This window comes from Gopherus evgoodei, chromosome 7, assembly GCF_007399415.2.
Source record: "Gopherus evgoodei ecotype Sinaloan lineage chromosome 7, rGopEvg1_v1.p, whole genome shotgun sequence".
NCBI lineage: Eukaryota > Metazoa > Chordata > Testudines > Testudinidae > Gopherus > Gopherus evgoodei.
Window position 1 is genome coordinate 93,498,887 of NC_044328.1, and position 72,089 is coordinate 93,570,975.

Sequence of the window (72,089 nt, forward strand, 5' to 3'; positions counted from 1 at the left end):
ACTGTTGCTATCACCACTTGGTGACCTTGGCTCTTCATATTTCCACCTAACCCCTTATCATTCCCTCATCTATTAGTCTCTAACTTCCCCATCCTTCCTTGATTCCCCTACTCCAAATCACCCCTCCCCTTTCTCGTCTCACCATTCCCTTCTCTGCTCTACCATTTTGTTCATCTCAATCATGCTTGAACAGTCTCATCCCAGTCGCTATCCCCCACTTATCAAGACTGCTTAATTCAACATCCAAGCCTTTCAGGAAAGCTCTTACAGAGAAGATAGAGGTATTTTTAAGAGTATGAAGGATTTGGTGAAAATGAATCAGTCCTTCCTATTTATGCTTCTCTGTATTAAGAGAATGCATCACTAATTCAATGGCAAATAATTTTTTCCTTTTTTAAATTTATTTGCACAGCATGTAGACAACCCATGGAATTCAGGTTGTAGAGTCAAAGATAATGACTAAATTCTAAAACTGAGACTGGATAATTTAATGCCCAATATTTTGTGGCTATGCCAAGCTAAGAATGGGTAATGAAACAGCATATGTAAGGTGGCAAAAAATTCTCCTACATATTTATACCATTGCACAATTAGATTGTGCACTATATAAGAGGTTTGCCTATTTTTAGAGACTCCAGAAAAGGCCACTCCTGGAGCAGGGACCCCAGTTTTAATGGACCATTGTTATGATCTGGTATGGCAATTTTATGGGTCATAGAATCATAGGGTTGGAAGGGACCTCAGGGGGTTGGACTAGATGACCTCCTGAGGTCCCTTCCAACCCTTTGCTCAAAGCGGGATCTAATCCCCAACTAAATCATCCCTGCCAGGGCTTTGTCAAACCTGACCTTAAAAACCTCTATGGAAGGAGATTCCACCACCTCCCTTGGTAACCCATTCCAGTGCTTCACTACCCTCCTAGTGAAAAAGTTTACTAATATCCAACCTAAACCTCCCCCACTGCAACTTGAGACCATTACTCCTTGTTCTGTCAACTGGTAGCACAGAACAGTCTAGATCCATCCTCTCTGGAACCCCCTTTCAGGTAGCTGAAAGCTGCTATTAAATCCCCCCTCATTCTTCTCTTCTGCAGACTAAATAATCCCAGTTCCCTCAATCTCTCCTCATGAGTCATGTGCTCCAGTCCTCTAATAATTTTTGTTGCCCTCTGCTGGACTCTTTCCAGTTTTTCCACATCCTTTTTGTAGTGTGGGGCCCAAACCTGGACACAGTACTCCAGATGAGGCCTCACCAGTGCCAAATAGAGGGGAATGATCACATCCCTTGATCTGCTGGCAATGCTCCTACTTCTACAACCCAAAATGCCGTTAGCCTTCTTGGCAACAAGGGCACACTGTTGACTCATATCCAGCTTCTCATCCACTGAAACCCCTAGGTCCTTTTCTGCAGAACTGCTGTCTAGCCACTTGATCCCTAGTCTGTAGCAGTGCATGGGATTCTTCCATCCTAAGTGCAGGACTCTGTATTTGTCCTTGTTGAACCTCATCAGATTTCTTTTGCCCCAATCCTCTAATTTGTCTAGGTCCCTCTGTATCCTATCCCTACCCTCCAGCATATCTACCACCCCTCTCAGTTTAGTGTCATCTGCAAACGTGCTGAGGGTGCAATCCACACTATCCTCCAGATCATTAATAAAGATATTGAACAAAATCGGCCCCAGGACTGACCCTTGGGGCACTCCACTTGATACCAGCTGCCAAGTACACATGGAGACATTGATCACTACCCGTTGAGCCCAATGATCTAGCCAGCTTTCTATCCACCTTATAGTCCAGTGGTTCTCAAACTTCTGTACTGGTGACCCCTTTCACATACCAAGCCTCTGATCGTGACCCCTTTATAAATTAAAAACCCTTGTTTATATATTTAACCCCATTATAAATGCTGGAGGAGAAGTGGGGTTTGAGGTGGAGGCTGGCAGCTTGCTACCCCCCATGTAATAACCTCACAACCCCGAGGGGTCCTGACCCCCAATTTGAGAACCCCTGTTATAGTCCGTTCATGCAGCCTATACCTCTTTAACTTGCTGGAAAGAATACTGTGGGAGTCAGGAAGAACTGGCAGAAGGATTTTATAGTGAATTGTGACTTAGAAAAGGAAATGACCAAGAATTGCTTGCTTTAAAATGTTTTTTTGTAAGTAAGCTGATTGGGAAGTGAATGCATTTTCTATGGAAACACTTAACTGTTGCAGAGATTAAAGTGTTGAAGTGGACAGCTATAGCCAGCTGCAAGGGACTAAGTTCTACAGCATCGGTTGTTCGATCCTCCCACAATGCCTGTAGCTGTACCAATGTTTTGTGGGATATTTTGGGTATGTATTGCTCCAGATGTTACTGAAGCTGTTGAGGGAACTCGTGAGGGTGCAGAGAGACAGCATCTATTTTGTAGCTACAAGCATATTGCTGGAAGAACTCTACAATGCCTGCCCCTTTGCTGTTGAGTGTAATTCATGGAACTGCACTAATTGAATTACTGAAGGTAAGAGTCTTAAATTGGTTAGCTTATAAATGACTTTATTAATGCTTAACCTCCTGTGACGGAATATAAAATTCTAGATTCTGTGTTTAGCCCTTAGCCCAGAGGCGGGCAAATGTTTTGGCCTGAGGGCCACATCGGGTTTCTGAAATTGTATGGAGGACCAGTTAGGTCTCAAACAGCCAGGCGTGGCCTGGCCCCTCGCTCCCTATCCGATCCCCCTGCTTCTTGGCCCCTGACAGCCCCCCCCGGGACCTCTGCCCCATTCGCCCCCCCCGCTCCCTGTCCCCTGATCGCCCCCATCCAACACCTCCTCTCATTCCTCACTGCCCCCACAGGACCCCTGCCCCCATTCAACCCCCCTCTTCCCTGCCCTCTGCCTCGACCCCTATCCACACCCCCGACCACCACCCCGAACTCCCCTGCCCCCATCAACCCCCTCCTGCTCCCTTCCTCCTTACTGTGCTGCGTGGAGCACTGGTGGCTGGCGGCACTACAGCCGCGCTGCCCAGAGCACCAAGACAGGCAGCCACGCTGCCCGGCTGGAGCTAGCCACGCAGCACAGAGCACTGGGTCAGGCCGCGGGCTCTGCATCTGTGGTGCCTGGCAAAAGTGAGCTGAGGCCATGGGGGAGGGGGAACAGCAGGGGAAGGACTGGGGGCTAGCCTCCTGGGCCAGGAGCTCGGGCTGGGCAGGAGGGTCCTGCGAGCCAGATGTGGCCTGCGGGCCATAGTTTGTCCACCTCTGCCTTAGCCTCTCTTGTGGTTTAATGAATGCAGGTTAGAACGATCAAGGTGCATGTATCCCTTCTGTGCAAGTAACAGCTGGGGTTCATTGTGCAAACACAGAGGTAGATATGGTCCCTGTTCCTAAGAGCTTACAGTCTAATTTAAATCAAGATGCATCAAGTGAGTGTGACAAAGAAGAGGAAGAATGACAAAGGTAATACAGAGAAGATAGTGATTCCGTGGATTAACTGTGGCACAATGTGATGGTTCCTCTTTTTACTGGTGGGGAAACAAGGCATGCCCAAAGTGATACAACAAATCAATAGCTGAGTTGGGAATAGAACGTGGGTTTCCCAATTCCCAGACAAGTGCCTTATCCACTGGACCACATTTATTTCCTGTAATTTAAGTAAATAGTAAAAAGTGAGGGTAGTGCATTTGGAAACCATGTGTCTCTGCTGAGTTGTTATCTAGATGACTTTTTCTTAACCTCTGACATCAGCCTGTTTTGAGGAACTGCCAAACTCTTACCAGGTGGCGTAAAGACATCCAGGGAAAGGAGATTGGATTGTTGACTTTTCATGGATCACTTTCATGTGGATTGTTCCATTTTTGTGCAGTTCTGTTTGGTAATGACGACTACTATGTTCTCCTTTAGCTGACTCCTACATTAGAAATAATCCAGAATGAAAAATTACATCGCCACCCAGACACACATTCTCCGAAGTCACCATTTTCTTTCAAAATTTGTTTGTAGAGGAATCCTCCTTTGCAACTGCTTCCTTCTCCATATGTTTTGTTCAGAATGCTTGTAAATGCACCATTCTCCTTTCCCCAGAGAAGGCTCTCTCCAGTTCTTAGAAATGCTATAACTATTCTTCTTACTTACATAACTCCTATATGTTTTCAAAGTGTAAGCAAGGCATACAACACCCTTAACATGGGGATCATAACTAGCCTGCCTTTTTCATATTGTGAAATGGGAAGGGAGTCCTGGGAAATGTTGAGAACCATTGCTGTATTACAGTGGGAGAGGCTCACTTTTTAGCACCATAGAAAGGGAATATTATAGTTCTAGCATGCCCTGGAGCAGAGTTTCCCAAGCTCTGTCATAAGAAGGGTCATCTCCCCTACCCACATCTCCACAGAAAAAAGGGATATTGATAATGGGGGGAGAGAGTGTCTTCATTTGAGGGACAATGATGATACTGGACAATAGCTATTCTGTGATCAGGGCATCCTGTTTCTTTCTTGCTGGGTTATTTTCAGCTTGGGGCAGGCATCTTGATTTTAGTAAGGGTTTTGACATAGACCCACATGACATTTGCATAAGCAAACTAGGGAAATGTGGTCTAGATGAAATTGCCATAAGGTGGGTGATAAGTGGCTGAAAGGCCATACTAAAAAAGTAGTTACCAATGGTTTGCTGTCAAACTGGGAGGGTGTATCTACTGGGGTCCCACGTGGGTCAGTCCTGGGTCTGCTACTAATCAATATTTTCATTAATTACTTAGATAATGGAGTGAAGAGTATGCTTATAAAATTTGCAGGTGATACCACGCTGAAATGGGTTGCAAGCATTTTGGAGGACAGGATTAGAATTCAAAACAACCTTGACAAACGAGAATTGGCCTCAAGTATCAGAAGGGTATCCGTGTTAGTCTGGATCTGTAAAAGCAGCAAAGAATCCTGTGGCACCTTATAGACTAACAGACATTTTGAAGCATGAGCTTTCGTGGGTGAATACCCACTTCATCAGATGCATGTAGTGGAAATTTCCAGGGGCAGGTATATATATGCAAGCAAGCTAGAGATAATGGGTTAGTTCAATCAGGGAGGATGAGGCCCTGTTCTAGCAGTTGAGGTGTGAAAACCAAGGGAGGAGATACTGGTTCTGTAGTTGGCAAGCCATTCACAATCTTTGTTTAATCCTGAGCTGATGGTGTCAAATTTGCAGATGAACTGAAGCTCAGCAGTTTCTCTTTGAAGTCTGGTCCTGAAGTTTTTTTGCTGCAGGATGGTCACCTTAAGGACTGCTGTAGTGTGGCCAGGGAGGTTGAAGTGTTCTCCTACAGGTTTTTGTATATTGCCATTCCTAATATCTGATTTATGTCCATTTATCCTTTTCCATAGAGACTGTCCATTTTGGCCGATATACATAGCAGAGGGGCATTGCTGGCATATGATGGCATATATTACATTGGTGGACGTGCAGGTGAATGAACCGGTGATGGTGTGGCGGATCTGGTTAGGTCCTGTGATGGTGTCGCTGGTGTAGATATGTGGGCAGAGTTGGCATCGAGGTTTGTTGCATGGATTGGTTCCTGAGCTAGAGTTACTATGGTGCGGTGTGCATTTACTGGTGAGAATATGTTTCAGATTGGCAGGTTGTCTGTGGGCGAGGACTGGTCTGCCACCCAAGGCCTGTGAAAGTGTGGGATCATTGTCCAGGATGGGTTGTAGATCCCTGATGATGCGTTGGAGGGGTTTTAGCTGGGGACTGTATGTGATGGCCAGTGGAGTCCTGTTGGTTTCTTTCTTGGGTTTGTCTTGTAGTAGGAGGCTTCTGGGTACACGTCTGGCTCTGTTGATCTGTTTCCTTATTTCCTTGTGTGGGTATTGATCTGAATTCCACACAATGAAATTTAATAAAGACAAGTTCCAGGTACTTCACTAGGTGGTTTTACTTCTGAAAAAGATCTGGGAGTTACAGTGAATCTCAATCCAGTGGACATAGTGTACTTAGATTTCCAGAAAGTCTTTGACAAGGTCCCTCACCAAAGGCTCTTACGTAAATTAAGTTGTCATTCGCAAATTAAATTGCCACTGAAAGAGGGAACTACAGGGAGGGAGGTCACTGATTTGGCTGGCAGAAGCAGGGGTGAGTGGGAGGGATTCTCATTTACTGGCCACTTCTTCACACTTGTTTTTGGCCAAAAGCCGGTTATTTGGACAGGTGCCAAGCAGCAATCCATGTCCTTGCTCCATGCTGTTCCATGGCATGCCCCAGTACCACTGTTTTTATGTTATGTGGTTTTGTCAGTTGAGGGCACCATAGTCCTGGACACTGGGCCAGTACATTATGCTTGTGCTCTGCAGAGGATGGGGGTTGGCGATGGGGGCAGAATACATATCCAGCCTCACAGGGAGCACTGAACCTACAAGACCAAGGAATTCGGAGCCCCCTTCCGCATGTCTCCTGTGGTGGGAATCACCCATCCTTCTCCACAGTAGGGAGAAAGAGGAAACTCTTCTGGAGCAAGGACCATGCTGTGCTGTATGTTTGTACTAGGGTTGCCAACTTGCTAATGGCACACAACCAAACATCCTAGGCCCGCCCCTTCCCTGAGGCCCCCTCCCTGAGACCACTCCCACCGCTCACTACATTCCCCCTCCTTCAGTGGCTCACTCTACTCCCGCCCCCCTACTCATTTTCACTGGGCTGGGGCAGTGGGTGAGGGCTCTTACTGGGGGTGCGGACTCTCGGGTGGGGCCAGAAATGAGGGGTTCAGAGTGCAGGAGGGGATTTCGGGCTTGGGCAGGAGCATTGTGTGTGGGAGTCTTTCTTTGCTTCTCAAAAATCATGCAACAGCAGGAGCCCCATTCTGCACCCCAAACCCTTCAGCCCCAGCCCCAGCCCAGAGCCTGGAGGCAGGGACACAAAACTGCAACCCAAAGTCATTTGTTCCAGCCTTGTTACACCTATCCTACAGTGCCTAGCACAGCTTTCTGAAGCGAGTGTAGAATGTGGTTTATCATGGAGATTAGTGCCTGTTGACAAGTCTGTTTTTGTTCTGTTGCCTAGATTGAACAGTTCTGTCCTGCACCTGATTTGTGCAGGACCTGCAAGAGGAGAACGCCTGTCATGCTCTCACATGGGAGATGAGTTTGCATCATGCATCTTGCTCTCGCATACAAAGTCTATGGCCCTTGAGATGATGGCCTCGGGCAGAACACTGATAGTGTGACATCTGCATGTCAGAGAGACAAAGTGGGTGAGGTAATATCCTTTACTGGACTAACTGCTGTTGATGAGAGAGACAAACTTTCAAGCCACAAAGAGCTCTTCTTCAGGTCTGGCAAAGGCACTCATAGCATCACAGCAAAATGCAAGGGAACAGATTGTTTAGTTTAAATTTGTTTGATCCAGTGTCTTGCTCCCAGGCGCAGTGTTGTGTAGCTTTTCTTTCAGGATGAGGACTGATAGGTCAGAGATAGTGATCGCTTTGTGAAAAGCATTCTCGCACGGGTGATGGGGTGTTTGTCTTTTATCACTGTCCTGTGTGAGTTCATTCAAGTGACTAGTGATTGTCTTGTAACACCCACATAGTTGTTGTTGGTGCACTTAGTGCACTGGCACACCACCTGTTGTGATAGGTATATGTAGATCTTGAAAGGTGTGTTGTGGGGCGTGCTGATCACAGTAGCAGTGGAGATGTGTCTGTAGGTTTTGCATCTGGTGCTGCTTTGAGTTTTTTCCGCACAAAGTATTTTTTTTAAATTTCACTAGGAGTTTAAATTCATTACTGATAGACACTAAAAATCTGAAGAGAGAGACTGGATTTATTATGGCTTATTACAACACTCTGTAACCAGCTAAGGCCAGGTTTGCAGTACAGACTTACATTGGTGTGAAACATCCCACCTAATCCACAGTGTAGACAGTGCCATGTTGGCAGGAGAGCTTCTCCCATTGCCACAGCCATCTCCTGGCGGTGGATTAACTATGCTGATAAAATGTTGCATAGCAGCTTCTCCTAAATGTAGTCGAGGTTTAATCTCTTCTTTTTGTCCTATGACTACGGGGGTGTAAGCAGGCTAATCTTCCTTGATTGGTTCCTTACAATAGGTGCTTGCACGTAGCCGTGATGCCGGGAGTCCCTTTCCCTGAAGGTGAGCTCCTCAGCTGCTCCACCCACTTTGTCTGACCAGTACGCTGGAACCCCCAGGCCTACACATCCCTGGGTGTCACAGGGGACCCAACCTGAGCTAGGTGCATGGAGGGGAGGGACCGGGCCCCCTGGGAGCACAACTCCCACTATCCATCAGCTGTGGGGATGGGGCGCCCCCTGACAGGATCCCCTGGGCCCCGTGGGGAGGGGGGCTGGGGGCGTGACTTGGGCGGGGTTGCGAGCGGCGCCGAGTGAGGGAGCTGGCTAACGCGGGGGTGTGTGATAGGCAGGCCCCGCCCGCTGGCGGTGGCGTGGGCGAAGGGCGGGGCTAGGGGACCGAGCTCTTTGGCAGGGCCGGACGGGCAGGCTGTGCCGCGCGCTCTCTGGGCCATGCGGAGGGTGCTGCTGCCGCCGCTCCGCCGCTGGCTCGTGGGGCGGCCGGCCGGACCCACGGGACTCCGCGGGCTCTGCAGCGCCGCCGCCGGTCGCGCCGCGCCGCCCCCCGGGGAGAGCGGAGACAGCACCAAGGTAACCGGTGAGGCGCGGGGAGCAGCCGCCTCCGCACCCTGGGGCAGAGGGCTTGTGGCGCGGGGACAGCCTGCAGCATCCCCCGGCGGAGCGCATGGAGCCGACGATCCCAGCGCAGCTGAGGGGCTGCCGGGAGGGTGCGTAGGCCGGCTCTGCCCCATCCCCCACCGGCTGCGCTTTAATGTGGCTCGGAGGCGAACCGGCGTGAAACCGAAGCAGCTCGAATCCGAGCCGGGCGTGGCCGTGTGCCTGTCCCCGCTGAAGTTTAACACCGTCCCGAGAACAGGGATGCTCGTGGGGGTGGGCGGGCATCTGGAGGGTTTCTTCTCTTTTGGCACGCTGTCATGTGGGTGCGCAGCTCAGTCCTGTGGCTATCAGACCCCGTAATAATTCATAGTGGTGTTGTCAGTCACTATGCCTGTTCATAAAACTTTGGGGTAGTGCCTCACTGGTATATATTACTGGACGGTGTAATTATGTGCATAGATAGTCGACTGAAGTTAATACAAGTAGCTGATATGCAAGAATAACAGAAATCCTATTTGCTAGTGTCTTCTTGATAATTATGGATTTGCAAAGTTAAGTATCTATTGTCAAGTGTTGCTAAAATAAGAATGTAATTTTCAACCAATAGGAGTATTCTAATCTTTGTAAACCATGAAAATGATGGATAATAACAAAATGTTTATATCGTAATGACACTAATGAAAACACTTCTCTCATGTTTTGTTGTGGTCCATAAACATCCAGGGAGTAAGAATTCCAAAGCAAAATAGTTCTGGTACTCAGATTCATGGAAACACTTGTAAAACTGAGAGAGATACTCCTGTTCAAACATAGATATGTGGAAGTGAAACATAAGTACTTGAGAGAGTCTTGTTTGCAAACTTTCACAGGCTGGTCTTCAAATATGATGCCAAACAATAATGTTGTACTGGAGGTGAGAGTAGTTGTATATAACCATGCTTACATAGTGGAAATCATAATTGTTCTGACAGCAGAATAGAGGTCTTGGCTCTTCTCCTTTCCCTAAAATGCCCCAGTAACTATTAGCATGGTGGTTAGGTAAGTGAATAGAGGCAAATTTTGAACAAATTCATTATGGCTTAAATGTAATAATAAATGGAAGTTAAGTTTGCAAAAACCTACTGTGAGCTGCAGTTGAACTTTGTTTTAGAACAGGGAACAAAACATGTTCTTGTTCAAAATCTGAGGTAGAATACATGCAGTCTGGCTATAGTCTTTGATACATTTGTTACATAATCACAGTTTCAGTGATGCGGACTTAGTACAAATAGGCATTTAAAAAAAAACAACAAAAACCCCAGACATGTTTCTTGAGCACTGGTCCAAAATTGTCCTGTTTCAAATTATTTGAAAGCTTGCTAATTCGTGCCATCTTGCAAAACTGTATACACCAGGGGTAAGAAATGGTGTGCATGGCTTTTTTATTTTTGGCCAGAAGAATAAAGTATTAGGGTTTTATTTTTTATTGTAATAGGCAAAGGTGAGTAGACTTTTCTGCCTGTCGTCATCTCTGGACTGTGTTAGTTTTTTCTTCGGCTTTCCTTTCTGTTGATGTTGCATCTTAACGTATTAGGTGTGTGCATGTCAATGTACCACAATACAATATTTAGAGAATGTAAATAGTTAGTTTTTTTTAAAAGCAGAGGTAAAGAGATAGAGACAAAACTGAAAAAAATGTTTTCACTCAAGATTTGAAAGTAGATGGAAAGGTGATAGGACAGAGTTACAGAAAGTTGAAGCAACTCAGGTATTTTGTAAAGTGTGGTTTTGTACTGACACGTGTGCCAAGGAAACAAGATAGATGACAGTGGTCTGCCCAGCTGAGACCCTTGGAGGTCATGAAAAAGAGACAGTCATCAAGGGAAGAGGAGATGATGTGGATGAGCATCTCAGTAGAATTTTTTTGTTTTAACATTTCCTTCAGCTTCTGGTACCTAAGCTAGAAATGTGTCCTTCCAGTGGATTTCTGTTTGTAATGATTACAATTTTAAATTGTGCGAAAAGAGTATGGCCATGTCTACATCTAAAATTTTGCAGCGCTGGTTGTTACAGCTGTATTAGTACAGCTGTATAGGGCCAGCGCTGCAGAGTGGCCACACTTACAGCAACCAGCGCTGCAAGTGGTGTTAGATGTGGCCACACTGCAGCGCTGTTGGGCGGCTTCAAGGGGGGTTCGGGGAACGCGAGAGCAAACCGGGAAAGGAGACCAGCTTCGCCGTGGTTTGCTCTCGCGTTCCCCGAACCACCCTGCAAACCGCTGGGAAGGAGACCTGCTTGTTCGGGGAACGCGAGAGCAAACCGGGAAAGGAGACCAGCTTCGCCGCGGTTTGCTCTCGCATTCCCCGAACCACCCTGCAAACCGCTGGGAAGGAGACCTGCTTGCTCGGGGTTCGGGGAACGTGAGAGCAAGCCGGGGAAGGAGACCAGCTTGATTACCAGAGGCTTCCTCAGGTATGCTGGGATACCTGCTTATTCCACGGAGGTCAAGAAAAGCGCTGGTAAGTGTCTATACTTGATTACCAGCGCTGGATCACCAGCGCTGGATCCTCCACACCCGAGACAAAACGGGAGTACGGCCAGCGCTGCAAACAGGGAGTTGCAGCGCTGGTAGTGCCCTGCAGATCTGTACACCTCCTAAGTTGCAGCGCTGTAACTCCCTCACCAGCACTGCAACTTTCTGATGTAGACAAGCCCTCAGTGTTCCTTGATAGACCTTTATAGGAATTACTTTGTCACCTCTGGGGAAAGAAGGGGGAAACACTGGGGAATTAAGGGGATTGGGGCGGGAGGAGGGAAAGTAAGCTGTGTGCAGGAGACCCAGGGATTGAAGAGCTCCTCCTCCTGCTGCCACCTTTTTCCTGATCTGGTCTCTGGCGCTGACTAGCAAAAGTAGCTCACCAGATCCTGATGGGCGACACTGAAGCTTCTGTTTAAAGTATTGACTTTAGACTTTAGATCAGATAATTTTTATTCTGTGTGCTAGATCTCAACAAGATTAATACAATGAATTTAGCTCATTTTTTTTGTCATGCTGAAAATTAGTTTAAAAAAAAGTCATTTTTGGAATTCAAACATCTTTGCCCACCTCTTGTTGGAAATAAACTACAGCCAGCAGGCCACATCCAGCCTACAGGACCTTACTGCCTGGTCCTTGAGCTCCCAGCCAGGGAGGCTAGCCCCTGGCCCCTCCCCCACAGCCTCAGCTCGCCGTGCCACCAGCCCGACCCCTATCCACACCTCCACCCTCTGACAGGCCCCCCTGGGACTCTCACGCCTATCCAACTGCCCCTGTCCCCTGACTGCCCCCTGGGGCTCCCTGCCCCTCATCCACCGCACCCCCTGCCCCCTTACCATGCTGCTCAGAGCACCAGGACTGGCAGCCGCATGTAGTACTCTCTAAGGGCTTGTCTACATCAGAAAGTTGCAGCGCTGGTGAGGGAGTTACAGCGCTGCAACTTTGAAGGTGTACACATCTGCAGGGCATCACCAGCGCTGCAACTCCCTGTTTGCAGCGCTGGCCGTACTCCCGTTTTGTCTCGGGTGTAGAGGATCCAGCGCTGGTGATCCAGCGCTGGTAATCCAATGTAGACACTTACCAGCGCTTTTCTTGACCTCCGTGGAAGGGGGAAGCCTCTGGTAATCAAGCTGGTCTCCTTTCCCGGTTTGCTCTCTCGTTCCCGGAACCCCGAGCAAGCAGGTCTCCTTCCCTGCGGTTTGCTGGGTGGCTCCGGGAACGCGAGAGCAAACCGCGGCGAAGCTGGTCTCCTTTCCCGGTTTGCTCTCTCGTTCCCGGAACCCCGAGCAAGCAGGTCTCCTTCCCTGCGGTTTGCAGGGTGGTTCGGGGAACGCGAGAGCAAACCGCGGCGAAGCTGGTCTCCTTTCCCGGTTTGCTCTCGCGTTCCCGGAACCCCCCTTGAAGCCGCCCAACAGCGCTGCAGTGTGGCCACATCTAACACCACTTGCAGCGCTGGTTGCTGTAAGTGTGGCCACTCTGCAGCGCTGGCCCTATACAGCTGTACTAATACAGCTGTAACAACCAGCGCTGCAAAATTTTAGATGTAGACATGGCCTAAGTAGCATGTTCCTACCGGGAGCAATTTAATACACTACACCTGGCCTGCCATACACTTTCGGAACCCCAATGTGACCCTCAGGCCAAAAAGCTTGCCCAACCCTGAGACATCTGAAGAAGAAAATCTACCTTGATCCGGCTGTCAGTTTTGATGTTGCTGCTCTTTTTTTAGTTGGTGATGGAGGGCAGCAAAATCAGGCATATAAGGGAAACTTAATTGCAACTTGTAACTGTGGAATGCTACTCTACAAGGCATCCATGTTCTGTATAATACAAGGGGTTTTCAAATTTTGACCCTACATTTCAAAGCAATATCTCTGTTCTGCCTTCTAAAACATTAAGAAAAAAATAAATTATTTAAATTAATTTTTTCCTTCTGTTTGATTTCATAAATCTTACTTTTATATCCTGTACTTAACACAGTCACTCTTAAGCTAAAGAGAGATTGAAACTCTTGAAGCAGTAGTGAGAAGAAATGATTCAGTGACTTACAGATAGATCAAATGGGGAAATACAACGTAAGTGGTTATTTCCTTTTTCATCATATTGGAGAGGAGACAGAGCAGGTCAGTCAATATGAGAAGCGGGTAGTGAGTGGTCAGAACTGCTCACAGTAGGTGGATGGGGCAGAGAGTAGTCTATATAGTTTAGTAAAGCTAGTAGGTAGTTTTGCTATCACAGCTGTGTCTGCATAAACTCTCCCAGTATTGCACTGTCAATGCAACAGTGGGAGGTGAGGGCACTAGTGTAGTTCAACCATTGGCATTTCTGCCACTGTCTACTGCTTCAGCTCAAAAAAGGTTTAGGTAACAGCAACTTGGTGCTGTCTTTACATTAGCACTCCTGCTATTGCTGTCACTGGTGAAACTGTACTAATGTTAATGCAGTGGTGGGTAGATGAGGCTAAGGCATCTAGAAAACCATTAGACACAGAGATGAAAATTGAATTGCCGACTACTTTGCATTCACTGACTCTGTCTTTAGAGCAGTGTTTCTCGAATGCGGCCACATGTGGCCACAAGGGGTTTTTCGTGCAGCCACAGCCTCCTGGGCTGTGACGGGGGGTTGAGGGGGAATCAGTGATCCCTCTTCCAGGGCCACAGTGGGGGTTGGACCCTGCCCTGCTTCAGAGACAGAAACACTGGAAGTGTAGGCAGCTGGTGAATTCACCACTTTCCCTGGGGCGGGTGGGCAGGCTTTGGCCACGGGGCTTCAGGCTCCATCCAGGTGATAGCAAGCTCTGGTCCCAGGCTCACCACCCATGCCATTGTCCCTGGGCCCTGTGGCCTCCCTGCCCAACTCCCCATCTAGGGCTTAATTTGTCCCAGAGCTTGCTGGAACTGAGTGTGTCTGCTGTGAAAAGTGATAACAAACACACAGATATCTCTGTTCACAGCAGCAGACTTACTATCTAGCAAGATTTAAAAAAGAAGGGGGGGAGGGCAACAAAAAAAGCAAAAGAAACAACAACAAAAAGACAAGAACATGCAAAGCACCCTATTTGTATTTCTATTCTGTTTAGGTCCAGTAAAGACCAGAGACCACTGTACATTATTTTTATAACTGAGTGTGAAAAAACCCTACATAAATAAATTACAATGATTTGGACATGTATGTATATGTGCATATTTATTTTTCTAAAGTTAATTATTTTAGGAAAAATTGTCAGCGGGGCCACCAGCAAGAGTTGGTGGCTGCACTCTGAGGCCACCAAAAAAAATTGTTGCGAGAACCCCTGCTTTAGAGGCCCCTCAAAAAAGAAAAAGAAACTGATGCCTCTTTGAAATTACTATCTTTAAATGAGTTGTCATGACCATGCTGTACATTTGTTGGAACTTAGTTGACAAGCTGAAGAAGGCATGAAGAGAAGCTATATTTGGGTGTGTAGCCAGAAGCAGCCTTCAGCCCAAAAACAATTCAGATGTCTAATCTTCAATGTTTTGGAGCAGGACTAGGATTGAGAAAGAAGTATGTTACAGATTGAACCATCTGTGTTACCAACTCCTACCAGCTAATTTGAGTCTTCAGAGGAAACACTGGTTTTTAAATACTGTATAAAATGGCTCAAATCAACTCCTCCGCTTACCATAACATTAAGTAGTGGTTGTGCTTAATCAACTGTGCTCCAGTTGTCATCAGCTTACTCAGAGAATATCAATGCTTCAGCTGCAATATAATTCACTTTTTAAGTATGTTCCTTAAATCAAAAATGTAATTTGCTTTTCCCTTGCTAATATCAGTCATGTTTGGTGAGTCTTCCCAACTGAAGGAATAGCCTGAAGGGTTAGCCTTTTTCATCCACTGATGAACTGCTATAGTTCTACCTGTCATAAGCCATTGATTATCTAAAGCTTTCTAAAAATCTGTCATGAGGTTTGGCATCCAATCTAATAAATAGATTAAGGATTTGCTAATAAAGCAGCCTTCTGCGTGCCAGTCTTCTGACAACGCAGTGTATTTTTGCATAGATCACTCAATTTTTCAAACAAAAGGAGGAAATTAAGAATGGTACTTACATTTTCTCATGAGCTGTTTGACTATCATGGTATGCATTTCCCTTCCTTGTTCTCATAGCACTGTTTGATGAAGTGGACATTGTCAGGAGAGAGTTCTTGTGTTTTGTAACGAAAAATTAAACTCATACATTTTATAGTTTTACAGTCTTGAATATTTAGTACTTTTGTATATGCGCTATGTATTTAGCAGCAGGCAGCTTATACAGCAAAATCTAACTTTGAATAAACCAAAATTCTTTGCTTTAAAACTGATCTTCTCCATTCTTCGCTTTCGCTTTTTAATCTTGTTCTGTAGGCGCACTTCTCAATGATTTCACTTGTGAAATGTTTGACATGTTGATGTATTAAAGATTGCAACATTACTATCTTGATCTCACACCAACACTTGCAGGGTTTTTTTGCCAATCGATCACCATACAAAGTTAAAGCATGTTAAAGTGCTTTGAGGAAGTCTGCTTGTATGATCCTGGAGAATATGCACTTTTGAAGAACACTTAGATTGTAAATTAGTACCATTTCTTGTAATTAAGGAAATAATTACTTAAACAGGGTGCTTTTGCCAAACCAGTTTTTAAATCAAATGTTGGCATTTGCTCTGTGAAATGTTTCAGTTATCAGTATACTGAAATTAAAGTGGGCATTTTTTCCCTCTAAGGCTATTAGTTTTTAACAGCAGGGAATCAATTTGTGCAAACCCAGAGGACTGTACTTCATTTTCTTTAGACTCTGGTGATTACCGCAAAATCTGCACAGAGAACCTAAACCCACAAAATCTCCAGAATTCCATTGCTAGCCGTGTGCAGCCCTTGTGAAAGTTAATCCAGTTCTAGGTCTGAATTAACTTTCAATTGAATACAACAAAGTAGGTTTTGAAGTTATGGAGAGTCGATCTTTGGGTCATGCAAAAAGAGAGGTGCTCGAAGTTTCAGGAGCTTTTTTTTTTTTTTACATAAACTATGCTGGCACTTAGCTTAACAATGCTTGCCTGTGCTGTGACAAGGAATTCCTTCACTTACTTGCATTTCAATATGTAGGATAGTCTGGGAGTAGGCCTGTTGTATAATCATTCAGACTAGATGTGGGATGATGTTTATATGCAATTTAGGACTGGCAGGATGAGGTGTGGGGCACGAGGTCTCCATTCCCTGCAGAAGCAACTGCTTCAGCTTCCATTATTTCAAAACAATTTAGAACATAAATAAAGAATCCTCACACCTGGTATCATTTTGGGGAAATAGTATGTCTTGGGAGACAATGCAAGAGGAAGAGAAGGCAACACTTCAGAGATGCCAATATATTACAACAGCCTAATCCTCCCCCATGCTCCTCTGCCTGCCTGTACAAATACAGGGTTGTTATTACAAAATGATACAGTGTGGAGAGTGTAAGTGCCGTGACTTAGCTTCAGCCTGCCACTTTCTTTTTCCTGATTATTGAAAAAAATTTACTCTTGAGGCTCTGGAAATCTGGTAATTTCATCCAGCCAATCTGAATGGTTTTTTTATCTTGGCTGATGAAAGAATAATCTACTTGACAAGCATCTTCCACTATGTATGGATCTGTTCTCCTCTTGTGCAGGAGCTTTAAAGTGTCTATCTGGCTTGCATATCAATGAAAGAATAAGCATATTCCCCATGCAAAACAGTGTGTTAAGGTTAAGAATTTAAATACAAACGTGTCAAGAAATTCTCCTACACAAATCTTACTGCTTAGAGCAGTGAGGAATATCCCAATCTTCATTAAATTTCACAATGTTGACAATGTTTATCCTCAGCTTCTCATCCTTCCCCATCTCCTTTTGCCTTCATTGACATCCTTTGTCCTCTACTTTAGCTGCTTTCCTAAATCCTGATGTCCTCTTTCCTCTTGCCTGTTTCAAATTGATTGTGTGAGTTAGTAATTGGTAGCAAAGGGAGGGAAAGTAGTATCGAGATTGAGAGATTCCTAGTAGCTGTGATGTAGAGCAGGGTAGGACTTCACTCTGTGTAAGAGTCCTGAATCCTGATCTACTTGTATCTCAGCTACTTAAGGTTCTTCCTTGCTTTCTGGATTATTACCCCTAAATGACCTCCTAAGCAGCCTTTTTACAATTATCCTATACCTGGGGATCGGTAGGTTTAAGAGTTAATGAAGCGTACGTGATTAAACTGTTTCAGGCAGTATAAAAACTGAAACATGCTTTTGGTTTCCCTTTAAATGAACCAGAAATCTTTTTGCTGTTCAAGGTCCATGTTCTTGAAGGCCCTAATCCTCATCTTTTAGTGCAGTGACTCTCAAACTTTTTTACTGGTGACCCCTTTCACGTAGCGTGCCCCTGAATGTGACCCCCTTATAAATTAAAACACTTTTAAAATATATTTAACACCATTATAAATGCTGAAAGCAAAGCGAGGTTTGGGGTGGAGATAGACCGCTCACAATAGACCCCCTTAATAACCTCGTGACTCCCTGAGGGGTCCTAACCCCCAGTTTGAGAACCCCTGCCTTAGCTCTTGGGGTTGGGATATAAGGCTGCCACTAACGCTCCTTTTTAAGACTTTTTTTTTTTTTTTTAAACCAATGGTAACCCATTGTGCACAACATTCATGGACAGATCCTGGTCCTGCATGTTTCCAAGCCCTCCCAGATATATGGTAACACAACTGTGAAATATCCTCCTCAAGGCCCCATGGGCTGTGTAGGTGGAACACTGAGAAGTGCTGCTACTACAGGCATGAAAGAAGGCTCTCACAAAATGCCCTATTACATAATTGAACATACAGCGGTATGTACTGTACAATCTAATGAAAACCAAACCACTGATTATAATACTTGGTACTGTGTAAGTGTAGAGCTAAGTGCTTAACTGGATTCAAAAAAGGATTAGATACTTATACAGCTAATGAGAACATGCGTGGTTAATTTAGATGTGATAAAAAAATGAGAGATGAACACAGGGAGGGATAGCTCAGTGGTTTGAGCATTGGTCTGCTAAATCCAGGGTTGTGAGTTCAATCCTTTAGAGGGCCATTTAGGGATCCGGAGCAAAAATCTGTCTGGGAATTGGTCCTGCTTTGAGCCAGGGGTTGGACTAGATGACCTCTTGAGGTCCCTTCCAACCCTGATATTCTATGATAGCACTCCTGCTTAACTCAACCAATGACATGGGTTAGGAAGGCATTTCATAACTGTATATTATAGAGTTTCTTGCACCTTCCTCCAAGCCTATGTTACAATCAACTGTAGGAGATAATATGCTGAACTAGATGGACTGCTGCCCTCATCTTGATCAGAGGCCAATTCCAGATGCTCAGAGGAAGGTGAAGGAAATCCATGATTTCTAAGAGGAAAGGCAACAGTATATATAAACCAGGAGGGTCCACAGGCAGGCTAGTTTTCTCTCCATCTGTGGGAGTTGACCTCACCCGTCCACCTTTGCGTGTGTCTCAGGTTTTGACTCCTGATCCAGGATCAGCCCACCACCAGTTAGGGAGTGGGTGCTGTTATGCTTCAACTCTAAAGTCACTGGCTTCCAGCTTTCTTCAGAAAGCAACGCAGTTCTTCCTTCCCCTGTTGGAGAATGTACAGGTTTTTAGGACTTGATGGAAACTGCTGTACCATACCGTGAAGTACTTACTAGACTTCTTTTAGTCAAAGATAACTGATCTAGCATGGGACTCCTGACTGCATGGGTAGGTCTGTGAACATTTCTCTCCATGCTGTTTGCAGAGGATCAGACAACGTTCAAGGTGCTCTGTGCAACTGAAGTGGACAGAATGGAAGTTGGTTGCTCTCTTGCTTACAGTGTCTCTAGCCATTCATCTATTGTAATGTCCCTCTGGGAAACCCCCATATCCTTTTGTTGCTCTGCCACACTTAGCCAGTCATGCTCTCCAGTCGCCTATAGCTCGTTAGGAAATGGATGACCACTTCATCTTCTGTGGACCCCTTCCTATGCTTCTGCTGCAGAAAGAAAAGGGCTTTCTCCTCAGAGGGATGCCATAGACTTTAAGCAGAAAAAGGATCCTGAGCCAGAGGCATATTATCTGTCCCTCTCATAAGATCTGGAGTCTCTTATGACTTTATCACTGTGGAGTTGAAACACCCCTAGAAGTTTGCTAAAAAGAAATGCTTTGGCAGAGGAAGTCCTCTCATTTCTGTCATTCTGAATGTCCTCAGCCAGGAATGGGAGTACTAATTGTGGTGGAATTTGGAAGCAGTTATCCTGTTCCATCATCAGAGGATAAACAATAGTATCTTTATTAGTAATGCGTAGGAGTCCTAGTCATGGATGATGCTCCCATTGTGCTGGGCACATTACAAAAACATATCGGTACTCCTGAGGGAATTCTGTGCCAAAAAATAAAAAATTCTGCGCACAATATTTTAAAATTCTCAATATTTTATTTGTCAAAATTGTCACAATATAGTCACACCAATTTCAATTATTTTGGTAATTTATTTCAAAAGACCTATCAGCAGTATGTCTGTAACAGTACAGACAAAAAAATAAAGATTCAGGATATGTTTTTTTGACAAATAGATTCCTTGTTAGGCTTATTAATGCAGAACTTTGAGTAATTCATTTAAACTACAATACCGAAACACATTTCCCTCATCCCTCAGAAGCAGTGCAGAGGCTTGGGGGAGTCAGGGTAACGAAGGAGCTGAGGGAGAGGGAAGGAGCCTGGAAGCGAACCTGGAGAGTTGTTGGGTGTAGGTGGCAGAAGTATGGAATAAGGTTTTTCTGAGGGATGGGAGAGGGAGTGTTAGGGAGTTGGGGAGCCTGCATGCTGATCCTGAGCCTCTCCCATTCAGTCAGGCATCTCTGCCCCTGTTCGCATATGGTCCTTCAACACTCTTCCCGTTCAGCTCCTGGCTCAGTGGTGTCCCCCCATTAGCTCCTGAGCCTATGCTCTAGTCTGTCCCCCTTGTTACCCTTCTGCATGGGTGGCAAGTTTGTAGAAATTTTGTTGGTGCCCAGAATCCGCCCCCTCAAACTCCGCCCCGACCTGCCTAAGGCTCTGGGAGGGGTTTGGGGCTGGGATCCTGGGCTGGAGATTAGGGTGCAGGAGGGCTGCAGGGTGCAGGCTTTGGAATGGAGTTTGGGTGCTGGGTGCAGGCTCCGGGCTGGGGCAGGGGGTGGGTGTGCAGGAGGGGGTGAGGGGTGCAGGCTTTGGGACGGAGTTTGGGTGCAGGCTCTGGGCTGGTGGTGGGGGTGTAGGCTCTGGGAGGGAGTTTGGGGGTGGGAAGGGGTGTGTGGGAAGGGGGACGTAGTGCATGCTCTGGGATGGAGTTTGGGGATAGGAGGGAGTGCAGGGGTGAGGACTGTGGGGCTGAGGATGAGGGGTTCATGATGCGGGGGGGCCTCAGGGCTGGGGCAGAGGATTAGGGTGTGGGGGGATGAGGGTTTGGGCTGAGGATGAGGGATTCATGCTGCAGGGGGCTCACGGCTGGGGCAGAGGATTAGGGTGCAGGGGGATGAGGGCTCTGGCTGGGGATGAGGGGTTTGGGGTGTTGGAGATGTTCAGGGCTAGGGCAGAAGGGCAGGGTAAGGACAGCCTGCCTTGCCATTAGTGAATAGTGGGTGCTGGAACCCTGAGGCAGCAGACAGCAGTTCTGCTGGGAGCCGCTCTACTCCGGCAGCAGAAGCAGCCAGGGGAGAGGCGCCGCGCTGCTTTCTGTCAGGAGGGATGCGGTGGGGTGGGGTGGCGTGGAGACCTGCGGAGGCCGGGGCCTGATCCAGGCAGGGCTGTGGGAGAGACTCCAAATATTGCTGGAGCAGGGCCCCCAGCCCTGAATATTCCTAGTGTTCGAGCACTGCAAACATATATAACCTGCCGCCTATGCCCTTCTGAACTCCAGTTCATAACCCCTTAGCAGCCCCATGTGTCCCACTCTGTCTTGACCTGGCTTGGGGACAAGGTGCTGTGATGAATGCATTCAGCTGCTAGCTGTTCTGGTGTCACAGCAGCTTCTGGTGGGTGAAAGGCAGAACTGCAGCACTTCTCAGGCAAAATGTGTTTTCTGTGTCGGGGGGAAAATCTGCACTGGACATGAATTCTGCACGTATGCAGTGGTGCAGAATTCCCCCAGGAATAACAACAGAGAGACAGTCGTTGCCCCAGAAACATTCTGTTCCCATCCTGCATCTGTTTGTCCTTTCACACACCATTTTTTTTTCTGCTCTTGCCACAGACACCATCAGCTTTTCTCCCTTTCAGTTCTCAGAGGGTGGAACCTGAACCCAAAAGTCTTCTGGATGCACTATCCCCTGAATCCCATGGTGCTTGGTTTACAATTCTCACTTCTGCTTCTTGGTGTTCACGTTTTAAGAGTAATGGGTGTGGGTGCATTCACTTGAGATGGAGTGAAAGAGCTATGATATACTCTCTTTGTTTCTCCTTCATTTACTAGATTCTGAAAACCAATATTGCATCGCTGCAGTCCTTTCAGCTGGTAGATATGCGATATTGGCGGTGATCGAGGCAGATGAATTTTTTTATATAGCTTGTTCGTGGTTCTATGCCAGGTGCTATTAAACATGCTTGAAACTTATTGGTGTCTGCATTCTTTGTCTAATAGAATGAAATGGATTCTTTACACCACAGCTAGTCATGTAATTAAGTCTTCTAGAATCCAAGTCAGAGTCTTATTCAATGAAGCTCTCAACAGTGATGTTAAAGGATGATGTGTAGATGATTTTGGGACTTCCTTGTACCTGTGCCTAGCCAGTAATCCATTAAGAGAAGATCTGCTGGTTGACTTAAATTCTTGTATTTGTAAATTACTTAACAGCTGTCTCCCCTCCAAAAGAGTAAAATTGGCTTTAGGGAGCTAGAGTGCATATTGAGATGAAGCAAAGGTTTCATAATTAGTCTTACATAACTGAAAAAATATAGCTCATAACTGAAAGGATTCTAACGTGTTAGCCTTCAGTATTTAGATTGCCAGACATCAGCAATACATTCACCAGAAAAGATAAATAACAGTCTATTAAGAAATACATCATTATTTATCAAACTACAGTATATTAGTTTAGTAAGGCTTGATGACTTCTTAAAAATGCATGCAACTGTGTTCACTCAAGCTGCTCCTAGCCATTCACCCTAACACCTGAAGCCGTTTTCTTTTTAGATCAAGGAATTATGTACTGAAATGTGTATCAAATACAACAAATGCAGAATTCATGTCAAGAACAGCACTGCAATGTGCTATGACAATATTAGTTCAAGAATTTAACATTCCCATTTAAAAAGATGACAGTATGAGAATCCTAAAGTTTTGTAATAGCATCTCCTCAACAGATGTGGTTATCTAGGGCAGCATTTCCCAAATTGTGGGTCAGAAGCCCAAAGGAAGAGGGCATGGTATTGTAGAGAATGTCTCTGGATGGAGAAATATGAATTCTTAGCGCCAAGAAAATCTTTTGACTTTTTTTTTTAAAACAATAAACAGCTCATGCTTAGTTAAATACAGTTCACAAAAGAAAAAAAACCCAAATCAAAACCCACCCTATCTTAAAAGAACTTTTTTTTTTTAAAGTCAGACTCTCAGAAGTTAGGAAATGCCTTCTTGTGTTTGCATTTTGATTGTCTTGTAATGACATTGTAAACTCCTGCCTCATTCCGTGCAGTGGATGGACAGTGCTCACTTAAAGAGCAGGTATTCAGTATTTTGAACAATCTTGATTGTTCAGTGTGTGGCCCTATACCTTATTTTCTGTACGATATTCACGCTTTTTGGTTTATCTTCTCATGGGCTTTTCTGTGCTGCTTATCACTACGGTACCTGAGTGCTTCACAAATGTGAATGATTTATTTCACAACACCCATGTGAGAGGAAGGGGGCATGTGGTATTATCCCCATTTTACATATGGAGAACTGAAGCACAGAGATGAATGTAAAAAGTTTCCACTAATTTTATTTGCTCAATTTTCAGATGCCTAGGACCTGATTTTTCAGTACTTGGCATTATATAGTATTTCATATATTCAGAACACAGCTCCTGTTAACTTCAGCTGTGAGTGTTCATCACTTCTGCAGATCAGACCCCAGGTATCAAGCTTGGGCATCCAAAAAAATGAGGCCTACCATTAGTGACCCCCTGTGGAAAAATTTGCTTTATGTGACTTAACTTGGAGAACTGGATTCTAGACCTGCCTCTGCTATAGAACATTTAGCTGCCTTAACCATGAGACCATCCTTTCTTTTCCTACAATCCCCTGCCTCATTCACTACATATCTTCCAATTTCTACAACAGATAAGGAGAGGATCCTACAGATAACAGCCTTCTTTGCTACACAGCTGTGTTCATTCCCTATCCAATAGTATGATAGTCTTTAATTATATGATCATAATGCACTAGAAGGAGATGAGATACACACTTAGTCATGGATTACACACAGATTTACTGACAGCAGAGGAATCTAGAGACTCAGGAATATTTGTTTCAGGCCTAATCTACTCTTTCCCCTTCCCTCTAGTCTGGGTTCTTTTCCCTTTGCATTTGAATCAGATGCTTTCTGGGTGCTAGCAGGGAGAAGGTAGTGTCAGTGAGAGCACAGGATGAGACTGTCTCTGTGCTCTCAGTTCCAGTGCCCAGCTCCAAGTAGCCATTTCAGAGGAAGTCTGGCTTTATCCCTGAGCTGGAGGGAGTGTGCACCATCACTCCGTAGGGATGATGGATGTGTAATCTGCTCATACACAGGAGCTATGAGGGGTTGGAGCATGCTCAGGGAGGATACTTTTTCAGATTTTAGCTGCTAAAATCTGAGCATGTGTGAACTGCAGTTTTTCAAAAGCTTGTAACTTGGCCAAATTTGGATACCTTTTTAAAGGGACAGCAAAAGGCTCATCCCTGATACAATGACCACCCGCTGCCAAATTTCAGGTCCTTCCTCGAAAGTAGGGAGGTGCTAGACTTGTTCAAAGAGAAAGTCTTCAGAATTTTTTTAATATGGACAAAACATATTTTTCTCCAGCCTCCTTCTTGGAATGGGTGAAATTTTCCAAAAGCTTCTGTCTGAAGCAGACACCCAGCATGGGAAACTTCAGCCCAAATGGTTAAAGGCTGGCACAGTCATTAGCAATGGAAAACAGGGTCTTGTAATAGGAAATGTTGGGCAACCTTGATAGGCTGCACTATTAGTTCCAGCTGTAATACAATATTTCTTGCATTCAGGAAGGTGAGTACTTGCTGGACTGCAGTGTGAGAAAGAGGAGCCCTACTTGTTAAGCTATAGTTCAGTGGTTCTCAAATTGGGTCAGGACCCCAAAGTGGGTCTGAACCATGTTTTAATGGGGTTGCAAGGGCTGGCTGAGGCTTCCTGGGGCCAAAGCTGGAGCTGGTGGCTTCAGCCCTGGGTGATGGGGCTTAGGTTACAAGTCCCCTTGACTGGGGCTGAAGCCGTTGGGCTTCGGTTTTGGCCCTCTCGCCCAGGGTGGTGAGGCTCAGGCTTTGGTCCGCCTCTCCTGGGACCATGTAGTAATTTTTTGTTGTCAGAAGGGGGTTGCGGTGCAATGAAGTTTGAGAACGGCTGCTACAGTTGAATATGCCTGGAAACAGGGTGATGTGAACATCACAAGAGAAAACTTAATATCTAAGTGTTATGTAAAAAGAACACTCTGCCGCAGTTGCAGTCACAGCCCACTCACCATGATAGCCACATTTGCTTTGTATTATGTTTATTTTGTTGGTAATGGAAAGCACCAGTCTTCTCATTAGACGCACACACAAAATACTGATAAATATTCAGAGCAGGGAAAAAACTCAACTTACACCACTCTGCAGAGACGATATCTCTCTCTGGCACAAAAAAACTAACTGACTCTGGAGTGTGTTCTTTACATCATCTTGTGCCAGTTTTGCTGAATTTAGGCCAATGTTCTGAAATGCTTTGAAACTTATTCTCATTTGTAAGAATCTCTAGGGAGGTCACAATTATTTGGGCACTAAAAAAGGGCTTGAGATAGGGGGAAAAAATTTGCACTGGTAAGTTTGGCAGTTGTGCTTCCATAACCATAAGAAATGTTGCAGTGTCTGGTTTTATCTGTGTGGCACCTGGTGCATGGGAGGAGGTGACCCATTCACAGAACTCCAGGAGGTCATACAGCTTTTCTTGGTTTGTATTTAAGCTTTATTGAATGTGTGCAGTTATGGAAATAATTACATATTTTTTCTTGTTACAGCCCAACATAACTACCTTTGGCTTCCTCTTCGACATTGACGGGGTAGTGGTACGAGGAAAGACTCCAATTCCTGCTGCAAAAAAAGCCTTTCAAAAGCTAGTTAATTCTCAGGGACAATTCTTGGTGCCAGTAGTATTTGTCACCAATGCAGGAAACTGCCTTCGCCAGAAGAAAGCTGATCAGTTGTCTCATATTTTGGGAGTGCCGGTGAGTAATGTAAACTTATTTTAAAGGTTTCAGAATTTTGTTAGAGGGAATGTAATGAGGAGAGGATCTTGCATTAAATGCGTTTCAGCTGTTCAGTTAACAATCTTCTGGTTTTCTTTTTGAATAAGAGAAAATCAAGTATTTGTAAAGCCCTTTGAAATCTTTGGTTGGAAGGAACTCTAGAAGTACAAAGTGTTATTATTATTAACTACTACTAATGGTATTTCTCAATATCAAAGGGTACATTAGTATTTTGGTAGTAATTATCTGCCTAAGAGTTCCACACTAGTAGCTCTATTTCCTGCTGGCATGAAATTCTGCTAATGCAAACTGATCTCCTGCAATGACATCATCATCCAAGATGATAACTTGCTCCTAACTCCTGCCTCCCTCTTGTACATGAAACACTTCTGTCCTGGTATATGACATAGGGAGGACTGGGTACTGCTGCTCATGGGGTTAAAGTGCTTGTCATGAGTCAAGGGCTGGGTGTTTGAATCCTGCTAAGATAAATGTTTAAAGTTTAGAACAAGATTTTTTTCACTCTGTAGTGATCCTCATTTCAACAGGTGTCATGGGCAATATATATCTACGTATAAAATAATATCCGAAAATATTAAGGTGTTAAAATGACCTGAGGTATCATCATAATCCTTAGAATTCACAGTCTTCAAAACCCTGTTACAAACATTGATTTATTGTAACAACCTTCTGCAGAGTAATGGATTATTATCCCAATTTTTCAGATCATATAGTCGTTAGAGAAAAATTCACTAACTCAAGGACTGGATATTGATATTAAGACAGAGAGGGTGTAGTGACGTAGCATGGCCCACACAGCAATCTGGTGACAGATCCAGGGTTAGAAATAAGGCATTTCTGAGTCCGGAGATTCCATGTTCAGTCTATTAATGGTATCTCAATTTGATGATTTGTGCCAATGCTGAATACAGGAATTCTGTAAGCTAAAATGGAGGCTTGCTGTGTTTATTTGTAAGCTAAGACTCAGAATGCTTTTTCTGCCATGTATCATGTAAAATATTCTGGCTAGGAAATTTGGGAAGCAATTGAATGATGATTGTGGCAAAGGTGGTGGGGGGGGACATATTTTCTGTAGTGACTTTTGGTTAACAAACTGAAATACAGTTTGCATCATTATAGATTAAATCTAGCAAAGACAAAGATGATTTGAAAGCAATACCAAATTCCTATTTTATCCCAAACAGATTTCACAAGACCAAGTTGTGATGTCTCATAGTCCTTTACGGATGTTCAAATGTTACCATGACAAATGCGTTCTGATGTCTGGGCAAGGACCACTTCTTGACATTGCCAAATAGTATCCTTTTGAAAAGGAAGTTTTCTACTTTTAAGTACTTTCATTCAGCCAGTTCAGATTATCCTGTAGAACAGGTAAAGGCCATCCGTCACTTGAGCAAAAGCACATGGTGTATTTTAGAGGGTGAGGGAATCCTAACACAATGTTCACCCTCTACACTGAAAAGTATAATACTCTCCAATTTTTTTCACTTATTATTATCAGGGGCTTCTCTAGGCACCAGCAAAACAAGCAGGTGCTTGGGGCGGCAAATTGCCAGGGGCGGCATAATGTTGGGGCCCCAGCTCCAACCTAAGGCAGTGTCCTGGATTGGATCCTGACCACCCTGTTGTTCTCTGACTGGGTGCCACCAGGGCTGTGCAGCGGGGCAGAGGGAGCCGGCTCAGTGGTGAGCGTGTCCCTGCCGCACTCCCACGGGTAGCGGCCAGCCCCCCCCGCAGGCAGGAGCCGGTAGCACAGCCCTGCCCTGGTCGCGGAGTGCAGGGGGTGGCGGCGGAACACGGCGGCCCAGTGGGCCACTCCTCCAGCACTGGCTGCGGGCTTCTCCTTGGCTTGTCCCCTGCCGCCGCCTCCTCCTGCCCAGTGAAAGGAGTGGCAGCCCAGGCTGAGCCGAACTTGTGCTGCTGTGCAGGCTGAGCCCATGGTGGGCTCGCGGAGGTCCTGCAGAGTAGGAGGCCCAGGCACGCTGCCCTGCAATCACCAGCTGCTCTTCCCCGGGCCCTGGCAGCCGAACCCCACAGCCACCCCAGAGCCACCTCAGAGCCTCCTCCCCTCCCCGCGCTGCATAGCAAGACATGACACCGTGGGCAGGGCTGCTACAGCCATTTCAGACTGGAATTGGCGCCGGGGGAGCGGAAGTGATTGTGCCCTGGCTGGAGAGACCGGGCAGCCCCCTCCCCCATCCCCACAGTGCCCACTGCTTGCTCCTGCCCGCATGGAGCTGCGATGCCCAACTCCGGAGGGCAGCACCAAGTCCCCAGGCATGCTCGCTGGGAAGAAGAGACAGGAGGCAGAGCTGTTCTGTGTCTCCCACGCAGCTCCAGGCCTCTCTGGCTACTCGGCAGCAACAGTCAGGCTGGGTAGCCCGGCAGCAGTGTGACTTGGTCCAACCCGCACAGACCACATGAGCCCTAGGGTTGGCGCTGACATCCTGCCTATGCCAAGGTCTCCAGCACAGGGGCAGCCCTAGCTCGGCCCAGGCAGACAGAGCCCAGCTCGCTCCATGGTCGGCCCAGTAGTAAATGAGCACACTAGTAGGCAATTGTTTTATTTCACTAACTGCAAATTGTCTTTCATTTTTTTTAAATTTTAAACAGTCAAAACCAAACCAAAACAAAAAAATTGCAAAATGCAAACGTGTAAAAGCCAAAAAAAGGGATTGGGGGAGGGGAATATTTTTGTTTGGGGCGGCAAAAAACCTGGAGCCAGCCCTGCCTATTATATATGTTTTAGGCCAGGATGATGACATATTCCCTAAACTTAAATGAAAGCGACAAATCACAGCTTAAGGATTTTTACTGCTTCAGGGATGAGTCTTGAGATGCCATAATGCTATTTAACAGATGATGTAATATGTCTAAAACCAGTTTATAAAGCCTCTATATAAAGAGCCTAACAAATTTGCTGGGCCACTTGTCTCAGGTTATACCAGTTCATGGATGAAATTGTTTTTGTTAACTTGCATATTTTTATTAAAAAAGCAGATATACAGGGCTTTTTGGTGTGAAGTATGCATTTTCAAATTTGAAACTGCCTCTGTATATTTTCTTTTCCTAGGAACCCATAGTTAATATGTAATGTAAACTCACATGATAATGAACACTAACACTGCCTTCTAGGTCAACTAATGTCCTGCTGTAGGGTCTCATTAAAAATTAGTAATGTATTAGCGTGCATTTTACCTATGTCATGTCATGAAGAGGTATAGTAAAACATGACTAATGCTTAACACTGTAAAGGTCAAATGTTTCTACAAACTCTGAGATGTGAAAGTTACTACTATTCAATTACTAAAGGAGGGACCTTGTGCATGGATGTTTGTATTCTTTTTAGTACTTAATACAAATGTTGGGAAATATGACATGTACATGAGGGATTGGTTTATTTGTCTGGATCTGGTAGAGAGTAGATGTTAAGAAACCACACGTGTTGGATATTGTACAAGACTGAATTTGAAAATCTATGTCATCTACAGTATAAACCCCAGGTATGATTAGATAATATATTTACACCAGATAGTCTTACTTTAAAGTATAATTTTAACATGTGACTGAGATGATAGTGCTGAAAGAAACACATTCTGATCATTTAATTTTCAATTGTTAAATATTTTTATCACTTCTTCTGTGCTGTCACATGAATTATTATGAAAGGAAGTCCATTTAGTATTGAGTGTAGGACTATGTGCAGGACTATGTGCTGCTTTTACACAAATTAAACAGGGTGTTTTTGATTTGATCCACTCTATTAACTCGGGTTGAAATTAATAGGATTTGTCTCCATTTAAGTGCATTGCTACACAAATTAAAAGATTTCTTTTTCAACATAGGAGACATTGCTCTTTCCGCTTTCTTCCTCCTCTCCATTCCTTCCTAAGAAGCAGTGAATTGCTTATTTTAAATACTTGTAGAAGGTAATTTAACTACAGAAGTAGCCAAACTTTTTTTTTGCAAATGATTAACAATTTTGGAATGCGTATTTAGCTGGTGTTGCCTTGATTTCTGATTAACTCATTTAAGTTTATCTTTAAACAAAGATAAAAAAGATATAGCAAGTGTGGTGATTTCTTGCCTTACCTGTGCTATCACTGAACAACACAGGTTAACTGTTTTCTCTAGGTCTGTCAATTAATCACAGTTAACTCATGTGATTAACTCAAAAATATTAATTGCGATCAAAAAATTAATCATGATTAATCGCACTGTTAAACAATAGAACACCAACTGAAATTTATTAAATATTTTTGGATGCTCTTCTACATTTTCAAATATATTGATTTCTATTACAACGCGGAATAAAAGTGTACAGTGTTCACTTTATATTATTTTTTCTTGAAAATATTTGCTCTGTAAAAATGATTAACAAAAGAAATAGTATTTTTCAGTTTACCTTATACAAGTACTGTAGTGCAATCTCTTTGTCATGAAAATACACCTTACAAATGTAGATTTTTTGTTGCTACATAACTCCACTCCAAAAAAAGAAAAAAGCAATATAAAACTTTAGAGCATATGAGGTCACTCATTCCCACTTCTTGTTCAGCCAATCACTAAGGCAAACAAGTTTGTTTACATTTACGGGAGATATTGCTGCCTGCTTATTTACAATATCACCTGAAAGTGAGAACAGATGTTTGCATGGCACTTTTATAGCTGACATTGCAAGGTAATTACGTGCCAGATATGCTAAACATTTATATGCCCCTTCATGCTTCAGTCACCATTCCAGAGGACACGCTACTATGCTGATGATGCTCATTTAAAAAAAAAGTGTTAATTAAATTAGTGACTGAACTCCTTGCGGGAGAATTGTATGTCCCCTGTTCTGTTCTACCCGCATTCTGCCATATATTTCATGTTATGGTAGTCTCGGATGATGACCCAGCACATGTTGTTCATTTTAAGAACACTTTCACAGCAGATTTGACAAAACGCAAAGAAGGTACCAAATGTGAGATTTCTAAAAATAGCTAACGCACTCAACCCAAGGTTTAAGAATCTGAAGTGCCGTTCAAAATTTGAGAGGGACAAGGTGTGGAGCATGCTTTCAGAAGTCTTAAAAGCGCAACATTCCAATGCAGAAACTACAGAACCCAAAACACCAAAAAAGAAAATCAACCTTCTGCTGGTGGCATCTGACTCAGATGATGATATTGAACATGCGTTGGTCCTCTTTACTTTGGATTGTTCTCGATCCGAACCCCTCATCAGCATGGACACATGTCCTCTGGAATGGTGACTGAAGCATGAAGGGACATATGAATCTTTAGTGTATCTGGCACGTAAATATCTTGCGTCGCCAGCTACAACAGTGCCATGCAAACACCTGTTCTCACTTTCAGATGACATTTTAAGCAAGAAGCGGGCAGCATTATCTCCTGAAAATTGTGACAAAACTTGTTTGTCTGAGCGATTGGCTGAAGTAGGTCTGAGAGGACTTGTAGGCTCTCAAGTTTTACATTTGTTTTATTTTTGAATGCAGTTTTTTTTAAAAAAAAAATAATTCTACATTTGAAAGTTCAACTTTCATGATAAAAAGATTGCACTACAGTACTTGTATTAGCTGAATTGAAAAATACTATTTCTTTTGTTTTTTACAGTGCAAATATTTGTAATAAAAAATAAAGTGAAATGCAGAAAACATCCAAAAATATTTAAGTAAATGCTATTCTATATTGTTGAACAGCACAATTAATCATGATTAATTTTTTTAGTTTTGTGATTAATTGGGATCAATTTTTTTTAATCGCTTGACGGCGCTAGTTTTTACCATTACTTTCAATCTGAGAATTCTCACAATATATCTGTAGGACAAAATATATGAAATGTTTTATCTATTTCATACAAGAACAGTCAGGCTCATTGGTATGTGAGTCGCTTTGCCAGCATTGTAAACTTTATATGATAGAATTTATTGACTTCACACACTTTTAAAATCTGTTAAGCTGTACAAATAAGTATTTTTGGATCCTTAAGTGGTGCTTTCCCAGCCTGGGTTTTTGTCAACCTATTACCATTGATATACTGCGTGAGACATTTCCTTTACTGGATATGGTTGACCATGACAGACGGCCTAAAGTTTTGGTGAGTGCATGATTTATGTTGAAACCTTTCTATGTCTGTCTGTTCATTGGCTGACATTCTACTTTTTGGAGATTTCTTCTTAGTCTAAAATCACAAAATTGGCTTTTTAGTTTTTCATTTTTAATATGCTTTTGACTTTGACTTCATGCGTTCTACCGATGTACTTATTTCTCTGCAACACTTAAAGGTATTCAATATACCTTCTAACAAGTCAACTTGGCAAGTACTTTTATTGAAGTTCACATTGGCTCTCCACTGTAAAGTCTAGGGCATGTTTTAATTGGTTGACTTGAAAAAAGTGTTGCATTACAGTCTTCAATCTATCTAATATTGAGGAAAACAGGCAAATCTTTGGATTTAATGCAGTTGCCTGACAAATCTGCTACTTTGGAAAGTCTACCAGTTATCTAAGAGAGATGGAGAGGTAATGCTCTTCTCCCCCTCCCCCCCAACCCCCCCCCCAAACAAAACAAAACAAAAACAGAACAAAACAAAAAAAAGAACAAGGAGTCCGGTGGCACCTTAAAGGCTAACATATTTATTTGTGCATAAGTTTTCGTGGGTAAAAAACCCACTTCTTCAGATGCATGGAGTGAAAATTACAGATGAAGGCATTATTATACTGACACATGAAGAGAAGGGAGTTACCTCACAAGTGGAGAGCCAGTGAGGATAGGGCCAATTCAGTCAGGGTGGATGTAGTCCACTCCCAATAATTGGTTAGGAGGTGTCAATTCCAGGAGAGAGAAAGTTGCTTATGTAGTGAGCCAACCACTCCCAGTCCCTACTCAAGCCCAAATTAATGGTGTTAAATTTGCAGATGAATTCTAGTTCTGCAGTTTCTCTTTGAAGTCTGTTTCTGAAGTTTTTTTTGTTCAAGTATGGCTACTTTAAAATCTGTTACACACCACACCACGCCACAGAAACACTAACCCAGGAATCAATCCCTGTAACAAACCTCGTTGTCTTCTCTGTCCCCATATCTACTCTAGCGACACCATCAGAGGACCCAGTCACATCATTCACACCATCAGGGACTCATTCACCTGCATATCTACTAATGTGATATATGCCATCATGTACCAGCAGTGCCCCTCTGCCATGTGCATTGGCCAAACTGAACAGTCTCTACGTAAAAGAATAAATGGACACAAATCGGACATAAGGAATAGTAACATACAAAAGCCAGTAAGAGAACACTTCAATCTCCCTGAACATTCTATAACAGATTTTAAAGTGGCCATCCTTGAACAAAAAAACTTCAGAAACAGACTTCAAAGAGAAACTGCAGAACTACAATTCATCTGAAAATTTAACACCATTAATTTGGGCTTGAATAGGGACTGGGAGTGGTTGGCGCATTACAAAAGCAACTTTCCCTCTCCTGGAATTGACAATTCCTCATCAATTATTGGGAGTGGATTACATCCCTGACTGAATTGGCCCTGTCAACACTGGTTCTCCACTTGTGAGGTAACTCCCTTCTCCATGTGTCAATATAATAATGCCTGCATCTGTAATTTTCACTCCATGCATCTGAAGAAGTGGGTTTTTTACCCACGAAAGCTTATGCACAAATAAATCTTTAGTCTTTAAAGTGCCACTGGATTCCTTGTTGTTTTTGTGGATACAGACTAACATGGCTACTCCCTGATACTTCCCCTCCCCTCCCCCCCCCCCCCCCCCCCCCCGGCTCCCATAAGAGTGTGACAGTAGTGGCAAGTTACTACTACTAAGTTGTGATGTTGCTTTGATTGTACATTAATGTTTTTTGCAAATTGTTGCATTCTCTCCAAAGGAACTGCTTGCTTGCCTGTCCTATTAACTAAAATATATCAAAGCAGATACATAGGCATACATAACAGTGATGTTGTATTTCTGCTGAATTTCCCTTTCACACTGAACTTCAGGCATTAGGATCCCAGGCTTGCTATATGAATTATTTCTTCTTGTGGATTGCCAGATCCCTCGCTATGACTGCATGCATAGCTGCCTCAGCACAGGGATCCAGCTTTAAGCCAGTAGCATTGCCCAAGATTTCAAGATTGCTGCAATGGATTTTCTTCGTAAATTTACTTCAATATTATTGCCATAGTACAACCTGTGAGATGGAGGCATGTTGGTAAGGAAACTTGTATGTAAATGGAGCATTGCTTCAGTTTGCAGTACTCTCAATTCACTACCTTTCATAAGCACTCAGAAGAAATCGCTCCTCTTTTTTTTTAAACGATATTCGTTGTAGTTTCTCAGATTAAAGAACTTTTCAGGCTAGTTCCTTAATATTTGGGGTACACTGCCTGAAATCTTCTGTCAAAAATAAATTCCTTCTCTCCTCCTTGAAGTTTCTTGGGAGTTTCCTTCTGTAATGTTTCCCCTGTGCATTTCATTGTTTGAAGTGTTTCTCCTTAAATTTTTTTTTTTTTAACTCAACAATCTTACTTTAATTTTGATAGGCTGTGAATATCTAAATATTTACTTTTTTAGCAAAAAATTGGAGCTATACAGATTGTTTGACCCCCAAGTGGGGCCCCAGGGCCAGACTACGGGTGCTCCGGCCTCCACCCCCCAACGGATTTTTCCCCCAGCCCTCAGAACTGTCATATAGCTGCTCTGAAAGCAGAACTTGCAACAGGAAAAGCAGCCTTGTGGTTAGCCAGCCTGAAGAGACACAGTTCCCCTCGCGACGGTTGCTTCCTGAGTAAAGATGTTAAAGCCCGTCTGCCTCCCTTGTATGGGCATATGTCACTCGCAACCCCTCAATTGGCTTATCACAAACTATGACGACAAATTTACTATATATTGCCGGTCCCCTCCCGGGGACGGGCAGAGAGCCCCCGAATTCCTGTCGAAACCGTATCCAGGCCTGATCACCTTGGACGCTCTCTCGGCTCACGCGTTTCCTGAAGCCTAACCGGTTGCCGGCCGTAATGAAACTTTCGTGGTTTGTATGTGTAAGTATAATTAGCTGTTAAGTATTCTGTACTGATAGATAAGAGGCAAAGACTGATTCTAGCCGCCCTGAGACTCCTGCTAGGGGAAACCCGTTGACCAGGAAATCTCAAAAGCAAGGGGGATCAGTTGAGCCTCACAATTTGTTTAGGGAAATTAGTTGCTGCACTTATGATTACTAATAGCACCAATATTACTCCTACTAACCCCTGGAATGATTTAGATAACTATTGGGATTTAGAAAAATACCAGGGCCAGCTTTTATTTGTAATTGCAGTATTTGTATTATTTGCTTTGGTAGTGTGTTGTAAGCCCCAGATGTAACTGATCGTGTTTTCCCTTATCATTATCTGTGATTCATTTAATAAACCCTTATACTCTTAAACACTAAGAGTGATTGCTTGCGTGCTCTCCGTCGCTACCCGTGGGGACTTGACACCCCCCCCAGGGCATCCAGTGATCGAACCTCCGCCCTACCCCAACGCTCATTACCCGGTAGATAACGGGCACCTGGTGGCCATATTGGTGGAGCAAGGGGCGAGAGTAATCAGTAATCAACACAGATCTGTTGCATCTTACGTTGGGGTTACCTTCCGCAGTCAGTGCGTAAAGCGAAAATCGCGTATAGTCAAAATTACATTGAGTGTAATGGCGGGCAGAATCGCCTGCACTACAGGTACAGTATTAAAATTGTTATTTTTCTCTTTGTTTGTTGTTTTTGGCAACCACGTAAAACTGAAATTGTGCATGTTAAATGCGCATATGATGGAACAGACCTGTACTAATGTCTCCAAAATGTCCTTTTCAGGTGATTCTCCCTCAGTCTCCTCCTATTCGTTCTGCTTGATCTGTTTCCTTTAAATCTAGGTTATGACTAGATCAGGAATTCCAATTAAATGCATTTTGTTGGAAAATGTGGATTTGTCTAAACCAAAACTGATAGGGGCAAAAAGCATTGAAACTGTCAAAATATCCCACTTTAACATTTTCTAAATGAAAGGTTTGTTTTGCGTCAAAACTTCTTTGTTTTGAAATTTTAATTTATACTTGTTAGTATAAATTAAAGGTCTTAATTAAAAGATTGAAACCAAAACATTTTGAAACTATCAAAATGAAATGCTTTGATTTACCTGATCTGAAATTTTGTTTGGATTATCGGTTCATGAAAGTTTTTGAGATTTTTGCCTTTTTGTCACAGTTTGGGTCAGGAATATTTTTTGAAATATCAAATTCTTTTGGGATGGAAAAACAGTTTCCCATCCAACTCTAACAACCAGTTGCCTAACAAAATATAGTACAACTTATGCTCCTTTTGAGGCAGGAGTAATACAGGTCAAATGGTTATGCCCTGAAGTCAAAATCTTTACTAACTGAGTAGCCACTCAGCCCTTGTTTCACTGATGCCTGGTCTGGAATGCTTATCCCAAATCTGTAGTTTCCATTGGAGAATATACAGTGTGGCTGCTCAGTAGCTTCAGTCATTTTATAAATTTCTGTCATTGATTTACTATTCCAATGCAAGCTGGTAATGTCTGAAAATTGATAGCGAAAACTGACATACACACACTCTAAGCCAGTTTTCTACAGCAGGTGATGTTAATATGATATCTGATAAAACAAACAAACCAACACCCAGGATAGCCTTTGTCTGCCTTTGGAATGGTGCCTTCGCTGTATTGTTGACTTGATGTACATGTGATACTAATTTACGTACTAATCTGTTTGATGTGTCTGCAAATATGTATTAATGAAAGTTAATTGAAGCCTTTTGTTTAACTTCTGTCTGTAAAGGTACAGGTGGTTCTCAGTCACTCAGTGTTTAACTGCTTACAGAATAAGTTTGAACAGTTGAGAACAGCCAACTACACGAACATCAGGAAAGGACTGCAAGATGGAATTGCCTAAGTGTAAAAATGCACATACCGTACTTTTAGCTGCCTGTAAAGACAGAGAGAAAAATAGTGTGACTAAGCAACCCAAAGAGTTTGTACGAGCTAAATCTTGCGTGTCTCTAGGAAACTACTTTGAGATATGTAACATATAACTCAATAATAGCAATTCTGACCCTTTAGTGACTTTATATACTTTAGATGGGAAAACAGCAACTGAATACTACATAATCTTCGACATTACTCATAGGAATGATGTACATAATTCAAAATTGTTAGCCTGAAGTATAATATTGCCATAATATGCAAATCTTCTAATGACATGGTTGAAGTGTGCAACAAGAGTATGATGGGAACTTAAACACACTTTTCTTAGTGATATTCTAGCAAACCCGCTTGTGTCAGCATTTTGAACATAAATCTGCTTTATTGCTACAGTACAGAACTGTCATCAGGACTATCATGCCAGATCTCTCAAAAAACCCACTACCACCACCAGTGCCACTAATTGGTACTCTTGTTGGCAGTCTCTATAGAGACTGATTAGCTCCACATGGTTAACTGTGTTGGAAAACACTCACTCACCACAGAGTTGATTCCTTTTGGGTTTGTTTTGTGGATCATTGATGGAGTTAGGAAACTTGCGCAGTGATTACCAGCTATGTGCAGAGAACTTCTAATATCAATTATTTCATGATCCTTACAATTTGCTTTAAAAATATGCAGGAAAAATGTTTCCCCCCTTTTTGTACTTGGTGAGATTAAAAATAAGAGCTATAAACATAAAAACATTTTTAAAATGACCGAGGGCTTGCTGATCATAAGCAGGCCAAATATCTGCTCATACTATGTAGCGAAATCTTGGGGGCAAAATAAACTATGAAATGCCTTCATTTGGAAATGCAGATTATTGCCCAGAGGCACCCGCTTTCCCCTCCACGTTGTCTTCCAAACAGATATTTCATAAGCACATTGTATGTGTTTAGGAACAGTTCCAGAGGAGTCACTATCTGTTTTATGAGGAAGGAATTACACGAACTTCAGCTGCTCTTTTGGAACTCTTACGATTCTCGATTTATTTATTTTGTATGTAGAAAATTCGTTTTAATGACATGACAAAATAAGGATTTGGGCCAAAATACAACTAAGAAGTTAATGTGCATATGAAAATAGAGCTAGAATCTGGTTGGAGATGCTTTGGAAAGTAATTCAATATATTTTGCTTCTTTAGTTTAGTTATTTACATGAACCTAATTAAAGATGTACTGCAGAGATTGGAGTAGTCCTCTGTGTGTTATCACCATCAGTGGAACTATGCTTTGATAAAACTGAAGATTTTACACAAATCAACATAAGCCAGAATTTCCAAGTTGAGGTTCACTGTGTGTGACTCGGTAATGTCACCTCTCAGCTTGCCATGCAACCATGGAAAGATAAGAGTCCATGATAGTGCTAATTTGTGTGCCATCTCTGGGAAGTGTGGAGAAGGAAGTGCAAATCATTAGCTTCCAGCTGCACCTAGTGTAGCAGTTGTTATAAAACATCTGTTGATTTCCTTAGAAATATAAAGTATTCTCAAATGTATTGTCTGCTGAGATTTTCAAAGCATTATACAAATATTAACCTTGCAACGACCCTGGTAGAAAGGTAAATATACCTATTTTACAGATGAGCAAACTTAGGAACAGAAATTCTGTGACTTGCCCAAAGTCTTGCAAATAGAACAGAGCTGTGAATGTAGAATACAAAAATCATCAGTCCAACTTGTCCTTGTGCTGGACTACACTTCAGTGCTTTGAAATATTAATTTTTAAGCAAAGTGACATCAAGAACTGGCTACATCCGAATATAAAGTGCATCTTCTATCAGTTTGCCAAGGAATGGTTGTGGGAGTAATGCTTTGTATTTCTTTTTGTTAGTAACACCAAAGGATCTTTAACTTAGTGGAGATAACTTTACTTTTTCTTGTTGCAGCATTTGCCAGCTGTGGAACTTCCCAAAATTGAGGGTATGTCTTCCGTTTTCCTATCTTGCAACTGTTCTAGCATAGATTAAATGTCATCTCTTCTTCACTGTAAATTTTATTTACAGTTACAAATTCTTGTACCCCACATTGGTGATTTGGACGGTCGGCAGAGGGAACCCTAGGATTTCTATATAAAATGTATGCAAAACATGTGTGCGCACTACAGTAACATAGTAATTTGTGTGTGTGACAGGATTCCCGGGGTGCAGCCTGGGACTGTGTGCCCCCTGGAACTCTCTCCAGCCTGGGCTGTCTCTCACAATGCCTTGCTAGTGACCTGCACCAAACCCCTCCAGGTGCTGTTATAACTCAGCACAACTGCATGTGAAGCCCCACACCCAGTTATATTGTATGAATGCTCCCAGAGCCATTCATGAATCACACAAAGGCACCAATGCCAGATCCCTCCATCTCCCAGCACTGTACCTCAGGAATATACCGTCTTGCACTGCTCAAGGCGGGCATTGCAGCTTTATTAACTGATTTACCACATCATCAATGGAAAGTAGCTATACACCAGCGTTTGCAAACCTGAGCACATTTACCACACAATTCAGGCAAACTCACTGGTGAAGATCAACAGTAAAAGAAATTTATTGATTACAAGTGATATTAAGCGATATACCAAAAGTCAGAGTTAGTTACGAAAAGAAAATGAAATATAACCACACAGTCTAAACTCTCAGCCCTATTAGACTGGGCAACATCTAAATTAAGCAGTTTTTCTCACGCTACTGGATATTTCAGTCCATAGTATACAGATTTCACCCTTGAAATCTGGGCCAGTCCCCTCAGTTGGAGTCTTCAGAGTGTTCTTACTGCTTGCAGCATAAGTGGGTGAAGGAGAGAGGCCCAGCATGTGGCCACTGTGTGTTTTATATCCTCAGTCCTGTGTGCTTCGGGATCAGGATGGGCGCCGACTTCCCCTCTGCCTGGTGGGTGCTCAACCCCCCGCCCCTGCACTGCCCTTGCCCAGCCCCCATTCCACCCCTTCCCCAAAGTCCCCGCCCCTTCTCTGCCTCTTCCCCCTCCCTCCGCAAAAGTGCTAAGTGCTGCCAAACAGCTGTTAGGCAGTGGGGGCGGGGAGTGCTGGGAGGGATGGGGAGGAGCAGGGACGCGGCACGCTTGGGAGGGAGGGAGGAGGTGAGACTGGGGTGGAGGAGCTTTACTGCCATTGGGTGCCAAGCACCCACTAATTTTTCCCCATGGGTTCTTCGACCCCAGAACACCCACAGAGTTGGCGCCTATGGGATCAGGAGTCCAGACATGTCTGGAGTATTGCTGACTCTCCAGGCAAGATTGAGCAATTCCCCTGGTGTGGCCTAATGCAGGCGAGTCATTGAATTGTAGCTCCCTAGTTGGACAGTGGTTGTTGATGGGTTGTTTGACACCTTGCCTGGGTGTTGGTTACTTTCCTTGCTGTTGTCTCTGGGGAGCTAATATCTGGCTGATTCCCCATCTTACTGCTTTAGGGACCACCATTACAATTCTCATAACTTCACATGCATTAATGATATGCGTATATGGATAGAGAAATTACTTTCAGCCGATCATAATCTTTCCCCTGATACCTTGAAAGGCATGCTTTATATTTACTATCACAATTATTTACAGATGAGGAGTATGGGGGGTTACAGGGTGCTTCCCCAAGGCACCGTATGTCACAGTGTGAATATTCAGTTTCCACCCATGGGCCTCTGAGGGGTGATAGAAGGATGATAAGGGGCTTGCTTTCCTTTTCGCTTTCCTCTAGCAGATTGCACTTCCTTGTTTCTGGAAAGGAGGGCTGAACTGGAATCCCATCAGAGTCAATCAATCCTGCTCCTACACTGGTCAGCAGAGTCATTTGCAAAGTTGTGGCAAGAGGCATTCCTTCCATTTCTCACCTCCATCTGTTTGAAATGTGGGGAGTAAGAAATTTGGGCTTGGAATGAAAGAAAAAAACTGAACAGGATCTATCCCATGGCTTATTCCTAGCGATTGGAGAAATCAGCTGGGAATATAAACATCCATACTGTATTTTTTTTCTAGAGACAAACAGATGGTAGTCCTGGTAGTTCTGATTATTATGTACAGTGCTGTATGTTAATTCATGGCAGTCACAATATTATAAACGTGATTAGACGTGTCAATGTTGTTTAGTGGTACGGGGCAATTTAGTTAACATTGAAGATCAAGTAATTCATCTTGTAAAGCCTGTGGATTGCAGTATGAGGTTTTAACAACTTCTGAAATCCTTCTGTAACGAGAGAATTGAAATTTTAGGTAGATTGAACCAAAATCATCATGTTATTATTTATTATTTGTATTATCATGATGCCTCGGAGTTCTACCCATTGTGCTAAGGGCTGTGCAAACACAGAACAAAATGATGGTCCCTGCCTCATGTTGCACTTTGATCATTTTATTGAACTTTTAAATATAGAAGTTTGTTCAAATTGATTTAGGATATTTCCTTTTCTTTTATATCAAATTTTAACGTGGGTGTGGTGCTGTTTGTTAAATCTTAGAAAGTTATTGCATTATATCTACCTTTCATTTTTAATATTTCAATAATGTTTTCTTGTTCTTGCAGCTGTTGTTTTGTTTGGAGAACCAGTCAGATGGGAGACTAATCTTCAACTGATAATAGATGTTCTGCTGACCGGCGGCTGGCCTGGAAAGCCACATCATCAAGCCAGTTACCCACATATACCCGTGCTTGCTTGTAATATGGATCTGATGTGGATGGCTGAAGCACAGTCTCCAAGGTAGGTGCAGTTATAGCACATACACTATGTAATGTAGACAGTTTCACCATTTTGGGCTTCTCCACATTGCAAATAAAAGGGAGTAGTCAAAATTCAAGAAGAGACAGTGTTTCATACTAATTTTTCATTGAGGTAGTCGTCACCATTGGCATCAAGACCCCGAGCAGAGCTGTGCAAAAGTAACATGCCTTTGGCAAAACAGACAAAGTGCCACATTCTGTTCTTGCAGAGTTTGCAAAAATGCACTTTTTTTTTTCTTGCATCAAATTTTTCAGTTGTAAAAATTAGCTCTCTTAAGTGAAAACTCCTTTTTCAGCCCTGAGCCATTTCTCCTCTTCCCCCAAAACACCACATGAGGTTGTTGCTCTCCTCATCCTACCCCAAATGCTTCCCAGTGAGTTAATGCAGTGTTCCATAGCATCCAACTGGCTTTAAAGCAGTGCTGAAATCTGCAAGTGGTACTAGTGTCCAGGAATTAACGGTATAGGTTTATTGTTTTAGTATCACCAAAAGTCCATGAAATTGAAACTCTAATTTTTTTCTTTGTGTACTTAATGCAATTTGATTTGTAATAATCTCTTTTCTAGATTTGGGCATGGAACATTCATGGTTTGTTTGGAAAATATTTACAAGAAGATCACTGGCAAAGAACTGAAATATGAGGCCTTGATGGGCAAACCTAGTGAATTGACCTATCACTATGCAGAGTACCTGATTAGGATGCAGGCAGCACAAAGACACTGGAAGAAGCCTATTCAAACTCTTTATGCCATTGGGTAAGATTATCAAATATACACATTAGGAAATTGTTTACAACACAAATAACAGCCAGGAAAATTCTGTGGCTCCCACTATTTTATTCCTAGTTTGTCCTAATCATATGTTTAGAAAAAATTAACTTTTTTTTTTTGAAAAACTTTTGTTTGTGTGAAAGTTATTGTTGTATTAGTCTCAGATGGGGACCTCATAATGAACCTTCCTTTCCCCCAACATATTTCTTCTTTTCCTTTTCGATGCATTTGGAATATAAAAAATGTAACATTGTTACATTTTTCTGTTAAACGAAGTGGCTTGCACACTATGAACAAACCTTTTTCTGTGAATCAGGGTCTTTCAGGGCACTTTCAATATTTTAGGGTAAACAGCGACATCTTTCTGAATTTCATAATTCCTCCTCTTTCGTTGTGGTTTGACTGGTGGTGCATTTCTCAGTACAGTACAGGTAGCAACCCCTGTGTTAAGGTTGCCTAACAACATTAAAAATTTTTCAGACTTTTTTTTTTTTTTTTAAAGGTTTGGCACCTCCATGGTTTACAGCAGGACTTTGAAATTTGGGAGCGGGATAGTCATGGATAGAGGGAGGTGCCTTGTGCTGTCCACCTGTAAATCCATTCAGATTTGGCCAAATTATAAAATATCAGAAATCACCATTTTTCCTCTGTTTTTGCCCTCAGTGCAGCTTGCCAAACCCCCTCTATTCCAATACATGGTGCATAAACCATCCTGGTGTTACTTCAGCATGCCATGTAGCACTTCCTGAAAGAGATTCAGATGAATTGGTGGCAGCAACTGCTTTCTCCTATCAGAATACCCTTGATGTATGGGAAAGTGCAATGTGCTGGGAATGAGGAGGCCATGAATCCCACACCAGTTCTAATAATTCTGTGCCCTTCACAACCCTTATTTATTGGGGGGTTTTATCATATCCCACTGAAAGTCTGCGCAAGCTGTGAAGAGAACCCAGAACTCAGTTATGGCAGGCCCACGTCCCAACCACTTAGCCACAGTGTGTCATTTCCAGTTCCTTGTGCTTAGCTATGCTGTCTGTAAAATGGGGCAACACCTGAATAATGGAACCCCCTTTTGTGTGTTACATGTCATCTTGCAATGTCTGGTCCATGGAAGATAACAGCCTTCTGCCACCAGATGTAGTTAGTTTTTTAGTTCAGTTGGTTAGACATCTGTGCCAGTGGTTTTCAACCTTTTTTCATTTGTGGGCTACTAAAAAATTTCAATTGGAGGTGTGGACCCCTTTAGAAATCTTAGACATAGTCTTCTGACCCCTAAAGGTCTGCGGACTCCAGATTGAAACTACTAGTGTATGCTGAAAGTTTAGGGTTCACCCTCCCTCACTGATCAGTCATCACGGGAGGGTTTTTAATTACACATAGTAACATGTATTTTTTCTTAATCTAGGAGAATACACTTACAAATTGTTAAAAGAATCTAGCTAAGGTTGCAAGTCAAGAACTCAAGTTAGGACATTACAGAATGAAAATGGCCCTTGCAGCCTTAGTTCTGAACCTTTATGTGTATGTCTCATGGTCTTTAGTTGTATGACCACATAGTGTATTTTTACCACTTGAATCCCTCTCTCTTAAGTGCCACAGGATGGATGCCACTGACGGAATGAACCAGGGCTGTGAAGTGAATGTGGACTCCTGTCTCTTTCACTTCCAGATGCTGGAAGATGTATGGGATGTGTAGGCAAACTTAATTCTGGCATTTCCCAACTTTAAACTGCTTGACTGAAAACCAATAACATTTCCTTAACTTTTTTGTATGTAATAGTTTCTGTAGAAGAATTTGGAGTAATTTATACACAGCTCCTTTTTCTCCAATTAAAAGTTTCATTTTCTGAAGTAGGCTGTGCAAGTATTTAAGGAAAAGTGTTTGATTTTTAGGTTGTTGGAATATACTATTGGCAAGGAGTGCTAATAAATGCATGTTTTTTTTTTCTGGCCTGTCTGCATTAGCAAGAATTATTCATATCTATAATGTCTTGTGAATAAGGCTGCATGTCTGTCACAGAAGTCATGGATTCCATGACTTTCTGTGACCTCTGAGACTTCTGCAGTGGCTGGTACTGGCTGAAGGGCTGTCCGAGCTGGACAGCCCCTGGGCCAGCTGCAGTTTGGGTGTGTGGGAGGGGGCTCAGGGGTGGGGCAGGGCGTTGGAGTATGGGGCAGTGCTTACCTGGAGGAGGGGCTCCTTAGATCCAACCGGCATGTCCCTGCAGCTCCTAGGCAGAGAGGCCAGGGGGCTCCGCACATTGCCCACAGGCGCCGCTCCCCGCAGCTCCCATTGGCTGCAGTTCCCGGCTAATGGGAGTTGCAGAGCCGGCACTTGTGGCGAGAGCAGCGCACAGAGCCCCCTTGGTCGCCCTTCCCCTAAGAACTGTAGGGACACGCCAGTCAGAGCCGGGTAGGGCGCCTGTCAGCCCCAGCAACTCCCACCCCATTAACAGCAGGGGTCCTGGGCTGTGTGCTGCCACCCACCCCCTCGCCCAACCAGCACCCACAGAACCCGCCTCAAGTTTTAGTTATAGGTATTTGGTTTAGGTATATAGTAAACGTCATGGACAGGTCACGGACCATAAATTTTTTTTACTGCCAGTGATCTGTCCATGACTTTTACTAAAAATACCCATGACTAAAAGCTTTGTTCATGAATGATGAAAATGATATAATAAAAATAGCTATCACTGGGCTGACCTTTTTCCCTATCTGTATACTGATGTGAGACTGTGATCAAATGCTTCATATATTTTCATGTATTTGTGTGGGGAGATGGAATTCTGTTTACCAAAACTTTGCAAAAATATTTGATACATCTGAAATCTGCTAAATTGACTGTGCTTTGCTGATGAAACCATATTTTGGCTTTCCAGGGACAACCTAATGACTGATATCTATGGTGCTAACCTTTATAATCGTTACCTTGAAGAGAAGAATTCCAGAAAAGGTTCCAAAGGGCGTATCCAGGCCAAAGTTGCTGCTGGGACCAGGTCTGCCACTATTTCTCAGGATGATGAAATAGACCACACTTGGCAAAATGAACTTGCACCTGCTACTGCCACCAGTTGCAGGTCTGTTCTTGTTTGTACTGGGGTTTACAATCCTCACACAGAGGTGCCCTCTGACACCAGAGAGAGTATAACTGAGACTGTGTTCCATGGTCACAGAGATTTTAGATTTGATCCTGCTTTGGTAGAGCCAGACCATATTGTACCAGATGTTGATGCTGCTGTAGATCTGATCTACCAACTGGAGAATTTTGCACCTGATCAAGATACTACAACTTTTTAAGGATTGTTCATTCAAAAGCACATCAGGGTTTACAGCACAGTACAAAATGTTGCTTTCTAACACGTTTAACCCTTTAACCTCAATATTTTAAAACACTTTCCTGAACTGGCCTCTCCTACGTAGCACACCAGAACTGGCTTTATTTGTCATAATTACCTCCTGACCGTAATGTTATGAGGAAAGTAGAATTTCCATGTATTTTAAAGTTTATTAATCATGTGTCTGACATTTCTTCTGTCAATTGTACACCGCTACCTCGATATAACACCACCCGATATAACACAAATTTGGATATAACGCGGTAAAGCAGTGCTCTGGGGGGTGGGGCTGCGCACTCCAGTGGATCAAAGCACGTTCAGTATAACACAGTTTCACCTATAACACAGTAAGATTTTTTGGCTCTCAGGGACAGCGTTATATCGGGTAGAGGTGTATTTAACTGCAAACAATGCAATTGGTACCAGAGAGGTGCAACAGTGCAAACAATGCATAGTTTTTTACTTGAAACTTCAAACCAATGTTGTTTCTAACCTGCCTTAGGTCTAATATGCAGCTGAGTTTGTCAGGAGTCTAAGTATCATATGTTTGTTTTAACAGGTCACTATTCCCATGGCTGTTTGTTTTAAACAGAGATTTAATTTATTTAGTCTGTTACCATTTTTATAAAACACTTCAACTATTTTAACACAAAGAGATTGTCTTCTGAAATATTATTTATAGCTTGCTCCGGTTAAAACACTGTAGATCTACTTGCAAAGCATGCTTTGCACATGTCATATATTGCATGAGCAGAAATAGCCAAACTAACTAGCAATTGTTGGACCAATGACATAGAACTTGCAGGATATACAAGCTCTCTTGCAACTTCATACATGGAATCTTCTCTGGACTGGAAACTCCTTTTTTATAGATGAAAATCCCAGGAACTGCAACTAGCTGTTTTCGTTTTGTTTTTTTTATATGGGTGAGACATCAGATCTGTTCTTTTTAAATAGGAATCTGACAGTGTTCAGTGAAAAGACCTTCTGGCCAACTTTTCTTTTCACATCATTTAAATTAGCAGCATGAAATCGAGAAAGCTGTAAAGTCATTGAGTGGTGGGGAGAGAAGATTGATGGTGACAAATCTTTTCAAGCAGTGTTTTTATTACTCTTTACAGACTTTTTGAGTCCGTTCTCTACCATCATCACTGCTGATTCAATGGCTCCTAATGTTGCCAAAAACAGACTCTAACAAATATTAACAGAATCTAATCTTCTAGATTTAATTACTTTGATATGAGTCGAGTGGATTTCCTACTTCTTCACTGAAAAAAGTACAACAGCAATACTATGTGCTTGTGGCTTGCCTTTACTGGTTCTTTCTGTTGTGACCAACCACATGTGCCTCTTTCCTTAGCAGTACGCTGTGCCATCTAAATGTACCAAACACTTAAATGTAAAGACTATGGTTAGGGAATTTTGAAATGTCAGGATTATACTAAAGCTCTGCCACATTTTAGTACTGAAGAGTGTTGCAGAATTCTTTAACTCCTAATGCAGGAAAGTGGCCTCAACATACATCATGGAGAAAAGTATGGAGGTTGACGAAGAACGGAAAACAGTCTAGTTAATGTTTGTTTTCGTGTGTGTGTGTGTGTGTGTGTGTGTGTCTTTCACATATTTAAAAAGAGCTCGCACCTACAGAAGTACTTCCAGTACCTGGTCTGATGTACAGCTTATGCAAGAATAATGTATGCAGCTTGTCCAAACCAACTAAAATATTAACTCACACTTCAGCTGTTTGGAAAACATTTAGTCATATTAGAGATGTAGCAAAATACTTAATATAATACAGTTGCTAACAAAACTTTCTTCTACTTTTTGCAATCAATTAAGCTTTAACTGAAAGTAAGGAATTGAAGCTCTTTAGCAGTTTACATGTCTGAGAGAGGTCTTGTTTATTCATTTGGTTATTAGGATCTGTTTTTAACTTAAAGCACATGAAGGTGATACTCTAAGAAAAAATATAATCCTTTGATTTCTGTGGCTTCTGTTCATCTTGGAGAGGGTTCAGAATCCAAACTAGTGTGAAAGAAGTGTTGTACAAGCAATAAATGCCACCCAAATGCTCTGACACCCTTTGCCAATTAACTCCAAAATTGGGCAGTGTCTCAAGTACTGTAAATTAAACTAAAATATAGTGATCCCATGTTTGGGAACCGGATAACTAAAATCAAGATGTGGAAATCCCCAAAGGATAATCTCCAAATGGTCTTCACGGTGGCAAGAGGGCCTTAATTTACAGGTCTGCATGATAACTACATGCATTATTTCCCTTAGGAGTCAAATTAATATCATATCAGACATGGGAAAAGACCAGTAATATGAGTTTAACCATTTTTAGACACTTCCAAGGCAAGCACTGAAGCTGACATTCTATTGCTGTGGGACTAACCTTTGAGAGGGGCTTTTTCCTTGTTCTGCCACATTATTTGTCTTTTCAGTATCTCTTTCTTCCACCTATCTCAGGTTCCTACACTTATCACACTGGAATTGGCAGTGCTTCCCACACATTGCTCCTATGGCATCTAAACCCTGTATTAAGCAGGCCACTGTGCAGGTATAGTAGCATCTGCAGCTTTAAAATTTAGTACTAAAACAGCTAGAAGAACGTTAGTGTTTGAATTCCCAGAAAGTAGAATTTGCTCCTCATTTCTGTGAATGTTTTATTCTTCATCATTGTACTTTTTGAAAAATAGTGTATCCTGTACTCATTTTTACTGAAATAAAACTGACAGTATTTTTAATCCCAAATTACGTGTGCTCTTTGCTTTTATAGAGTCTGTGCTTTCTTTGAATTTGGAAAATAGCTCAAAAAGAGGAATGCATCAGGATTTAAATATTTAAAACAAATATATATGAATAGGTTTTGAATGTCTCCCTGTGCACCGCCAGTGAAGGATTGGTTCATAAACTGAAAAATAATAATTCTCAATTTAAAATCCTTGGCTAGATAAAATGATACAAAATAGGTAATTCCTTTCATTGTACTGCCTACATTTGTTAAGCTAGAGTTGTGCTAGTTGTGCGAGTAGCTGATACTCCTTATCTATTCATTAAGTGAAGAATTTCTTCAGTTGTGGATAATTTGTAGTAAATTTTAATTTTTTTTAGTTAATTTTTAGATCAAGAGAACTTGACTCTTAAGATCTACTTAGGTGAGCAAACCAGAGGTTTTTGAGGTTGTGTTTTTTTGTTTTTTAATATATTTTCTTTTCCCAGAGTCCATGTTTAGAAGTGTAATGAGAGAGGTCCTCCAAACAAAAGCCAAGTCTTAAGTGCTGCCCATGCTGTGATATATAGTAATCTAGTCTAAAAAATGAATTTAGTTTCACAGTGCAATCTTTTAAATTTGTCCATATTTTTAATGTATGCTTTTATGGTGAGATGAAAGTATACACAACACAATCTCTCCAGTGTTAGCATCAATGGAAACTTTTGGGAAAGAGACATAACCGTTGACAGGAATCATGCCCTTTTTTGTGAAGCATTCTGGGGGAGTGCTCCTACATGCTCTGTAAGTATTACTGAACTCTAACACTTGTAAGTCTACACAATCTTTGCCGTAAAGTGGAGATATAAAACAGAACATGTAACTTATCCTGTAAATTTTAAGTGGGTGAGTAGGCAGTTTTTTCTAGACTTACTCACTGCCAGACTTAGGAGCCGTCACTACAAAGAACAGAAAGTGGGGATGCAGAAAGGAATGAAAAGTACAGAGCATGAAGGAGCTGATCTGACTCTATCTTAAAACCATGAGTTAGGGCTCTGCTGCTTAGGAAACAGGTGAGGGCTCAACTTGATAAACTGGGTGAGCACAGAGAAGTGGGTTATAGTATTGGTATTTAGAAAGCAGTTAATGCCCAGTTGGGTGAGATTGGCAAACTGACTAATTCCCAGAGGTGCTACTGGAAGCAGGGTGAGCACAGGGAAGGGGATATAACAGGCTGTTTCTTTAGAGTTCTGCCTTGCTTTGCACACACTTTCCAGCTCCCCCCAGCCATTATTTGTCCAGGAAGCAGATTGGTGGTGAAAATAAGTCAAGGACTGAGAACAGCTGGGGGCACGAAAGAACCACAATGAAGTCCTAAATGACTGAATAGGTAGGTAAGAGTTAGGGTAGCATGAAGTCCATGGAGGCGTGGGATGCCTGTGTGTAGGGAAGAAGAAGGAAATTCAACCTTCTGACTCAGTGGGGAAGAAGGGCTAATATATTACTGATTGCTGGTTCTAGATGCCATCTTCTATCGAATTCACTCCCTTTCATTGGAAAACACTGAGGGTGAATATCCTCTGCTATAATAGGCTGAAGCTTGCCGCTGAACGGTGTACCTGTGCCAAAGCTGTCACTGTTCTGTTGAAAACTGCCACAGAAATCTCATGCAAGGCAAGAGTGTTGAAGTAATTACAGGAGTCCATAGGCCCTGCTTTTCTTAATGCAGTTAGCATGGGCTGGTCCCAGTGAGGCTGTTGCACTTACGACTTTACCTCCTTGAACTGAATGGGAAGTTGCTGGTTATGTAGTGCCTGGAAGCTTGAGCTTATGTGCAGATTTGAATGCTGTGGAAAGCTAAGGCATGGGAAGCTCTCTGGGTGGATTTGTCCTGGCCCTGCTAACATGGAATTTGCTTTTTAGCTCGATGATTCCATAGAGACGTTAGCAAAGACCATCAGCCAAGCTTCCAGATTAGGTACCTGGCTGCCTGCACACATTTTCTTAGGGCTGCAAGAACACTTGACAAATGTTTTCTTCAGGGGATACAAGATGCTGGCTGCAGCTCACGCCCCACTGCATGGATTCTTGTGAGACAAGGGTATTACTACCTCGAGCTGAGTCAAATTCTCTACTAGCACCTCCCTGCACTGATGATTACAGTGGGCAGCTGACAGCTGCTGAAAAGGGGGAAGGGAAGAATGATTAAAACAAAGCAAACTCCATAGTCATGTCAGCTGCTAGTCAGCTCTTTGCTGCTGCTAGTAGAGGGGCACTTCATATTTTCCACCAAGAGTACAAAGAGCCAGGGGGTGGTGGTGAGGTTCTTTGAGTATGCAGTAGACTGGGGGCTTCTTCTGGTGCTGCTGCCTCTGCATTATGTAGCTGATGCAGTGATGCTGCCCAGGGCAGGTGACAGGTCTGGGGCTCCCCACAGCAGCCCAGGCTTCCTGGGACGCTCTTAGTACTACCCAGCCTCGGCCCTCTGGCCAGGCAAGAAGCTGGACCTTGGTGGGGAAAGGAAGGGAGAGTGGGGCCTCGTGGTGAGCAGGAGACTAAGGCCCACCTGAGCCCCTCGTCCCCCCACTGGGAAGAGGCTGGCGGTGCCTTTCAATCTCGGGCAGGCATGGAGCAGCGCCACAGGAAATCCATGACAAATGCTTCCTAGAGTCATTCAGCTTGAGACTGGGATTTGAACTCTGCATTTTGGGACTTCCCCCCTTTTCTGCTCTATATAACGAGATGGGAAGAGATCACATCAATCTATTGCTCCACACCAAGGTTTGATGGCAGTCCCAGGGCAAGGTTTTGGCACATTTCTTTGAACTTCACTCCGCAATCAAAGTATTCTTTACAGACCACCCATTCCCACTCTTTCGCTGTCTGCAAGACATGACTCTGTCTCTCACAACTGGGCTACTTGTCAGATACATTCTCTTGCCTGAATGAGCTAAATCTAGGATTTCAAGGGCTGAATGCAACCATCGTCAATGTCCAGAACAAAACTGAGTCAGTGACAAAAAAGCTGGAATTCTGGGCTCACTGCATGGAGGAAAATAACACTGAAATTTTCCCAAACATGCATGAATTCCTGACAACGAATGAACTACAGTTGCAAGACAGTGTTAAAGGTGATATCAAGCAATATCTTACTGAACTGGTGAGACAGTTTCATGAGTACTTTCCCTCAATGGGAAACACAAACAGATGGGTCCGCTACCCTTTCACAATTTTTCTGCAGTACCCATGCCATAAGACTTGTCACTAAAAGAACAAGAGACTCTCCTGGACATCTCAACTAATGCTGGACTCAAAAGTGAATTCGAACAAAAGCAGTTGGCTGAGGTTTGGATCCAAATGTGAGCAGAGTTCCCTGAATTATCAGACAGGGCTGTCAAGGTTTTGCTGCTGTTTACTACAATTTATCTGCGTGAAAGTGGTTTTTCATCACTCACTGGAATGAAATCAAAGTATCGTCATCACCTTTGTGTAGAAAACAATTTATGACTCAAACTATCACCTATCACTCCAAACATTATATGCCTATGCTCGAACAAACCACTTCAGCCATCACATTAATGGTGAGTAGTACTAGTAAGCCATTTTTAAGTTGGTCAAAAGTAAGCATACATTAACACTAAAACCATAAATTATATGTATTGTTATTATAGTCCTATAGTGTGTTTGTGTATTATAATATGTAAGTTTTGTATTATGCTTGGGCATTAAAGGGGTTAAAATATAAAACCTGTATTCTGCTAGAGGTATGTGGGCAGCTGGTAGATCTGGAAGTGGGTATGCAATATGAAAAGTTTGGGAACCTAGAGGATTACAAACACCAGTTGCCCTCTTTCCCAGAGATCTAGCAGAAGGAAGTGAAATGGCTGGAACGAATGGTCTGACTTTTTTGTGACCTCAGCTCTGATTATTTAATACTGTGAGAAGATCCTTGTGTGGCTGCAAAGGGCACTCCTTTCTAGAACATTCCATAAGCTTAGCAACACTGGTCTCACCTCCATGAGCGTGACATAGATTTACTAGGGAGTTACCTTTCTTTTTCAAAGCACAAAACTGATCATCAGAATTGCAGAGATTAAGCAAACCTTTGTCAATAACTTGATGAGTTTAGAAACATGTGACAAGTGTTGCTAAAGCAGAATACATCACATATTGTTGCCTAAGAGAGCTACCTCTCACTGGGCCAGATGGTTTATTTAGTGTCTGTTTTGTATGGCACCAGATTCATTATCCACTAGAGGGCAATAGAGGAAAGCTATTGTCAATCGTCCAGTGTGCTATTCCTGTGCTTTTTCTGGTCTGCCTTGACTTGCAGAGGCATGGTTGGTTTGGCTTTTACAGTAGGATAATGTGCAGTACTGAAATTTTTTTTTTTTGTTCCAGTAGTAGGATATGGAAGGAGAATAAGAGCATCATGCTGGCTTGTGGGATGGCGAACAGAGAGCCATAAACAAGTATGATGATCAGATTTTGAGTGCAACAGACAGAGAGAGTTTATTTTTGTAATTTAAAAAAGGGGCAGCGGACAAGGGAGAGTGAATAAAAGTAGCAAAAAGGGAAATAAGACAGACTTAAAGGAGCTACAGGAAAGGAAAATGGTCTGTCTTATCCTTAGAAAACGATTGTTGTTGTGTTTTTTTGAAGAAGCCTCTAGACTTCAATTCATTATGGAGTCACTCTAGAAGCTCTGTAGTGAAGACTGCATTTTTCATTTAAAATAGGGTCCTCTTAATTAAACATGAAAATGCCCCATTATTGTCAAACACTGACTATTTCAATATGAAAGGGTGATTGTTGTACAGATGAGGAGCTTCTGGCCGTAGCTGGGTATTAGAGTAGGCAGGTGCAAGGCGTGTGGGATTGATGTGGATGTTAATTTTGCTTTAACTGGTAATTTTCTTGAATTTATAGCATTTTGTTAATAGGAAATGCACTTGAGCAACCTTATTTCTAAAGGTAACAAACTTTTGTGTGTGGGTAGATGAAAGATCATTCTCTATTAAATTCTGCAGCTTTTTAGAATCATTTCTATAGTACCCTTTTGGTTTAATCTCTATGAAATTCAATAAGCCCGTTCAGAAAAGCAACCTTGGTTTTATTACCTTCCCCAGAACTAACCCAGAATGACTGCACTTAGAGCTAGACCTGCTTCTGATGTAATCTTAAATTTGACAATCTGCCCCCTAATTAACATAATCCCACTCATGGGAAGGACCATTTTTAGAAAAGGCCTGTCCTCCATTTTGTATTTGCTTCAGACAAACTTAGTGCTTGAGAGAGAGAATGGCTGGTAGGAGGTAGATGTTAAACAAAATGAGAGCGTGAACAGGGAAAAAGAAGTGAAAATGCTGTGATACAGAAGACACATGTTTGCTCACTCTCTGATTGGATGGCACAAGTATTAATATGCAAAATTTATACTCCATGCAGTTCTTTGTGGTAGACAGCACTTCACACTTCTCTGCCTCAATGGGTTAAACTTCCAACCCTGGTCAATAATGTTAAGGATTAAAAAAAAACCAGAAAAATCAAAATATTGTTTAATGGGGATTCAGCTACTATTTTTAGTCTCCTCTGTACATGTCCCATTTTTTCTTATTTGGAATCCAAATAATGTTAAGTACCTGGTAGCACCTGGGAGTTTGTGGTTTGAATTTCTTTGTATTCTGTCTGATAGATTTTTGTTTTTTAAGGAATGAGAAAACTTGCCTTAAGGTACATGAGAGCTGAGCCAAAGTGTTATGGCTGTTTGAAGCCATTGCAGAATGTTAGGTAAATACACAGACTTTTAGATGTGTTTACTTCCCACTTTTGAACTGGTTTGCTGTAGTTTGGGATGGATACCTCTAGATGATGCCAGCTTAGTGTGCGATAGCTATTTAAAATTAAAAAAGGCCAAGAGTTGTTCAGGCTTGTTGTGTCCTGAAAAATGAGCAGCGAGGGAATGGAAATAATACTGGGAATGCTGCTGCTGTGCAGCATGGAAGGAACATGCTCTTGAAAAACCCTTGTGCCTTTTTTCAGGAGCCAAAAGATTTGCAAAGAGCCTAAAATTGAGCTATACAATTATTTCTTCGATAATGGATTTTTGGAGGTTTTATAAGTGATGCTGTTTCTAATGTGTCAGGTAGCAACTTTGGAAAACTTGTGTTTCAAAGTGACACATCGTCTCTGGAAAATGAAAAACAATCGTTCATAAAGGTGCTCTATTTAATTGAGACTTTAGTCTCGTCATGTAGATCCAAATCTTGTTCCATGCAGACTAGCTGTACAGATGTTATTTTAAAAAGGAACCCAAGGACTGCAGTGTATCCAGCTGCAGTAGTAGTTTGTTTATATACAATGACTTCATGACCTCACAGACCAAACTTGTAGTAGCTAGCTTCTCTCTTGTGCATGCAAAAGGCCATGCGTTTTTATTTCTATTGCATGTGCAAATGATGTTTAAATTCTAGACAGCAAATGTAGGCACACACTTGTGGACAGAGATTTGGCTCATGTGTAAGCTTGACCATCCATTCACCTTGTTAGTGGAAAGGGTTAACTAAGTTAGTGCTGACTCTCTGCTGTGGCTGGCTCCTTAACCGACCTGGCTTAAAGGAAGTGGAAGGCTTTGGGCAGACAGAATTGGGCCAATGTGTGGAGTCGGAGGTGGGGTTAATATAGAACTGTTTGGTCTGGAGGGCCCCAGAGCAGGACTAGCCTGGGGTGGGGTGTGAGGCCTGTCTGGAGTGTTTCCTGTGAAGATGTGTGCTGAGAGTAGCCAAGCACCCTGAGGAGGTGTGACTTTGTTTGTGGGAAGTCACTTGGTGATCAGATCAGAACTGGTGGCTGCGTTTGAGACTCTGGAATTTTGTGTGAATAAACAGACCCCAGCCAGAATGACTTTGGTTAAGACATGAAGAACCTGAAGGTGAGCTTGGAGTGAGTGGGAATTTGATGGGGTGTCCACCCCACACAGGCAGAGCAGATTAAATTAGGTCAATTAACCTGATAGGCTGCATCTGGGGGACAGCCAAGGACTGAAAGGCTAGTGGATGATGAAACCCAGCTGGGTAGGAGCAGGCTGAGCTTGTACAAAGCCAGTGAGCTGAGAACAAGAGAGGGCTACAGGGGAAGTAGTCTGCAGTTTCCCCCTATGAGAAAAGCCTTTGGGCTGGTAAACCTGGGGCAGAGCAGAAGATAGAACAGAGAGGTAGGAAGGAGTCTAGAGAAATAACAGGGTCTGGGCGCATGCAGACCATAGCTGCTAGACATAGAGTGCCTGGACTGGAACCCGGAGTAGTGGGTGGGCCTTGGTTCCCCTACCAGCCATGGGGAAAGTGGCATAGGACCTGGTCTTGGATTGGAAGACTTGTCTGGAGCAATATGAGGACAACTGATCCAATGGGATTTTGATGTCCTCAAGGATGAGGATTACATAGTGATCTAGATGGAGGGCTGAGTCACAAAGAGGGAGAACTGTGAGTCCTGGAGAGCAAGAGGGGGTGAGATGTGAGCAGCCGGTGGAAGGCAGGCATCAGACTTGAGTGGAGCTAATCCCCAGACCTGGCCACAAGGAGGTGCCCCAGTTGTGAGTGAACCCTGTGACAGTGTGAAATGGGGCCTTAGTTACCCCATGTACCAATGTCTTGTACCTGCAGTATTTAACTAAAAATACAATAGAACCCCATTTATCCAGTCTAACTGGGACCAGGGCCAGATCAGAGTTTTGATTATCTGGATAAACCTGAGAATGGGGAAATGAGGTGCTGCAGCACTATCTAGTGACCACAGGAGGGATCACCCACTTCAGGCCCTGGAGTCCTGATTGTTCGATAAATGTGGAGAACCGATTAAGTGAGGGTTGGATAAAGGGGTTCTATTGTACAATGAACAGCATGAACACAGCCTCCTAGTGTTATTGGTCTTTACCTGATTCTTTAGTGAAACGGCTGAGGCTTACAATACACTTTCCATTTCAAGTCCCCCAACATAGAGCTCAAAAGAGAGGGCACAAGAAAAACCAGGCTGGCTGAATGGCAGGAAACTGGAAAAGTGCTCTCTTCAACTTGGGAATGGTCTCCCCAGGGAAGTAGGGGAAGTCTAAGTGCTTGAGGAATTTTGAACTTTAGGTGAAGTCTAGACAGTATCTTGAATATGGTGGGGGGACTGGAGCGAGAATGGGCAAGAAAATCTGCCACACTTTCTCATTTCTATGTGGGAGGAAGCAAAGGGAGGCCACAAAGTTCTCTAAAGCCAATGATTCATCTATAAAAGGAGCTTTTTGGCTCATATTCATGAAAGCCTCCTGTGGAAACAGCTACCATTGCTCATCATCAGAGAGAGAACTGATTGGGGAACAAAGCTCAGGGTGGCTGAATTCCTCAAAGTTACAAGAACCACTTTTTGACCTACAGATTTTCATAGTTAAGTTCTACTCTGGGGCTGCTGGTTGACAGAGAACAGGACATGTGAAATCTTGATATTTTGCTTGCTAAATAAGTGATCCAAAACAACACTAAGGTCAGAGCTAAAGAAAATGAAACAGAGAGCGCTTTAGAGGTTTTAGCTCTGGCACTTACCAACCACAAAAGCTGTTTAGTGCAGTTGTGTTCAGCAACTTATTCAGCCACCCTTACCCATAAAACCAGGGGTCTGCCACCATTGAGCCTTTACAGAAAGGCTGAGATGGATGAATAGTGGTTTGGAGCTTTGAGAAGAGAGAACTGATCAAGTGCTGGTCTCTAACACGAATAACAAAAAGGAGGGATTTAGGAGCCAGGGTGTCTGTGCCAGGATTGCTAATGTAGGCAGTGTTGGTGTGGATAAATTATTTAAAGTATGTAATAAATGGCATGTTTCACTAATGTTTTTAGATGCTTTACTGATAGGCACTACAGATGAAATACTTCTACAGTGAAGGCGATGTGGCAAGACTCTCCTGTTGACTGTTAGTGGTATGGTTAGCCAAACTGTAGAGGGATATAATTGAGATGCTGTATCAGTTTAAGCAGCAAAGAATCCTGTGGCACCTTATAGACTAACAGACGTTTTGGAGCATGAGCTTTCGTGGGTGAATACCCACTTCCTCAGATGCATGTAGTGGAAATTTCCAGGGGCAGGTATATATATGCTAGCAAGTAAGCTAGAGATAACGAGGTCAGTTCAATCAGGGAGGATGAGGCCCTGTTCTAGCAGTTGAGATGTGAAAACCAAGAGAGGAGAAACTGGTTCTGTAGTTGGCAAGCCATTCATGGTCTTTGTTCAATCCTGAGCTGATGGTGTCAAATTTGCAGATGAACTGAAGCTTTGCAGTTTCTCTTTGAAGTCTGGTCCTGAAGTTTTTTTGCTGCAGGATGGCCACCTTAAGGTCTGCTATAGTGTGGCCAGGGAGGTTGAAGTGCACTCCTACAGGTTTTTGTATATTGCCATTCCTAATTTCTGATTTGTGTCCATTTATCCTTTTCCGTAGAGACTGTCCAGTTTGGCCGATGTACATAGCAGAGGGGCATTGCTGGCATATGATGGCGTATATAACATTGGTGGATGTGCAGGTGATGGTGTGGCTGATCTGGTTAGGTCCTGTGATGGTGTCGCTGGTGCAGATATGTGGGCAGAGTTGGCATCGAGGTTTGTTGCATGGATTGGTTCCTGAGCTAGAGTTATTATGATGCCAACTCTGCCCACATATCTACACCAGCGACACCATCACAGGACCTAACCAGATCAGCCACACAATCACTGGTTCATTCACCTGCACATCCACCAATGTAATATACGCCATCATATGCCAGCAATGCCCCTCTGCTATGTACATCGGCCAAACTGGACAGTCTCTACGGAAAAGGATAAATGGACACAAATCAGACATTAGGAATGGCAATATACAAAAACCTGTAGGAGAGCACTTCAACCTCCCTGGCCACACTATAGCAGACCTTAAGGTGGCCATCCTGCAGCAAAAAAACTTCAGGACCAGACTTCAAAGAGAAACTGCCACGCTTCAGTTCATCTGCAAATTTGACACCATCAGCTCAGGATTGAACAAAGACTGTGAATGGCTTGCCAACTACAGAACCAGTTTCTCCTCTCTTGGTTTTCACACCTCAACTGCTAGAACAGGGCCTCATCCTCCCTGATTGAACTGACCTCGTTATCTCTAGCTTGCTTGCTAGCATATATATACCTGCCCCTGGAAATTTCCACTACATGCATCTGAGGAAGTGGGTATTCACCCACGAAAGCTCATGCTCCAAAACGTCTGTTAGTCTATAAGGTGCCACAAGATTCTTTGCTGCTTTTACAGATCCAGACTAACACGGCTACCCCGTTGATACTTGTATCAGTTTAGACTCCAGACTATCAATGTACCTGAGGGGGAGGTCAGATCTGTGCACATTTTTCATGTGTGGTATGGTACTGCATCTCCCACCCCCAGTACCTGATCTTTTGCCTTTGGATCATCGTATCTGTAAGCATTTTGGAAATTCTAAAGTGAAGTTAGTGTCTTGGGAAAACCTACATGCCATGGGGTTGCTGCAGGTGAGGTGTAAGCCTTTTATTGTTTGCAATGTTGTTATAAACATGCATTTCAAAGTTTTCTTTTTAATCCTAAATTACACTTGTACAGTTTCAATAGGTCACCTTATTCAAGTTACAGTCTCATGCAGTGTGGAAGCACTGGGTAAACGCTGTATGTGTCTGTGTGTGTGTGCGCTTATATATAGAGAGGACACCAGGAAGCATGGAAGGAATTTTGATTATGTTTGAGTCTCCTCTTCTCCCAGGTTTATGTGAAGGATCCAAGAAGGCCAGTGTCTCAGGAGCAGGAATGTTATTCATTTAAATGTTCACATTTGTGGTGGGGGGAGGGATAGCTCAGTGGTTTGAGCATTGGGTTGTGAGTTCAATCTTTGAGGGGGCCATTTAGGGATTTGGGGATTGGTCCTGCTTTGAGAAGGGGGTTGGACTAGATGATCTCCTGAGGTCCCTTCCAACCCTAATAATCTATGAATCTATGAAATGACGGGGGAGGGGGTTAGACAATGGGGATATCAGACCAGGGGCGGCTCCAGGCCCCAGCACACCAAGCGCGTGCTTGAGGCGTGCCTGCAGAGGGTCCGCTGGTCCCGCGGCTTCGGAGGACCTCCAAAGGCAGCCTGCCCGCCGTGCGTGGGGCGGCAAAATGCCTAGAGCCGCCCCTGGATCAGACAATAATTATTCTGACAGTAGACGCTGAAGCTTTATAACCATTAAAATACACATTGTCAAGTCACATGTCAAAATATACAAAGTAAATATCATTCAATCCAAGTCTGTTTTCAAGCAGCATTTTTCTTTGCCTCTCTATGCATTTTGGTTATTATCGATGGAAATATTATTTGTTGGTTTGTGTGTGTATGATGAAATTAATGTTTACTGACATTTACCAAGTTTAAAAAAAATCTAAACCTTACAAGCCTAGCTATCAGAGGGTAGCCGTGTTAGTCTGGATCTGTAAAAGCAGCAAAGAATCCTGTGGCACCTTATAGACTAACAGACGTTTTGGAGCATGAGCTTTCATGGGTGAATACCCACTTCCTCAGATGCATGTAATGGAAATATCCAGGGGCAGGTATATATATGTGTGCTAGCAAGCAAGCTAGAGATAACGAGGTCAGTTCAATCAGGGAGGATGAGGCCCTGTTCTAGCAGTTGAGGTGTGAAAACCAAGAGAGGAGAAACTGGTTCTGTAATTGGCAAGCCTAGCTAATGGTTCTAGTCTTTTTTGCTTGGATTTTCAAGGCTGCCCAACAATGTTTGTATGAAGTGCATTCTGTGAAAATCTGGCTAACCATCACATGCTGTATCAGAATCTGATGTCACAGTCAGAGGACAGCAGTTGTGTTTCACATGCTGTAATACACTTTGGAATGCATTTCCCCCAAAGACCTGGGAGGCAAGGTGCCATACTAGCCCAGTTACATAGATGCAGTTAGGTGTCTCCTTCTACACAGAACTACTACTAGATCCTGGTTTCAGCTTGACAGTCATGATACGACATCTAGGCTCTTCCCTAGTTGTTGTGCTGTGAAATGGTACAATTGCCTGTGAGGGTCAGCTAACATGGTTCTATAGCCAACCTAGAGAACTGACCTACGTGTCAGAGGTGTCAAGATTGTGTTACAACAATTCTAGTCTTGCCTATATAGAGGTGAGACCTAATGGTGTTTTACCCTTTATGGCCTCATATTACAGCTGTGGACTTCACAAGTTGTTGTTGATCATATATATGCACTCTGGTATTTATTTTCATTCTCTTACACATTTGCAGATACTACCTTGTAAGCTTGTAATCAGAATATCTTAAAACTAGATCAAATCTCTCAAAGGTTTGAACACGTCACTGCTATGTGCCATAGTTATGTTACAGTTGCGTGTGGTACCAAAGAATTTTCCAGAGCATCATGCACACTAATGGCAAAGTATAAATAATTGCATCCAAAACAGTTTTTAAAAAAAGGGTATGGTTGCAAAGTCAAGATGTTGCTTATAACGAAGGAAGTCTGTTAAAGAAGCATTTGAAAGTGGGAGTTTGGCATCCATATTAAGGGTGGAAAACTTGAATGTGTTCAGACTTGGTTTCCTATGCCTATGGGAAGTTCCTATGGTCTTATTATGGTAGTGTTGACATCATAACTGTGGTCTTGATCCTGAGAGATACTCAGCACCATGCTGAAAAAAGAAAATTATTAATGTATTTTACAATAGTCTCAAATACTGCAGCAGTAGCACTAGAGCAGAGACATTTTACTGTAGGATAATTGCAGTGCTCTCTTAAAAGGGCATGTGCTACTCCCATTGAAGTGATAGTGAAGTGATTGTGCTAGGTATCTCCCAGTATTAGCCTCCTAGTTTGAAAAGGTAGTATCAGTTGTTAAAACTGCTTTAGCTTTCTCCTAGTGCTAAAATGTGCATCTGAGTCAGAGTGATGAAAGGGACTTGCTCTAATTAATTTAATTAGCTGACTGAGCTGAGATCAGATTCTGTGTGGTGTCTCTCCCCAAAAGTCCCCTTCTGGAGAAAGTAAATTCCCAACTATGATCTTCAAAGTTCCAGCTAGCTAGGAGTATCAGGACATTAACTGTAAACCTGAGAGGCACTCTACAAAGTGCAGACTTCCAGTATGTAAGTGTCCACTTATAGTTTCTCATCTTGAGCCTCCAGGGATAATGGTCAGTAGGAACCCTCTATGTTAGCCATCTTCACTTGAATTCAGACAGAAGCACAAGTGACCGTAGGGATGCAGTTAATACTTTCATGTGAAGTGCATGCAAATTCCATTCCTGCACAAATGGAAGACCATACACAGCGTCAGCAAACAAGTGAAGGATAGTGTACATATTTTCTTAAATTATTGGATTTAAGCTTCCAATAACTGTTAAATTTGTGGTGGGTGTGTATTAAATGACAAAAATACTAGTTCCCAAATGCATATTTTAATGAAATTTGTTTAACGATACACAGTTCCATGTATCTAACATAGGAATTTACCAAAAAAAAAAGCAAATTTCATATTTTTAAAAATAAACTTATTTGTATTATAAAGTCATAAATAGATTAATGTAAAATATTAAAAATCACTATAGTATGCAAGCTTGCTCCCTTGTCACCACATTCCAAACAATCTGGTCAATATCATAAGAAAGTTTTAAATGCAAAATGGTTACCAATGATAGAAAGGTGAGGCTTGCAGCTCTTCATGGAAACATTGACAATTTGCAGCAATCTGTCGTAGTAAATTAAGACTACCCTTTCAGTAATTTTGGAATGCAGTGAGTGAATTCAATATGAATTAGAGCTTTTTGCCCTCAACCAAATGTGTAAGCCAGACTCTCTTGAATGCTGTGGATCCCTGGGCCACTGGATTTTCTAACCATCGGTCATCAAGTGAGGCACTATTAAAAAAGAGGGGAAAAAGCACTGAGCACAATTAGGATCTCAAAAATCTCAGCATTTATCAGTGTAGTTTTACAAAATAACAAGCTTCCTCTTCTTCCAATATTATAAATAAGAAATCCACCTTTTTTTCATTATAGGTTGAATTCACAACTTTGCTCCATCTCACCCATAAAATATGTCAAGCGGGCCGGAGTCTGATCTCAGTTGCTGGAGTTATATTTGGAATTTACACTAGTGTAATGACAATCCATACAGGGCTTTGAATTGACACATTTGCCATTCAAAATGGGATTTTTCACTCTATTCCACGATAATTTTACTGAGCAGTTATGATATTCAGTCCTCTAGGTGGGAGGTTTTAAACAGCTGATGTTATTTTATCAGCATTATTCTCCTCTGTGTATCAGTCCTTACTGTTAAAGCAACAAATATTATTTTATCAAGTATGAACAACCTCTCATATTTAAAATATCTTTATAATTTTTTTAAATATGCATTTACTTAGTAAAAAATGCTTATTTATACACCAGGGGTTGAAATAAATATGGGTTGGAAATGAATAATACAAAATACCAGATACCCTTGTCTTCTGAGCTCTGCTTTTCATCTTAAGATGCACAGTGTCTTTTAATAGAATCACATTCTGTTAGTGCAAAACCTTTCCTAACACAAATAATTTTGTACTGTACTCTTAGGTTCAGACTTTTAAATGCTGATAGGCACCTAGTAGAATTTTCAAAAGTTCATAACAGCCTGACTGAAAATCCCACTACACTCTTACTTCATTTTTAGGCATCAACACACCTTAAAAAGAAAACTGGCCTTTATAGCCTTATCTTATTTTTTTTAAAAAAGAAAAGGCTCCAAATTGCAAGTACAAGTTTGCATGCTCATGTTTTTAATGCACAGTTTTCACACCCATGTTCTTATAACTTTGGATGCCCTAAATCTCACCCACTATGTCCTCAGATGAATGTATATCACCTAAGAACACCAAGTGTATCTGAGAATCAAAGGGCAGAATTTCCTGTTGAAAGCCAAGAAAAGAAGCAACGTCTCATGGCCTCTTGTTCTATTGCAGAAAAATGACACTGACTTTCACCTATTCAGGAGCAGACTGCAATTGCTTTTGTCTGATAATTTACTGTAAGGAGATTAGCTTTTTAGGGGGTAATTATTAATTATGGAATTGATTCTTGTCTCAGTATCCTTGCATAAATATGTCTTTGGGTGCATCAAACAGATGTAACTAAGAGGAGAAATACACACATTTCCAACCTTAACTCTAATACACAGTTTTTCTCTGGAGACTTGGGGTTTTTTTTAAACAGAAAGGAGAGGTGTTATTTTGTATCATCAATTGTCAGAGCAGGCATTATAAATGTATACACTCTTACAATTTTGGGTGTGGCTGGGGTCTTCAGGGGTCATGGTCATTAAAGCAATAATTCACCAGGTAAAATGGGATGGATGGGTCTCTTTCCATAATACCGCAAAACTTATTCGTGGTGAGAGCTGTAGGATTTTGTCCTTTAGACTACACACATTCAGCTATCAATGTTGGAAATGACTTGACTGAGCTGCAATGCTTTAAAGGTGACTTGCAAAGGCTTTTTAAAATAAAATGGCTTGCACCCTTTGTTCCCTATAATATATAAAGGAAGCCTCAAAGGCTGCCTTAAAATATTTTAATTTTTGATATCTGGAATATCAAGTTTGATCTCCCCTGGTTTTGTGGGAGCTTGTTTGGGGGAAAGGGTCTGTGGATATTAGGTTCTCTCACCTGAAGGGGCTAGGGATGTTAAATATTTAACACTACATTTGGAGTTAGAGATGTCAAAAAATGCCAAACTTCAAAACAGGCCCCTTCCCAATTGTCATTTCATAAACTCTTGTCATATCCTAATTCCACTAGTTTCCAGCACTCCATGGAGTTCCAGGGTAGACAATGCCTGCATTTCTAATGTTTAAAAAAAAGCAAGCAGGAAAAAACAGTAACTGAATGGGTGAGGTGCTTAATCCTCAAGAAAAGAATTTTCCTCCAATTTTGTGTTTAAATCTGTTTAGGTGTAATTATTTAACAGTCCAAAGAAAAGTCCCCTCACATCTGATTGCTGAACACTGTGATGTCATCCTGCTTGTTTGTATTCCACTGGTCCACAAAATCTTAGAGGAAAAACAAGGCAGCAGTTTTGGGCCAGGACTCAGTGTGTGCATATACATGTACATATACCACTTAGCATGAGGTGTGACAAATACAAATTATCTGAATTTCTAATGTACAAAACAGAAATGTGTCCCTCTTAAAAAACAAAACCAGCTCTGAAGAGGGCACAAACCTATTTTTACCCTTTGCTAGTCCGCTTATAAGAAATAATCTCCTTCCCTGATCCTACCTGCCAACTATGCACTGGTCATTCTCATTTTACCATAAAATACAGTATTCATGTGGATATGAAGTTTCCTATCCATTTTTGTGTGTAGTCAATATTTTTATAGTAAATTCAAAAGAAAACCCATTGATCTGATAAACAGAGGGATCCAGTTCCGATAAGAAGTTAAGGGTTGGCTATCCTAAAGCAGTGCTTAATCTGTGCCAGGACTTGCTAGGGTTGGGCCCCGGCACCTCTACACTTGGCAGTTCATATCCTCAGCAGCCCTGGGTTTGGTGCATCAGGTATGAAAGTAAAAAATAGCTTGAGCCCTGGCACCTCTTTCGTTGCAAATTAAGCACTGTCCTAAAATACATAATAGACCCTGCATCTGGATGCCTGAATCACTCTTTGCATCAAGACTTTCTACCACCTCAAAAGATTCCAAAACTTATTCCAGCTTTGGTGTAAGCAAGCAGGTGTAACATTAGTAGTACAATAACAAGAGCTAAGGTTGCCAATTTTGGTTGAACATATTCCTGGAGGTTTCATAACATGATGTTCTCTTCAATTGAAGATTAATCTTTAATTCCTGGAGACTCCAGGACAATCCTGATGGTTCATCTGAAAGCCAACAGGATGGTAAGCACTGAAATGAAACACTGCAAAATCTAAAATGAGCCAAGGTTTCCAAAGGCCTACAAATCACTTGAGTGCATGGGAAAGAATTATAAGGTCTGATTGGTCAATGACACACTTCGAGCCACCTTCTTCCTTCCAATTATAATATGTAGTGCCTGAATGTTTTTCTCTCGCTACTTCTCATGAGTGCCTGCCAGCTTTCAACTTTACCTGGACATTATTTCAATTATACAAAAATCTCCTTCTAACATAAAGGTAAAGATGCGTATGTCAGGAAGGACACAATGGAAGTAGGTTCAGCTTCAAACATTATTCTCTCTGGACCATTTCACCTCTAGGCTTGATGCAAAATGACCTCACTATGCTGCCCTTCAGCGCATGCTGCAGGATCTCCCCCACACCCATTTTTTGGGTCACATTTGGTGGGGGTGGAATATACAGAGAACCGGGGAGTCCAGGATAAAATGGAGTATTTGTTTGCTCTTTGTCTGACTCTGGCTGGATTTTGTTAAGGGATAAGGACTGACCGGAGTCTGTATCAGTTCTGTTTTTTATTGAAACTAAATTAAATAAAATGGATCCAGAATTCAAAAGCTCAACGGCTTTACATGGAGGGATCTGTAAGATTCAACTCCCAGTTATTTTAAGCAGATATTCATCCCCCCCAATGTCTAGTAACAGAAAATAATTAGTTTTAAGCCTTCCTCCAGGAGCCTAGAAATCGTTACAAACGTATTGGTAACAATATGAAGCTACTAGAAAATTCTAGCTAATGTATCTTGGCATGCTATCCTTCAGATTAGACATTACACATAGGTCACTTTGGTCCATCTCTGTGTTTGCTGGCTGCACACTAGCCATCCCATGACACTTTGTGTGTTTCTGGACTGGCACAAGTGTTGCCCTGGCCAACATTTCCCCCGGTTGGTACTATATTCAGTTCACAGTGCACAGGCCGCCCCTTTGGCCATCACAGTCATCACCAAGATTTAACTGACTACTTTGTAATGTGCTTTGAAACACTCAAGGGCAGATTTTCAACATTACAAAGAGCAGTTAAGCCTCCAAACTCCTCTTTGTGACTTTGAAGCGCTTCCCTGGCAGAACTAAATCTTTTGCAGCCATTTACACCAGTGCAAAGTGAATGCAAAACCCTACCAGGTTAGAAAAAGGTAGCATTTTACACTGACTTTTCACAGGTGTAAATGATTACACCATATGCAAGGGCAGTGGGGAATCAGGCTCCTGGAGGAAGGCTTAAAACTAATTATTTTCTGTTACTAGACATTGGGGGCGATGAATATCTGCTCAAAATAATTGGGAGTTGAATCTTACAGATCCCTCCAGGTAAATCCGTTGAGCTTTTGAATTATGGAAGGCACCGGTGGGGAAAGTGGGCAGAGCAAAAGTGCGCATGATGCTCTGCCCACTTTCCCCACTGGTGCCTTCTACACCATGGCTGTGAGGAGCAGGTGCTCCACCATAGACTGCCTGTGTGACTTTGGGCAAGTCATCTTAGGCCCTGTCTACACTACTACAATCTTAGTTATGCTACTCCACCTATGTGAATAACGTAAGTGGAGTTGATATAGCGCAGGTCGACGGGAAATGCTCTCCTGTCGACTTACCTTACTCTTCTCGGTCCAGTGGAGTACTGGAGTTGACTGGAGAGCACTCTGTGGGCGATTTAGTGGGTCTTGTAGACCTGCTAAAACAACCCCCACTGCACTGATTGCAGCAGTATCAATCCCTGGTAAGTGTAGACATGGCCTTAGTCTCTCTCTGCCTGTGAATTGGGACAACACCACCTCCCTAATAATATATGGAGATATACCTACCTCATAGAACTGGAAGGGACCCTGAAAAGTCATTGAGTCCAGCCCCCTGCCTTCACTAGTAGGACTAAGTACTGATTTTTGCCCCAGATCCCTCAGTGGCCCCCTCAAGGATTAAGCTCACAATCCTGGGTGTTTAGCAGGCCAATGCTCAAACCACTGAGCTATCCTTTCCCCCCCACCCCCACCTCACACGGGCGTTGTGAGTATAAATCCATCAAAGTTTGTGAGGCATTCAGATAGTATGGTAATGGAAGCCATAAAAGTACCTGAGATTTTCCATGAGGAAAAAAAAATCATTTTAACTCTCTCTAGATTTGTCTACATCAGTTTAGTGTGTCTGTTAGTTTACCTCAGTCTTGAGTCTTGTTAATGTCCTGAATGATTCTACAGCGAACAGAACTAACAGTGCTAAACTGTACCTCCCAGTCCTGGAAGATATCAGACAGTCACCCTTCCCTTTTATCTTCCAGCTTCTCAAACAATGGGTTGTTCCCAATGAGTTTTCCTCCAGTGTACAAGCTGATCTGTTAATGTACACCTGTATGCTGGGAGACACAGTGGTTGAAGCTAAATCATTTCAACTACTCAGTAATTTATTAGCCAATCAATGCTCTTTAAATTTTAGAGTTATATTATACAAATTTCCTTGTGTGTAGTACCTTAATTTTCTTTAGACAAGGGTGTGTGTGTGTGTGTGTGTACGTACACAGTTCAGAATACCACTAGAATCAATGGGGATCAATACCAGATGGCAAGAGACATCAAATGGCCAGTCAGATACTGTTTTGGACTATAACATTAAATAATGGAACAATACATGTAGGGGAGAATCAAGAAACTGCTTTTCAATATTGTTTAAGAATAGTGCTGCTTGAACAATTTGTCAGCACTACACAACAATAAAACCTATTGTTTTAGTAAATCTGATCTTATGTAGTCCTGTTGATAGCGTACCATTCATTATAGAACTCCAGAGGCAATGAAAAAACTGAAGTAAAGCCAAAATTCTTGTGAAACTCCATGAAGTGGAGTGTCAGCTGGGTCAGTACTGTTTGAGGTTAACAAACACTGCAGAATGAGACACGACCTTGAGTGTAGTAAAACTAATACCATAATTAGGGGATTTTTATCTCCAGTGTTCAGTATTTTAGTTCATTTTACAATACAAATTATTATCAGGGTACTATGCTAATACACATTTATTTGAAAATGACACAATTATAAATATTTGCACAAATTCTGCCCATCAAAATGGACTGCACCAGCAACAGGAGATGAATTTAAAAGTTAGTTATATCCAAACCAAAACAGGGAAGAGCACCGTTCAAAGAGAACAAAATTCTGTAAGAATTCTCATTTCAGTGTTTGCCATTGAATTTCAGGCTTGTAAGCTGTTTGGGGCAAGAACCAATGCCCCTTTTTTGACTCTCTACTGTACTTAGCACACTTTGGGCATTGCCAAATGCAAATGATAAATTCTATTAAAGTAATGGTAGGCTAAGATGATCTGCCTAAAGCAATTAATGCACTGCCCAATAGTGCAATGGCTATATATTTTCTTGCTAATGTTCAACTGCCAGCAAACTGGGGTCTTAGCAAATATTTATGCCTTAAACTGCGTTCGTATGCTACTGAGCCACTCATTTGATGTACATCATTCCAGGTTCCTAACCTGAGATTTCCAAGAAATAGTTTCGTGTCTATAAACGTAGGGCTAAATCCTGCTCATCCTCCTCTAGCATGAGTCTCCTTTTGGTTTCAGTGAGATTACTGAAAATAAAGCAAGCAGGATTTCGCTCCTACTGCTTAGATTGAGTCGCTATGGCTATGACTTACTTATGGATCTAAGGCTAGCGAAACAGTCAAGTCTATACAAGGGATTATTGAAAAAGATATAAATTCTGTTTGTATTGAAATATATTTAACCATGAAAAAACCGTGCATCTAGTGAGGATTGTAGCATTACTATCACATGTACCAAGTGACGTGTACGGTATATGCTGCGGGGTAGCTGAAACAGTGTATTATGAACCCAAACACTATACCCTTGACTGGTATGTGGCAAGCTGATTTGGATAAATGAGGTTTCTCTCTCCATTTCTTTATTCCCTGACATTTTGCTAGGTAGGACATGCAAATATGTATTATAGGGTGGTGGGAGTTTTTTAAGTGAGAAGACATAGCTGCTCTAAAACTAAAGGACTTTAGCTTTACAGGAAAATCCAAGAAGCTAAAGCATATCCTTCATTTGAAGGCCCAGTGAACGAACAACTGATACTGCATTTTATAATAACTTCTGACTGAAACAGACTAAGCTCTGCAGGTGGATTCTTAAACTTCAACACTGCAGTTGAAACACCAGGTGAACCAGAGCAAAGGATTAAGAAAAAAATAAAGTGCTTGATTTATTTCTATTTGGTTGCTAAACATAGGTCAGTATTAAAGAAACTCCCATGCTTTTATTCTTTAACATGTTGGGCTCAAATCTGCCTCCATTTATAGTGAGCGGCAAAACTTTTGATGACTGCAGTGGGAATAGGGTCCAGGTCCTTTCTGGCTCTTGATGAGATATATAGCTCATCCAGGCTTAGAATGCATTATCTAAGCTACAGAGGATCAGCTGTGATCTAAGTAGTTTCAATACTCTTGTTTTTACATGCACATGAATTTTTACCAGCATGGTTTTAAGTATGTAACTTGGCACCAGTCCTGCAAATAATGGGACTGTGGATTGATGTAAAGGTCCATGTGTGGGCACACCAAATTGTTGGATTTGGGCCTACATTATGATGACAAGACGCAAGGATTCTCTGGTTTAAGACTTGGTCAGCTTTTCTATTGTAAGCACTTCAGAAATGGACAGAATAACTCTACCCAGCCTATTCAGGCTGATCAATAAACAGAAGAGGATCTTAAATATATTTGCTATAGTACCTTTTCACTAGAAAAAAGATTTCAGGACTGCATTCTAGTTTTTAATCAGACCTCTTTTCTAGATTAATTTGAGTCTTACCCCTTCTTTGGGAACAGGGTAGGGGGCTTGCTATTTACTAATTGATACTAAGTTAATTGTCTGGAGTTTTGGAAAAACTCCATCTCCAGTGTTTAGTTTCCTCTAGACACTCCATGCCTCTTATCTTTGGATGTAGGAGACCCTGGAGTATCCTGGAAAACTCCCCTATTTAAAACCAAAACCCATATTTGTGCCTCACCCTGCATTTCCATATAAAATAGAAATGTGAAAACTGAACTAACTAAATGTTTTAAGGCCCCTTTATTCTTACAACTATAAAATCTGAAGTCAAGTTTATCTTAAATTACAAGCACACAGTCTACAAAACATACATAATTCTTTAATCAACTGCTTCAGTAGAAAATAGTTCAACATTTTCTGCAGGAAAATGATTTTTCTGATGAATCAACATTTAAAACAGGGTCCAGGATATTAGCCCTTTCCTAGTTTCTTCGCTTTCATGCTATGTGTGGAATGGCCATAAGCTGTATTCCTGGTAATAACAATAATCCAAATACACCCTTTTCTTTTAGGTTAAAACTTTCAAAAACAATGACTGATTTTGGGTACCTTCATTTTTTTTCTTCAGGTGCAGCAACCTGAAACACCCTAACGAGGCCTGATTTTTGAGGGTGGGTAATCAGCACTTCTGAAAATCAGGATCTTTTAAAATATCTAGAGTCAGGCACCCAAAATCACGATTCTGAAAACCTTGGCTTTAAACTGTAGATTTAACAAAAAATCCAGCTTCTGTTCCTTTTGTAAATCCCTGTTTGTAAGGTGCTTGAGAGAGTAAATCCAGGGATAGTTACTGGCGTCAGCACTTTCTAACAGCAGACACAACATAAGCTCCTAATAAAGAGCTACATCTTTAAGCTAACTACTTAGCTGGGTTATTAAATCAATTTAATTAATAATGCAGACTTTTGGTCAACAGTAAAAAGATTTTTCTTGCTGAAGATCTGCAAGAAATGAAAATCAACTGGCAACTTGTGATTGTGAGAGAGGGAATCAGAGATCTCAATATTTTCCTATAGCCAAGAAATCATGTTTCATACAATTCTCAGCTAATCTGAAGTTCACCATCCCATCAAATGCCCAGGCTGTAGTTAAAGAATAGGACAGTCACAGTCACTTGTGCAATGAAACCTCTGGCAACAAAAACTAATGCTAATCACACGTGATTGGAATTAACGTTCTATGTGACCAGGTAGGCATACTACAGCACTCCAAAGTCAGTCATGGCTAGCAAAGTCTGTTCAAGGTTTCTCCAGTTCTTATTTCCAGTGGTGCTGTTCTTGAGTTATGGAATGAAATGAATAAAGCTGAGGGTAAAAACTCCATGACACCAAGTTGGAAAAGGAACTATTCACTGTGCAAATAAGTAACAAAATAATCAAACCCTTCCTTCTCCAAAAGTGAATTTGAGTCAGTACATTTAATGTTTCTTAACTTGCTAAACAAGCAGGCAACCGGTATTGCTCAGGCTGATTTCACTATTTGAATGATGATTTTTTAAAAATCAGCATGACAGCCCACTTGGGCTTGTACCAACAGTATTTCGCAGTCCATGTGCCACATTTCACTTTCAAAGAGAGAGCTTCCATGGTGGTCCGGTGTCTTGGACAGGTGACTGCTGCTTGGTCCCGTGTTCAAAACATTCAAGCATTTTGATACTTGAAACACATTTGCCACAGTCACTGTCTAACCTGTCTGGTGTATGTGGACATTTGTGGAATGCTGAGAATTTAAAGATTCTATCAAGGTTGACTGACCTAAAAGCAAAAATAGTTACACCTTTGCCAGCTATCCCATACTGAAGGGTTTAGGACTTTAGGTATGTGGTGGTTTCTCGTCTAGTTACCTTCCCCTGCCCTCCAACAAACAGATCCACGCTGCTTCACTCAGATTCATAACTTACTGAGAAGGCTGCAGCAAAGAAAATAATGGGGGCAAATACAGAGTAAATGTCAAGGAAGGTTGAACTTTTAGGTCTAAACCTCAACAAAGTCCCTTTTTAAAAGTAAAAGACAAAATCTTGATTGCA

The 72,089-nt window shown here is 42.4% G+C and overlaps 2 protein-coding genes across 3 annotated transcripts in view; one reads left to right on the forward strand and one right to left on the reverse strand.

The window, feature by feature from the left end:
* The first annotated feature begins 25,387 nt into the window (after positions 1 to 25,387).
* On the forward strand, positions 25,388 to 45,795 carry LOC115654822 (haloacid dehalogenase-like hydrolase domain-containing 5). Its single transcript, XM_030569625.1, has 7 exons — positions 25,388 to 25,639; positions 26,866 to 26,978; positions 31,687 to 31,780; positions 38,593 to 38,626; positions 41,220 to 41,394; positions 41,982 to 42,170; positions 45,065 to 45,795. Exons 1-7 carry the CDS (start codon positions 25,388 to 25,390, stop codon positions 45,480 to 45,482), a joined length of 1,275 nt encoding a protein of 424 aa, XP_030425485.1. The 3' UTR covers positions 45,483 to 45,795.
* Positions 45,796 to 70,362: 24,567 nt separating this feature from the next.
* Positions 70,363 to 72,089, reverse strand: part of RAB43 (RAB43, member RAS oncogene family) — a 22,277-nt gene continuing 20,550 nt past the window's right edge. For both annotated transcript variants that reach the window (XM_030569649.1, XM_030569648.1), the window contains exon 3: positions 70,363 to 72,089. This exon is cut by the window's right edge and continues 379 nt beyond it. The gene's annotated coding sequence lies outside the window, so the exon portion shown is untranslated.

Bases quoted from the DNA above. Each gene is read 5' to 3' on its own strand.
- LOC115654822 (XM_030569625.1), top strand. From the start codon at position 25,388: ATGTGTGCAGTTATGGAAATAATTACATATTTTTTCTTGTTACAGCCC. The intron at 25,640-26,865 runs GTGAGTAATGTA...TATCCCAAACAG, and splicing joins CTCATATTTTGGGAGTGCCG to ATTTCACAAGACCAAGTTGT. The intron at 26,979-31,686 runs GTATCCTTTTGA...GTGCTTTCCCAG, and splicing joins CTTCTTGACATTGCCAAATA to CCTGGGTTTTTGTCAACCTA.